Below are 72,089 nucleotides of genomic sequence, written 5' to 3' on the forward strand. Positions count from 1 at the left end.
CCAAATCCGTTAAAGGATTGTTAAGCTGCATTATTTTAGGTCAACCGGAACCAGGGACACTTCCTATAACACCTGATGTACTCGTTGCATCAGAAGAAGAATGCCATCTACGCTAATACTAGTATCTTTCCTTCTTATTCCGAGGTCACCGTAGCCACCGATCATGTATCCAGATCAGACGTTCACTGCAGTCCCCCGGATCCAGTCTGTACCCATCAGCACCCAGAGATATCCTTTACAGCCCTGAATGTCAGCAGAGACCACATCAACTAGATGAGCCCCAGAGACAGATCATCAGTGAAGACCTCATCACCTAGACGGCCATCGACGCAAGACAGCGAAAACCAGATGAGTCCTCTCCAATCTGATTTTGTGGCAACTTGGAACTCTTGCATCTACATTAATATTAGTCTGTTTGTTTCTTATTCCCAGGTCACCATAGCCACCAGATCCAGTCCGTATCCAGATCAGATGGTCACTGCAGTCCCCCGGATCCAGTCCGTACCAAGAGGTGGATAAACACCTACAGCCGAATGTCAGCGGATACCGTGTCAACTAGAGGAGCCCCAGAGACAGATCATCAGAAAGAACTCCTACCCTAAACGGCCACCGGCACAAGGCCATGGGAACCAGATGAGTCCTCTCTAATTTGACTTTGCTGCAATATGGAACTTTTGCACTTTTATTGACATTTTATTATTTTAATACTGTAAGGTTGCTTTGACACAACTTGTATTGTAAAAAGCGCTGTATAAATAATCTTGACTTGACTTGACTTGACTTGACTTGACGAGTGTCCGACCTGACCCAAGCAGTCAACCAGCTCCGTAGTCCCGCTGCGCCGACCACACCGCCTGCCCCACCCGCTCCGATCGCCCCGTCTGGACCATCTGGGGCGGAACATCAGCCGGAGCCCCGCCTTCCCCCACCAGAACTCTACGGAGGTGAGCCGAACTTCTGCCGCGCTTTCCTCACTAGATGTTCGATGCATTTTACACTCCAACCCTGCACATTCTCTAGTGAGGAGAGCAAGGTGGCGTTCGCGCTCACCCTGTTGACGGGGAGGGCGGCACTGTGGGGAACGGCGGTGTGGGAGAACCAAGATCCCTGCTGTGCCTCGTTCTCAGCACTCTCCGCCGAAATGAAACAGGTTTTTGACCGCGCTGTCTCTGGCAGAGAGGCAGCGCGGACACTGGCGGACCTCCGACAGGGGGGGAGGTCCGTTTCAGACTATAGCATCGAGTTCCGAACCCTGGCGGCTGAGTGCCAGTGGAACGAGGAGGCGCAGTGGGACATGTTCCTGCATGGGTTGGCTGACCGCGTCCAGAAGGAGATCTACGCCCTGGATTTACCCGCCAACCTCAACGGCCTCATTGACCTGGCCCTGCGGGTAGATGCTCGACTCTCCCGAGCCGAGCGTCGATGGACACCCGCTCGGCTCCCCCCTGGGGAGGGCTTTCCAACTCGAGCCAGCGGCAGCGACGCGGTCAGCCCTTTCCACGATCCCGAGCCCATGCAGGTGGGTCGGGCTCGGCTTTCCCGGGAGGAGAAGGAGAGGCGGAGATCCCAAGGACTCTGCCTATATTGTGGGGCAGCTGGTCATTTCGCGTTTAACTGCCCCGTAAAAGGGCCAGCCCGGCAGTAAGTAAGAGGCTACTGTCGGGTGGGATTTCCGCTAACAAGTCCTCGTTCAACACCACCTCCACGCTCCTCCCGGTTAGGCTTAGATGGCAGCAACAGGATCAGCACTGCACGGCACTTTTGGATTCGGGAGCAGAGGGTAATTTTATGGATTTTTCTTTTGCACAACGTAATCATGTTCCTTTCCAGCCCCTCACAGACTCCATTGCCGTACACGCCCTCAATGGCCAGAACCTGCCCACCATCACCTCCATCACGGATCCCATCACTCTCACGGTGTCTGGCAACCATCGTGAGAGCATCTCATTCTACATTCTGGACTCCCTTCACGCCCCCATCGTCCTGGGACACCCCTGGCTCATCAAACACAATCCCCGGATTGATTGGCAGCTGAAGTTGGTTACTGAATGGAGCGTTAAATGTTATGAATCCTGTCTTTTGTCTGCTTGTCCATCTGTTTCTGGTTCTGTGTTGCAGGAGAAGGTGGCGGATCTGAGTAACGTGCCCAGGGAGTACCTCGACCTGAAGGAAGTGTTCAGTAAGTCTCGGGCTGCTTCTCTTCCTCCTCACCGTCCCTATGACTGTGCTATAGATTTACTGCCAGGTACGTCTCCGCCTAAGGGCAAATTATATTCACTTTCAGTTCCTGAGAGAGAGGCTATGGAGAAATACATTTCTGATTCTCTAGCAGCCGGGTTCATACAACCCTCCTCTTCTCCAGCGGGGGCGGGGTTCTTTTTTGTGGGGAAGAAGGACGGTTCTCTGCGACCTTGCATTGATTACCGAGGGCTGAACAATATTACGGTAAAGAATACTTATCCTTTGCCGTTAATATCTTCAGCCTTCGAGAGGTTACAGGGAGCGTCAATCTTCACGAAATTGGATTTAAGGAACGCTTATCATTTGGTCTGCATCAGGAGGGGAGATGAGTGGAAGACTGCCTTTAACACCCCCAGGGGGCACTTTGAATACTTGGTCATGCCCTTCGGCTTGTCCAACTCCCCAGGGGTCTTCCAGGCACTCGTCAATGACGTGCTGAGAGATATGGTCGATCAGTTCATATATGTCTACCTGGACGACATATTGATTTTTTCTTCTTCTCTCCAGGAACACGTTCAGCACGTCAGACGAGTGCTTCAGCGGCTGTTAGAGAATGGGCTTTTTGTCAAGGCGGAGAAATGCGATTTTCATGCACAGCCTGTTCCTTTCCTAGGATACATCGTGTCGGCCGAGGGTATGCGCATGGATCCCGAGAAGGTTAGAGCTGTGGTGGATTGGCCAACCCCAGATTCCCGTAAGGCCCTACAGAGGTTTCTGGGTTTTGCCAATTTTTACCGGCGGTTTATTCGCAATTTCAGCCAACTAGCCGCACCTCTGACTGCCTTGACCTCTCCCCGAACGACGTTCAGGTGGTCAGATGCAGCGGAAGCTGCATTTGCCAAACTCAAAGGCCGCTTCGTTTCGGCTCCCATCCTAGTCACCCCTGATCCATCATGTCAGTTTGTGGTAGAGGTCGACGCATCAGAGGTGGGGGTAGGTGCGGTTCTTTCCCAGCGCTCACCCACGGACGACAAGGTGCATCCCTGCGCGTTTTTTTTCTCATCGCATGTCACCAGCTGAGTCAAATTATGATATTGGTAACAGAGAGCTGTTGGCAGTCAAACTAGCATTGGAGGAATGGCGCCACTGGTTGGAAGGGTCGGGGGTACCTTTTATTGTATGGACCGATCATAAGAATCTAGAATACATCAGAACTGCTAAAAGACTAAACTCTAGGCAGGCTCGGTGGGCACTTTTTTTCGGACGTTTTGACTTTACTCTTTCGTACCGCCCGGGTTCTAAAAGCAACAAACCCGATTCTTTATCTCGTATTTTTGACCGATCCGATCGCCCGTCCACTCCCGAAGGTATTTTTCCCGAGACACTTATTGTCTCTACTCTCAGTTGGGAGGTCGAGTCGAAGGTTAAGACAGCCTTACATGGGGTAACGCCTCCGGTCGGTTGCCCACCGAACCGTTTGTTTGTGCCAGAGCTGTTAAGGTCCGAAGTTATCCAGTGGGGACATTGTTCCAATGTGGCATGTCATCCAGGGGTTAATCGCACCATACATTTGGTCAAGCAACGATTTTGGTGGCCACTCATGGCTCGAGACGTTCGCAGTTTTGTTTTGGCTTGCTCAGTTTGTGCCACTGGTAAGACATCTAACAGACCCCCAGATGGGCTCCTACAACCGCTGCCAATCCCTTCGAGACCCTGGTCCCACATTGCGCTAGATTTTGTCACCGCCCTCCCACCCTCCCAGGGTAACACGGTAGTTTTGACCGTGGTGGACCGGTTCTCGAAGGCGGTTCATTTCATCCCCTTGCCCAAATTACCCTCAGCCAAGGAGACAGCTGTAGTGGTCATTGACCACGTCTTTCGGTTACATGGCCTCCCGATAGACGTGGTCTCTGACAGGGGACCCCAATTTGTGTCCAAAATTTTGGCGAGAATTTTGTAAACTTCTGGGGGCCACTGTTAGTCTCTCTTCGGGGTTCCATCCTCAAAGCAATGGGCAAACTGAGAGAGCCAACCAAGATTTGGAGAGAATGTTAAGATGTATGGTCGCTAGAAATCCTTCCTCCTGGAGCCAGCAGCTTTCTATGGTGGAGTACGCCCACAATTCGTTGCCAGTATCAGCTACGGGCCTATCCCCATTTGAATGTAGTATAGGTTACCAGCCACCAATTTTTCCCAGTCTGGAATCCCAAGTCGCTGTTCCCTCTGCTCACGCCTTCGTCCAGAGGTGTCATCGCACCTGGTCTAGAGCCCGTGAGACTCTGGTCCAGGTGGGAGCGCGCACCAAGGCCAAAGCCGATCGCCACCGGTCCAGGCCTCCCGTATACGTCGTCGGTTCTAAAGTGTGGCTTTCTACTAAAAACATTCCTCTCCGATCCGTATCGAATAAACTTGCTCCTAAATTTATTGGCCCGTTTTCTGTCACCAAGATCATTAGTCCGGTGGCAGTCCGCCTTAAACTCCCTCCAGTGTACAGGAGGATTCATCCCGTGTTTCATGTTTCCAAGATCAAACCTGTGTTTTTTGCACGCATTAATCCGCCAGCCCCAGTTCCCCCACCACCGCGACTCGTAGACGGGGAACCCACTTATTCGGTCAATCGTATTCTGGACTCGAGACGGAGGGGACGCGGATTCCAGTACTTGGTGGACTGGGAAGGTTACGGTCTGGAGGAGAGAAGTTGGGTTCCTGCTAGAGACATATTGGATCACTCTCTAATTGATGACTTTAATCAACAGGTACTGGAGGCTGGGAACATCAGGGGACGTTCCTATGAGAGGGGGTACTGTCACGGTTCTCACATCTGCCATGTTCTCAGGCCATGTCTCTGTGTGTGTGATTATGTTGTGCGTCACGCTCATTCAGCGCAGCTGCCAATCAGTCCTGCACCAGGTGTCCCTCATCATCACTGGCTACAAATACTCACCTCAATCTCTTCTTCCCTGTCTGACAGTTCTACATGTTGGATGTTCGTGGGTTTGTCTTCTTGTGGAGTTCGTGTTCGTGTTCGTTGGATTATTCTTTGGAGTCTTGTTGTTTTGGATTGGATACACGCTTCACCACTGAGATCACCACACATCATTCACCAGCCGTCTAAGCCCTCGTGTCACTCAGCCGGGAATTCATCACCACCATCATCAGCCATCATCATCACGCCTTCCATCATTTACCTTTATTCAATAAATTCAGTTTTTCTACACTGCATTTGCTTCCTCCTCATTCTCTCACTGTTACACAAACGTTCTGTCCAATCAGATGCTCCAGAGGCTGAAGTGTCCTGTAGTAAGAGTGTTTCAGTAAGAGTTTCATATTGAATCTAGAGGGTAATTTATTAGACTGTGGCTGTCATAAACTTATAAATGCGGCTTTACCGAGCTCAACGGCAAGTGGCTGTGCAATATATTCCTGTTTCAGTTAAAATTACGTGACCAGATAGAATGATGCTGCTTGTTTCAAAGCGATTCAGTTGACCTTTAAGTAAAGTGTTACAGATTTATTCTATGCTGGATTTTTATATTGTAAAGTATTTGTGGACAGTCATGGCTAAGACAAAGGAGCTCACTGAGGACCTGCGGCTATATCTAAATGTTTTGAAGTTCCAGTGGCTACAGTGCACAGTATTATGTGAGCTTATACTACAGTTACCACACCTCAAGACATCGATCAAATGATATATTTCAAGACATTCGTTCCGTTTTTATCCTTAAAACCCTATTGTGAGTAGGATTAATTTCTTACGTAGCTCATTCAACATCTTCGTTGCAAGTTCCAAAACGTCATTTTAGAACTAGTAACAACGCTTGGGCTGTTAATAGCAAATAATGCCGTTAATAATGAAGTTGACAGACCGAAAGACAAGTAGACAGACGGAAAGAGTGAGGGAGAGAAACTAAGTGTATGACTTTACCTCTCTCATGTCTGTGTCTCTCAAGGGTGACTGGCAGCATCGTCTCTACTAACAGTTAAACTTTAAGTTCATTTTCTTCAAGACCAGGCCGTTGTTTCCTCGCGTGTGAGAGCTGTCATGTCGTTTTTAAGTTGTTAATTGTCAGAGCAATGCTAACAACATTAGCACGAATGCTAACGCGAGTGCAAAATTTAACGTTATGTGGTTATGTGTGTGCGTCTGTGAGGTGAGTGAGAAGAGGGCGAGAGAAATAGTTTGTGCTTTCCGTACATAATAAAACGTAATATATTGTGGAAAAAAACATGGAAATAATCTGTCGTTTTTATCCTGATGTTTACTGTATTTATTAGTTGGTTTTAGTTATTTTGCTGTTTTGGGCTGTAAGGACCTTTGAAATAACTGAAATCGTATGGCGAAGTGATATAGACATGCACTGCGGTCTAAAGCTGCCTGGAACTACGTTCGCCGTGCGTTTCCCTGAATATAATGCACACCTCTAGAACGTTCGTCAGCCAATCAGATTCAAGCATTTAACGGCCCTGTAGTATAATAAAAAATAATACGTTTAATTGATTTTGCACATTTCCCCTAAATTTATTAATATCCATAGATAATTCCAGAAGTTTACTTTTATGTTAACTCTTTTGGATTGCAAGTCTTGAACTTGGTGCGGTACCTTCTTCTCGTCTGTTGTGCGACTACCTTACATTCTTACTTTTCCCATGTATTAAATGTGGGTGTTTGAAAATGAGCAGTTCTCTAACATAATTAGTTTGACTTCTTAGATAATATCAACGCTATGACATATTTAATATGTGTCCTAAATTACAAAAACATATACATGCATTTATTTATTTGATCAAAACTACTGTTTGGGACAATTTGGTGGTCGCTGTATATGGGTCGGGACATGTCCCTAGTGTCCTCTAATTCTACGGTCCTGATGGGAGCAGAAGCTGGAGGCAGAGTCATATATATAAGTCTTATAACTGCACTGTCTCCCTATTACACATCGTAAAGATTATAAAATCTCTCTAACAACTACAAAAGCCCTGAGTGGTTTAGCTCCTCAGATCTTATCACATTATAGTCCCTCACATCCACTGCATTCTCAAAACCTTTGGAGGATCAACCATGTGGAGCATCATGTGAGGCTTTTATGAGCCAAGCTCTGCGTATGAAGCCTTTCTTTACTGATTTGTTGACTTTATTTTCTTATATTTAGGGTTTTCTTTTCATTTGCCGCTGGTTTGTAAATGTCACACAGTTGGAAATTTGCTTATATTTCTCCATCATCCTCGGCAATTAAGAAGAAAACTAAGCCAGCACCTCTTAAAAAGCTGAAGTTTTGGCAGTTTGCTGGTCTGGAGGATTCAAGTGTTTGTTAACGCAATGACAAGCAGGAAAGACATCAGCAATCATCTTACAGAAGCAACTGTTGCTGCCATCAGTTTGACTTTAGACTGAGAATGAAAGCAACCTGTTTGTTCCTCAGTATCTTTATGTTTAACTTTGAATGCTTCTTCAATCTTCACATCTTTATAACAGTGTGTCAGATCTCAGTCACTTCAGCAGGAGTTTACTGTGTATTTAAGATGAGAAAAATTAACAGACAGACAAAATAAATGCAAACTAAATGTGTCTCAATCAGCTCCCTAGTTTAGTAGTCAGCACACTAGTAAGGGAGTCAGTCAGAATGACCTGATTTGACAAATTAGACAGATTAAACACTCAGAACTGGCACTACAAATTAATAGAAGAATGCAAATTGTGCAGAATCTTGATGGAAGCGCACCTAAATTACAAGTTTTTTCTTTGTCTTTTTTTGCAAACTTTAAAAACATTTTTATGGAAACACAGATCACGAATCAAATAATGGATTAATTTAAAGGATAAATGACAGATTTCCCAAAACTATCAATACAGCACTCCAGTCATGAATCTGACTAAAGCAGTGAAACGCTGTAGTTTGATTGAGATTTCAGGAGGAGTCCTTACAGATGAAGACAAAGCACTCAAAGGATGTCAGCAGCTCTAGGAAGAGCTCAGACTCATCAGCAGATCTTCAGCACTCATTATCATAGACATCAGGGAAAGCACACCTTCAGATGCTATTTCACACTCAACTATGAGAACAATTAAACAAATCAGACACAAGGATGTATTAAGTTAATAATTAAAAGTTTATTAAAAGTTAATAATAAATCATTTACATTGTTATAAAATATTTATATTTTTTACATAAACACTACTTTTTAAACTTGTTATGCATGAAAAAATCCTGAAAAACAAATCACAGGTTCCAAAAAATGTTTGTTGATATTCTCCAACATTGATCATTCTAATAATAAATAAGCATATTAGATTGATTTCTGAAGATCATGTGACACTGAAGACTGAAAATTCAGCGTTTCATCTCAGGAATAAATTCTATTTTAAAGTATGTTAAAATATAAAACATTTTATATTGTAAAAACATTTTGCAATATTACATTTTTTTTGCTGTATTTTTAATCAAATAAATGCAGCCTTGATGAGCAGAAGAGACTTCTTTAAAGACTATTACAAGTCTTACTGACCCCAAACTCTTTTTGAATGGTAGTGGGTATATATCATTCAATAGTTGTATCTATTTTCTGGTTACCAACATCAGATCTTATCATAGCTACTAAACATTCATTTTCAGAATTTAAACCCTTTAAATGGCAGTTTGTTTACACTGGTGGTATTTTAAATAAAAAAAAAATATTTTCCATTTACTAAATGCAAGCCAAATGTAGTTTTCTTTGATAATTACAGTCTTTGCCTAACAACATTAATTACGATATATTCCTATTTTTATCCCACTTTCTCCCTGCTGTTTATCACTGAAAAAGATAATGCACTTAGTCAAATTATGTTCATCTTATTTGTTGACATTACTCAGTTTGAAGGAGTTATTACTTTCTGTTATTTACAGCATTGTAGTTAAGTTCACTGAACTTAATTTCTTTGTGTTCAGTGAAAAGGCTAAATATTTGTCTCCTTTGCACGTGTGTTACAGAGGATAGCAGACAGGCACGTGTGAGACACGCATGAGCACTTTTGCCACCGCGGGCATTTTCATAGGGCTTTTGTATTGTCAAACTGATCGCTTTTTACTTTTTTTTAGCTCCTCCAAAAACAGCCTCCTTCTGAATGTTTAGAAAAGTACAACTGTTAATGTTAAATATATCTGACTTAAATAATTAACAGATTTAAAACAGATGTGAGGCACGGCGCTCCACAAACAAGCTCACAGAAAGGAAACCAAGAACCAAAATCCTGTTTGCTCGCTTTATTTAACAAAAACACAAACATCCTGTTTTTGTTGTGAGTTCGAATTATGGCTTACTCTTATCTGTATGATCAAAAATGACCACAATTTGAGTAGTTTGTGTTTCACATACACACCACACACACCACATATTCTAGCACTTAACACATAACCTGCCATCGCAGTCTGTTTATTATCAAAATTAAATACCGTCATGTAAAAAGTTACACTGGTCAATTTAAAGAGTCTGTAGTATAACCAGTCTACTGTTATGCCAAGTGCATTTTTGCTCATGTAAAGAGGTTTTCTTCAATCGATATGAACACACGTGAAGCACAAAGCCTAGCCTACATTATAAATAATAGTTTAGCATTCAAATACATTGCAAATATGGAAACATTTCGATTTGTGCTGAATAAGAGAGATACGTTCAGTTTCGCTTTATTTTTTTTTCATTCTCGATCTGTTCTGCATACCATGACATTTGTTTTAGAGTGAGGCGAACTAACGTATATACATTATAATACTGCCCTCCAAAGGCAAAGTGCAGTAACTAACACTGAGTCAAACATGTTCACACTCTTGTTTCTCTGAAACGGGACAAAACTGAACCAGGAGGCTTTGCCACAAGACAAAACAGTTGTCACAAAGTCCATTTTAAGCCTTAATTCAATTTTGACCAAATGTGTAGTTACTGCGCTTTGCCTTTGGAGGGCAGAATAGTTCACTTTATTTGGTATTATTTCTGCTATCTCTGGTATTATTACTTCTCCTGCTCACAAAACAATAATTTGGTGGAACATTCGGAGAGACTGGGTTAAGCAGTAAGCACCAAGCAACGAGAGTGATCCTGAATTTAAGAAAGATGATTGGTCAAAAATACATTGAGGAATCATACAGAATCTCCAAATACATCAACATACACACACATGTGTAGTTTACATGAAGCAAAAGCAAATGCATGCATTTTTATATTCTCCACAATGGCAGCTTATCGCTGGAGACAGGATGAGGAGGAGAACGTTTGTTAAAGTCATTATTTTTGTATTCTTTGTGCACAAAAAGTATTCTCACAGCTTTGTAAAATTACGGTTGAGTCCCTGAAGTCACATGGACTATTTTACCCCTGTCCTTGCTACGTTTCTGGACCTGGGAACATTACAGTTACGTGGCTGTCTATGGAGGTTGAGAGCTCTCTGATTTCATTAAGAATATCTTAATGTGTTTGTAATATTTTTAATTTGAAGATGGACAAAGGTCTTACAGGTTTGGAAAGACATGATAGTGAGTAATCAACGACTTAATTTTCATTTCTGGGTGAACTAACCCTTTAACTAAAATTTAAATGATTTGTGTTTTGCAAATTTCCATTTTACCTCGATCTCTTTCAAGGTTAAACTTACACTTTGCTCTGGCATTTGTGCTCATTGATGAGTGTTAGCCACACATGACTGTAGACTAGCACAGGTTCATTCTCAGACTTTAATTGTGTGACTATGAAAAATGGTTGAGTCAAGACAAATCACTTTTATTTATATGGCGCATTTAACAATACAGATTATATCAGCGCAGCTTTACAGTATCAACTAGTGTCAATAATGCAAAATGACAACAATTTTCAGTTAAAGGTAGTCCATCATTTAATTTAGTGATGCCGTCATCCAGCTCATTTCAGTTCAAATAGTATACGATATCACTGGAAATAAAGTGTCCCGAAGTAAGAAAGCCAGAGGCACCATCAACAAGTAACCAAAACTCCACAGATGACAGAAATTGAGGGAAAAAATCCTTGGGAGAAAGGGGGGTAAGCAAGTTCTCTTCAGGCCAGACGAGCCAGCAGTTTAATTCCAGGCTGCAACAAAGTCAGATTGTGCAGAGGACCTTAAAACAAACATTGGTATGCATATCTCTCTACTGGTTGCCATCCCTTGGTCTAAATTAAAGGGTGTCTTAATGTTTAAAAACTATAGCAAAGAAGATGGTCAGATGCTATAAAATATAAAAATACAAATAAAAGAAGCGGTCATAAAGTGATTTTTGTGTAAATTATTCATAAAGCCATTCTGACATAAACTTTCAAATTAAAATGTTTTTAAAATGTTAGCTGGTATGAAACCGCGTATTCGATAAGACACACATTTCGATTCTGCTTAATGATTCCCACGTTTGTATTTTAATGTGATTTTTAAACAATTTAAGTCCAGGAAGGAAAAGAACTTGCGCACATCTTTCACATTAATTGACCCTTATGCACAAAATACATCAGCATATCCTCATACATGAAGCGTTTTTTGTCTCGAGTGAACGTAAACAGATGAGAAAGAAAATGCTCGTGGAACAGTATTTTTAGATCTGTGTTCGGTGTTAAAGAGACAGCGTCTAATAATAAATCAAAGAACAAAAGAAAATCATTAACTGACTGAATAAATTTTATAAATTTAATGAGGATTAATCAATATCTCATTTAAGAAAAAGAAAACCATGCAGTGTTTTTAAACGTTTGATTTCAATATCTGTACCAGACGTTTTAATTATTTATTGCTAATTGAGTTGTTTGTTCCTGTTTTCCTACTTCTTAACAATTTAATGTTTGAAATTTATATTAGTCTAGTTTTTTTTTTTCCTGTGGTATTTTAGGCAAAAGACAGAATAAACCTGTTTGACATCTAAATGTGGGACTTAAATCTTTTTAATGGATTTTTTTTTTTTTATCTTATTGGAATCGGAATTAGGAATCGGAATCAGTTAAATTCAAATGATACCCAACCCTATCTCTCTCTCTCACAAATTGCAAACAGTAAGACAAATGAGATACAGATAAAATAAATGTTTTTCAAATACAGTAGATTTATTTAACATGGATACATTTGTGTAGCATCTTTTGTTGTTCTATTAACATTAATGACAGACAGGTATTTAATTAGGCTGCTGTCCCTTTAAAACAAAAACTCCACACTATAGACATTGGAGACACGATAGGGCAACTGATGAGTTTTTCAAAATAAGTCCGGACACTAAAAATAATTAAATACGGGACTGTCCCAGGAAAAACGGGATGTCTGTTTAACACGCAAATTTCTCGGAATGAACCCATATTTATGTTTCACGAATGAGGCCCCATGTTACTATTGCCTCCTTTTCCTAAACCTCTGATCACACGGATTAAAATCATTATTTTCTTTTCAGGATGGGATGTTTGCATATGGCGTTTCAGGTCTGTGTGATATCTGAAACTCTGTTCACACTGAGTGCACTTGCAAGGCTTCTCTCCAGTGTGAACTCTAATGTGGATCTTAAGGTTTCCTTTAATCGTGAAGCTCTTTCCACACTGAGGGCAGGAGAAGGGTTTCTCTCCAGTGTGGATTCTAATGTGATCCTCCAGCTTTGGTCTATGGCTGAAACTCTTTTCACAGTGATGGCATTTGTGAGGCTTCTCTACGACGTGATTTTTTACATGATTCTTGAGGGCATTCCTGTCCGTGAAATTTATTTTACACGCATGACATCTAAAACGATGTCTAGAGTGACTCATGACAGATTTGTCTCCAGAGTGAAACTTCATGTGATGTCTTAGGTTTCTTTTATATCTGAAAAGCTTTCCACATTCATTACAAACAAAAGGCTTCCCTCCATCGTGGATTCTCATATGGCACCTCAAACCTTCTTTACGAGTGAAGCTCTTCTCACACAGTTTGCAGGTGTGGGGTTTCTTTCCTGTGTGAGATCTCATGTGGACGTTAAGGGTTTTTTTCTGTTTAAAACTCTTTCCACACTGAGAGCAAATGTAAGGATTCTCTCCTGCGTGGATTTTTAAGTGGATTTCAAAGCTCTCTTTTTGATCGAAACTTTTTCCACACTGTTGGCAGGTGAAAGATCTCTCTTTGTGAACTCGCAAGTGAACTTTAAGACTTCCTTTTAGTGCAAAACTCTTCCCACACTGAGAACAGGTGAAAGGCTTCTCTCCGGTGTGTACTTTCTTTTGGACTTTAGGGTTCTTACCAGGTTTAGTTTTATGAGTCTGCGAGGAGCTCAGAGATTTTTCCCCAGCCGTGAAATCATGGCATTCCTCATTTTTTACTTCCATTACATTCAGTTCTTGACTCTCCTCTTTCATTGGCATCAGGTCTAAAAAGAAAAAAAACAAGTTAACACCTGTGTATTGGTAAAAAGCTACAGATATAAAAAAATTAAAACATCAAATCCAACCACATGTACGCTAGATCCTACAGTGACATTTGAAAGTTTGGGAATCCGTAAAAATGTGAATAATTTTAACAGAATAAGAGAGATAATACAAAATGCATGTTATTTTTTTATTTAGTATTGTCCTGAGTAAGATGTATTACATGAAAGATGTTTACATTTAGTCAAAAACTAGCTGGAATTATGTTTGGAAACCATTGGTTCTGTTACCTAGATGATCCAACAGTTTTTTGTTTAGTGATAGTTGTTCATGAGTCCCGTGTTTGTTCTGAACCAGGGGTCCTCAACCCTGTTCCTGGAGATCTAACTTCCTGCAGAGTTCAGCTCCAGTTCAACCCTGATCAAACACAACTGAGCCAACTAATTAGGATCTGAAGCAGCACTTGATAATTACAGAGAGGTGTGTTTGATCAGAGTTGGAACTAAACCTTGCAGGAAGGTAGATCTCCAGGAACAGGGTTGGGCACCTCTATTGTAAACAGTTAAACTAAGCACTGTTCTTCAGAAAAATCCTCCAGGTGCTGCAGATTCTCCAGTTTTCAGCATTTTTGTGTATTTGAACCCTTTCCAACAATGACTGTATGGTTTGACAGCTGAGGGACTCAAAAAAACTTCTTGAGTTTGAAGATCAAGGTAAATTGTACTTAAATTCTCTTAAATAATGCGAGCAAATATGCAAGCATCTTTGGTTGCTTCCGAAGGGCAGTACTGAATGGAAAAAAAAAATATTTTAACAAAAGAAGACAAATTTGGACATCTACTTTCTTAATACATCGTGTGGTCCCTCAGTTGTCTTCAGTGTGGAAAGATGGATCTCAAAATCATACAGTCATTGCTGGAAAGGGTTCAAATATGGAAAACTGAACAAAATCTGCAGGACCTGGACTCATGAACAACTATCACTAAACAAAAAAGGGACAGAACGATAAATCGATTCAAGGATCAATTCTGAAATCTCCCGAATGCATCGTGTTTCTCTTTGGAATCGATTCTGAGATATAAACAGCAGATGGAGCTCTAATCTAGTTTATGTCCACACACTCAAACACTGACGAATAAGAGTGCTAAAGAGTTGTGTAATTTCACCTCTGCTCAGAATGCTTTTATGACGCGAGATTAATGTAAACGGCCCACTATGAACACCCTTGTTATATGCTTCTCAAATTGTATGTATGGTTATTTCAGGTTGAAGTGCGTGTAAGGATTTGGAAGCAAGCAGAGTACGGCTGTTCCTAAAGCAAGCAGTGCCATCTGCTGTTTAAAACTAAACTCAGAATCGATTTGAGAAAGAATCGCAGGTAACACTTTATAATAACTATCCGTTATAACTAGTTAATAGACCATTAATAAACTGTTAATTAATGAGTAATAAATGACTTGTTAAATAACAGCTAATAGTTTGTTAATTATTTATAACTGTGCCTTATAGATATCCAATAGATAGCTTACAAGCTGTTAGTTAACAAGTTATAAATGACTTGTTAACTATATTTTAATGATTTATAACTATACCTAATAAATTAGTAATAGATCATGAACAAGCTGTTAGTAAATTACTTACTAAAGACTTGTTAAGTATCATTTAATAGTTTATATATGTTATTGGGACGTTATTCTAAAGTTGCAACTATTCTTCATTTATTAACTGTTAGTAAATGAGGAATAGTTGCAACTTTAGAATAACGTCCCAATAACATACATAAGCTAATAACTAACACTTAACTAATACATTAACTCACACTTTACAGATCAGTTGTTCATAGTTTGTTAACCATCTACTAATACCAGTGACTTTGTACTTTGTAGAACAGCAAATGGATGGAACAAGTTCAAGCTACAGAAATTTGATGTGATATTTAAAATACACAATTTTTGTACCTCAACCTTGTTCCACCCATAGGCTTTTCTGAGGTTTGGGCACTTTTTGTGCTAAATATGAAAACAAAATGCCATTGGCATTATTGATATGAACATGTTTTATCACACCTTGGACCCTCTATACTGAGTGAACCAGCGGCGATCCATTTGCTGTTCTACCATGTTTCACTTTTATTAGTAGATGGTTAACAAACTATGAACAACTGATCTGTAAAGTGTGAGTTAATGTATTAGTTAAGTGTTAGTTATTAGATTATGTATGTTAGTGGGACGTTATTCTAAAGTTGCAACTATTCCTCATTTACTAACAGTTAATAAATGAAGAATAGTTACAACTTTAGAATAACGTCCCAATAACATATATAAACTATTAACTGATACTTAACAAGTCTTTAGTAAGTAATTTACTAACAGCTTGTTCATGATCTATTACTAATTTATTAGGTATAGTTATAAATCATTAAAGTACAGTTAACAAGTCATTTATAACTTGTTAAGTAACAGCTTGTAAGTGATCTATTGGCTATCTATAAGGCACAGTTATAAATAATTAACAAACTATTAACTGTTATTTAACAAGTCATTTATTACTCATTAACGAGCAGTTTATTAATGGTCTATTAACTAGTTATAACAGATAGTTATAAATAATTAACAAACTATTAACTGCTATTTAACAAGTCATTTATAATCATTAACTAACAGTTTATTAATGATCTATTAACTAGTTATAACGGATAGTTATTATAAAGTGTTACCGAATCGCAATCTGAAAATCTCAGAATCGATGCCGAATCATTTCTGGATTCGCACTGCAATGATTTATCGTCCTGTCCCTAGTGGTAGATCATCCAGGTAACCACAAATAGTATTAAGAAACCAATGGTTCCCAAACGTTTGAAGGGGGTTATTTTAATCATTTCAGCTATTTTCTTGTCTTGTGGACTATATGTAAACATCTCTTATGTAATACATATTACTCAGGACAGTACTACATATTTATGATCTCTCTTATTTTGTTAAAATTATTCACATCCACAGATTCTGCAAGGCATTTTCACTTTTTTAAATCGAGAGTTTTAAAAGAAGTGGGACAGAAAGAAGGGGACTGGATCGGGAAAGGTAAATTTTTTGGACGCCCAAAACGCAACAGCATTGTATGTCGGCATACTGTCCACGAGGCTATTGGCACCGATAGATGTGCTTGTTAAATAAACATCCATGACCACAGATTAGTGGTGGGAAATTACAACAAATAAATGAGGAGCTCTTTTCCAAAACGAAATGAAAACTAATTTTTTTTTTACCTAGACCCATACATTTTGTTATTATTTAATTTATCAATTTCAAATTTTCAAATTCAATTTTTCATTGTTTAATTTGTTCAACAATGATTGTTAAATGAAACAACAATATTGTAGATTAGAAATACAAAGTTGATTTTTTTTTTCAAAACGCTACAAATCCTTTAAGAAATTGTTGGTTTAAGTTAAAAACAAAAAACAAGAGAACATGCAGCATATGACATCAGGGACTCATACTATAAATTAATATAAATCAAATAAATGCAAATGCATGAAATAAATAACAAACTAAATGGTAAAATTTTAATTTCATGTTTCAATATTGTACACCACATGAAAAACAAATAATTTAAAAAAGAACACACATACAAATACCGTAAGATAATAAAAATACAACGTTAACATTACATTCAAATCATTTAGTAACACATTTAGGCTAATAGTCATTTAGCGCCAAACCTGTAAAAACTAATTACAATATTCAGTAGGCAAGTCGTTTAGTAATACATTCAAAGTCTTTTACAGTAAAGTGTCAAACCTGTAACAAGTAGGACCAATTTGTTCACTACATATGCATGAAAAAAAAGCACATTATTAAAAATATTCAATAATGATAATGATATTCAAGTCAAGTCAAAGGCAAACCCGTAAACAGTAGGACCATTGTCTGATATACCTAAAACAAATCTCACTACGGAAACAATACTCCCCATTGTACATTTATTCATTTAGCATTGTAAGCCATCTTTAAACCAACCTGGTTGGTACTCAAATCAAGAATGCGTGCTTCACTGAGTTTAAAGCTCTTCTGAGCCTTAACACACTCTTTTGTGGCTGACCTATAATCAAACGCTTCCCAGTCTGTGCCATAAATGTGAACGTGGCCGAATTGCTGGAGGATGATATGGTGTTCCTGTGGTAGCAGAATTGTGTCAATGTTCCTGATCTTCTGCTCAATTCTGCCAAAGACCCGGTCTGCTGGGAGAAAACTGTGCCCGCTTACTGGAAAGGTGTGCTCTATGCGAAGGTTGGGAAAAAACTGATGAAGTTCCATGAGCATGAACACCATGTTCATGTTTTTGTTTTGCCCAAAACAAGAGCGAGTGAAAATGTGAGTGGTGCTTGCGGTGGCAAAAACTCGGCCTTCGGTTGCTAGGGTGGTCACTATGAAGTGTTTATGTCAGTATTTATTGGCTACTTGATAGGACGAGTTAAAAGAGCCAACCGCCAGCTCTCTATGACTTTCTGATCCAAAGATATGATCGCACAAATTTTATGGCAATGTTAAGTCAATCTGAGTTTTTGCCAAGCGCAACCTCCCGCTCTCTCTATTGAAACCAACACGGAAGTGACTTAAACTGCACTTCATCGACTGGCCGCTAAAGACTGGCTGCAAAAGGGAGTCAGTCCCATTGACTCCCCATGTTAAAATGCCCAACTTTACAGCAGAAAAAAGTATGTTTACAGCCTGGTTCAAAAATGGTTTTGGTCTATATAGCTAGTTTTGCCCTTCATGTCAACTGTGAGGGGGTGAATTTTGTTATAACTCATCCGTTTTAGTTGTATTAAGCCTTAATATTCAGCATAATTAAGGGCGTGGCCACTTGAGTGACGGGGGGTTGCCGCTGCTGTCCCCACTGTCGCGCTAGGCGGGCGTGGTTTCAGCAATCAGCTCCACCCACGTCCCGCCTTTTTGCCCATTTTTGATTATCCGGGAGTGACTCGCGGTGACGCGATTCCAAGATGGCGACGTCAAATCCCGCCCACTAAAGGCTTCAAAATAGTGCTTCAGAATCCTACGTCCATATTTTTTACAGTCTATGGTTTTTGCCCAAATTTCTCGCCCACTGTACGATAATCGTACGCCCGATCGCTAAGAAAAGTCAAAGCACACCTCTCCTCAATAAGCCGGTCGATTTGAGACGTCATTCATGGGTCTATGACAAACGGTGCGGGACGAGTTACACGCCGAAGTTCCTATGGGCCTGCATGAACATTCAGGTCAGTGGTGCTCCTCTCAAGACTGGATGTGCTCAACAATGAGTTTCCTTCTCCTGTTGTGCTCCTCACTGTGCCGTGCACCGCCTCTTCTCTCTGGGCGAGCCTCTGCAGTCTCCGCATAATATTTAGCCACCCGGGACACACGGTCTTTGCTGATGCCTGTGAAAGAAAATAGTTTAGATTGTCATGCATTGATTAGAGCCAGTATGAAATAAACAGAGCTACACACAACTTACTTGCTATAGTTAATGTTAGTGCCTGTACTTCCATTAGGAAGAAAAAATGTATGTTAAAAGTATCACATTCTCACTAATAATGAATTTCTCTAAATTGCAATGAATTCAGTTCCACTTCCTGTAATTCCAATTCAATTCAAATTTTAATTCTCTGAAAAGGGCTCTACGCTTACTTTTCTTGTTAGGAGGTGAAAACTTGTAGGAGCACAGTCAATATAATAACAATAATCCAAAAATCTGATAAAAAACTAGCCTTCCCATTACAAGGTGAAATTTGACTCCTTAATGTGATTTACAGGGAATTTAACCTTTTTTTTCATGTTTAATAAGGCTCAGAGGTGACATGAGTGCAATCAAATTCAGAAATTCATGTTGAGATTAAGGTTTTAAATATAGTTTTGAATACAGATATATTAACCCTTATGTGTTGTTGGGGATGTTTTCGTCCACCCAGGGGTGCTGTTGAGTCTTAATTTGGCCACTTTTTCTCTGTTAAAGCAAATTAAATGATTTTTTGTGAGAAATCTTATTTTGACACATATTTTAAGAACATGCTTTGAAATTTTTCAAAAACTCAACCGTACGCTCTGGGCATATTTACTACCCTCTCGTTATGTTCGTGGATGAAAACATCCACTAAATTAAACTGCTGTGAATATCAGATATTTATTTATTTTTTTTGCATAAATGTCTTAATCAACCTCAGTCCTGATCAAAACTACTAAATCTTTTGAATAAATTCAGGATTTAGACTCTTTAATTGCCAAGTTCATAAATGATGTTTATTTAACTGCTGTATTAGATCAATATCTCATTTACAAACCCAAAATTATTAAAAGCTGCCACTCATCTTGTTTCGCAATATCACAAAGCTCTATTATAATCAACAAAGTTCTCTATCCTCCTAGGGCCTGGCATCCACATACGTGGACATGACATTTTTTGGAATTTACAGTAGTTTACAACAGTATAAATTGACATCGCATGTGTGATAAATAAATTTACACTGATTTTTATTTGTTGAAAATGTAAAAAATGTTTGCAAAAAACGTAGTTTGGGAAGAATTTGAAGAAGTTGAGTTATATATGCAACAGTAACAATAAAAATATTCAGGCACATTTCTCAGGCTATAAATAAAAGAGAGCACTTTGTTACACAACGGTGTCTAGATTTTTTTCTGTGGATACAGACCAAGTCCCATCTTTTTTTTTTTTTTTAAAAAGAGCATCATGTTCAAAAGTTGTACTCACCAAACACTTTAATGAAGGTGGCCTTGCAAACGGAGACCCTCTCTGGGTGACTGCTGCACAAAAGACTGTACTTGACTGATATGTTTCGGTCTTTTTGTTTGTTTACGTCCAGGACTTTAAGACGCTGCCTTTTCACCCGTGTTACGTCCAGGAGATGAAGTATGGCTCTGTCCTGGTCAACCTTGTTCGGTCTTTCATAAAACTTCACAAAATTCATCATCAGGTCATCCGCTGACAGTTTCTCGGCCTGACAGAAACCGGTCGACCCAGACTTGTGTTGACATCCCACGGAGGGTATTAACGCGCCCCCTGAGTGACGGACCTTCTTCTTTTGTTGTGTTTTATGATGTTCTCTGTCCACTCGGCGTTTTCTACCCCCATGTGTAGGTCTGACTGGCTCATCTAGGCCAGCAAAAGTGTTGTTAGAGTTTAAAGAACTCATTTTGAAGACAAACATCTCTCGCTTCAGAGCACGCCTTGTTGGATTGCGTCCAACGCTCAATTCTGATTGGTCGAGAGGACATACGGGTCATTCCAGCTGGAATCATCAAATTTTGGAAAACTTCCCCACCTGACCTCCTCAGATTTGTCTGAAAAAAACCTGTGATGGGTAATAGATCATATACAAAAATTCAGATCTCTACCGTGCATACTACTTTCACAAAAAAAATCTGTAAAAAGTTAGTTTTGGCATCACAGTTTGAGTGACCATGTTCAGACTGAAATATCTCCAGAACTAGTTGTGCCAGGTCCATCAAATTTTCTGGGCTAAGAGTCCTAGTCCAGAACTGCATGAATTACAACTCACAGCATTGCTACTGAATTTACACCTGAATGCTGGCCCTCTACTTTTCTTTGAAACTATTACTTTAAGGGTTTTCAGATGTCCATAGAAACCTCAATTTTCAATGTATAAGCATCAAACTTGGTAAATGGTCTGATATGTCTTTCACATCCTTTGACATCAGACAATAGAGTCTTATGGATGTTGAGATATTAAGGTCCAAAAATGAAAAAAAAAAAAAAAAAAAAACTCATTTACACCAATGTTCAGAGCAATATTTCCCATGAATGACACCAGGGGCCTCATTTATAAAAACTTGCGTAGAAACCATCCTTGATTTTATCTAAGAACTTTTCTGATTTGATCGTAAGAGCGATTCAGAGAAAACGAACGTACCACGAAATCCATGCGTACGCCAGTCATTCGGTTATAAATCACAAATGATCGTGGAATTGTGTGCAGCTGAATGTTCCGCCGTCGAAACGCCCCTGCTTAATTAATTAACATATTAAATGAGCTCATTCCTAAAGCAAAAACTCTGTGACAATGGCAAGTAAAAAGGAGCGCAAGAAATCAAATTATAGTGAGGCTGAACTATCTGCAATACCAGGCATTACCACAAGGAAACGGTCGTACGCCAAGCTGGAATCTGACGTGGAGATAAGTACTTTTCCACGTCAAAGACGGTTTTTATAAATCTGTACTTTGACGTGGATTTGATCGTACGAACACTCTAAGATCAAATCAGTGCGTAAGAAAGTTTTATAAACGAGGCCCCAGGTGTGAACCTGAAACTTGTTTTTTTGAAAGAGCGTGTTCTTATTGATAAAATATAAAAAAAATTAGGAAGGGGTTTTGCCTCATTTTCCTGGTGTCATTCATGGGAAATATTGCTCTGAACATGGATGTTAAAGACGTGGTACATATCAGCCCATTTACCAAGTTTGATGCTTATACATTGAAAATTATGGACATCTGAAAACCCTTAAAGTAACAGTTTAAAGAAAAGTAGAGGGCCAGCATTCAGGTGTAAATTCAGTAACAATGCTGTGAGTTGTAATTCATGCAGTTCTGGACTAAGACTCTTAGCCCTGAAAATTTGATGGACCTGGCACAACTAGTTCTGGAGATGCCAAAACGGGGTAAAAAACAAACCTTTTTCTTTTTTACAGATGTTTGAAAAAAGCATGCACAGTAGAGATCTGAAATGTTGTATATGATCTATTGGGCATATTACCCATCACATGGATTTTTTTTCAGACAAATCTGAGGGGGTCAGGTGGGGACCATTTGATGATTCCAGCTGGAATGAGCCATATCGCATTTTGGCTAAAAACAAGTTCGGCTCTTATAGGGTTTTGGAAAAAAAACTGCATCTTGCAGTACATTTTAAACAAGGAAAATAACGATTTTGCATGAAACATTGATGGAGCAGTGAATAGGTTCCATACACAGCAAAATTGCATGACAAACTATTTTTTATTTGGCGTTTATCGAGTTTTGGCAAAAGAGCTCTTCAAATACTCTTCTCTCGACTATAATGTGAAGTTCTGAATATCCAGCTTTCATGTGCATCACAGGGAAATTTGACAAACAAAAACAGCACTTATTGCATTTCTTTCTCAAGAAAAGAAAGTGTTTTTCAGTCTCATTTCCTTTTAAAAAATGAGGATTGTTATTTGTAGTCTTAAGAAAATAATGTTTACAAGACCCTGAATTAAAAAAAAGTGACTGTGAGGATGAACAAAAATAATAATAATCATAATTTATAGACAACAAACCTCACTCACATTCACGGTTTGCTCTTTGTAAAGTATTTGTACTGTAGTGATAAAAACGAATGATTTCCATTGCTTTCATTTCAGAAGTCGATACTGAGATTAATGTCAGACAAACTACGTATTTATGTGTGACTAAATAAGACAAATAACAAAGATAGCGATATGTATAAAACATAATCACTAAAAAAAGACTTTGAGGATGAAACCAACCTGTTTGTTCCTCAGGATCTTCATGTTTGACTCCAAATGTTTCTTCAATCTCCACATCTTCACTCTCATCTTTAATAAACATCATCTCTGTTTGTTGTTCCTCAATATCTTCATGTTTGACTCCAAATGTTTCTTCAATCTCCTTATATTCACTCTCATCTTTAATAAACATCATCTTTGTTTGTTGTTCCTCAGTTTCTTCATGTTTGACTCTGAATAACTCCTCAATCTCCACATCTTCACTTTCCTCTTTCATAAACATCATCTGTGTTTGTTGTTCCTCAATATCTTCATATTCGACTCCAAATGACTCTTCAATCTCCACATCTTCACTTTCCTCTTTCATAAACATCATCTGTGTTTGTTGTTCCTCAATATCTTCATATTCGACTCCAAATGACTCTTCAATCTCCACATCTTCACTTTCCTCTTTAATAAACATCATCTCTGTTTGTTCGACTCCAAATGACTCTTCAATCTCCACATATTCACTCTCATCTTTAGTAAACATCATCTGTGTTTGTTGTTCCTCAATATCTTCATATTCGACTCCAAATGACTCTTCAATCTCCACATCTTCACTTTCCTCTTTAATAAACATCATCTCTGTTTGTTCGACTCCAAATGACTCTTCAATCTCCACATCTTCACTCTCATCTTTAGTAAACATCATCTCTGTTTGTTGTTCCTCAATATCTCTGAATGTTTCTTGAATTTTCAAATCTTCACTCTCATCTTTAATAAACGTCATCTTTATATCAGTGTGTCACGTGGATCTCAGTCACTTCAGCAAGAGTTTTCTGTGTTTAAGATGAGAATAATTAACAGACAGAAGAAGAAATGCACACTAAATCTCAGTCTAGTTCAGTAGTCAGCACACTAGTAAGGGGGTCAGTAAGAGTGAGTGTTAATGGACTTAAATGACCAGATTAGAGAAAAAACACTCAAAAACTAGCACTGCAAATGAATAAAATAATGCAAAATAATACATAATGTTTACAAGCTGATAGAAACAGACCTAATTCACATGTTTGTTTCTTCTTTGCAAACTCTAATAAGATTTTCTTCACGTTTGGGTGGAAACCCACTGTTTTGAGTTTGAAAAAGCTGTATTTGTTAATCATTTCTTGTCAGAGAGCAAACGTGTGTTTATGATGAACAGAGACTGAAATGAGACACGTTTACTCATAAAAACCGTTCATTATTGTTGTCAGATACATTCGTGTTACATTCATTAGCTATTCACTCAATTCACAGTTATCTGTATCAGCATTTCCCAAGATGAGAATTTAAATTGTATTTATTTCCAGAGGTATATATAGCTTTGTCTGTGTGAGCCATGAACACTATGTAGGGATCATATCAATCTGAACACAGTTCATTCATGTAGTTCTCTTCTAAAGAGCTGGTGATCTGAATCTGACGAGGAATAGGGTTGAGAACTGCTATATAAATCTCAGAGAGAGCTATTTGGGTTTGAACACTAGACAAAGGATTAAAACACAAACCTTTCTTCAGCAGAAACACAGATGCAGGAGTGTGGCGCAGCCTTATGACATCATCCCTCCTCAACAAAATAAAAGTCCTCTTCACATAATAGAAATTCACACACAGAAAACAAACTCAGACTGTCAGATGATGGACTGATTTAAACGATACATGCCAGATTTCCAAAGCTATAAATACTACTGAGATTTTTTAAGTGATTTATTTTGAGATTTTAAGTGATAGACCTCTGTTGACTAAAATAATTGTCCCTATATATTTCTATTAAAAACGTGAACCTTCTGAATAAGTGTACAATAATTTCCAGCTTAAAAATGTTAAAGCTAATTTTTCAATTAGTGATAACGAAATGACAGATCATCTTTCCATTTCCAGTTTTAAATAGATTTAGCAAGTAGTTCTTTGTGTGCATTAAATTCACATATGTGCCTTTGTTAGAGAAGAAACATAGTTTTAGGAAACAATACTAGTCATAAACTATTCTCCTGCAGAATTCTTTATTCTTAAGGCCAAATCTTCAAGATCCAACTAATGCTGTCACGATTCCTTGATTCAATTACAGTACTGCGTTTTAAAATTTAAAGTTAATTAATTTAATAAAAGTTAAAGTTTAAAAAAATAGTTACACATAGGTCCATAGAGGACAAAAATGTCAATATCCAGAAACTGTAATAAAAATATTATATATCATTATTTTTCCCACTTTCACTGATGTCAATCTGATCTAAATAGCTTTTTTTACTCATTTGCTGGTTTATGCTGGTCCTGAAAAAAACTATTGCAGATGTTTTTTTTTCTGCAATTCCACAAATTATAGAATTACTGAATAAACTGAGGATTTCATTCTGAATTTTCTTGACTTGTGTTTTAGAAGCTGATTAAATGTTCCCTCATCATCATCATCTTCATCATCATGGCCTCTAAAAGACAAACCTCATCTTGTCAGAAACTGCACACTACTGGTTATGGCTCATTCCTGGTTTCCAGTAACATTCTGGCTCCATAATTCTTGGGGAAAAAGGTACATGTTCTTCATATTTTTATCATTCTACTACAATAGTGACATGTTTAACTATCACAAATACATATTGAACAAGCTCAGACACTCAACAGATAACAGTTATGGGTAGATTGTTCAGACACTGGCTGTGAAAATATTCCACCCTGTTAGGGACACAAAGTGTTAATGATGTAAATGCTAATCAATAATGAACTTTTCTTGGATGATATATGTCTCTTAGGCCATGATAGTGTTTTTATTTATTTTTGAAACAATAACAAAACAATTATTAATGAACAGAACATGTCTTGATTATTAAGAACACAAACTTTTTCTGTGACAATCTTTGCCAAACGGATGGTAAATGATACAAAAAGTTGCTCAAAGACATATATATATATATGCTGTTGTTATTGCTCCTCACCTGACAAAATAAGACAAACGTATGCTGTATATTTCGCTTTGCTGTCAAATGATTATTTAAAATGACTCTAACAGGGTGGAACACCAGTGTTAACAGGTTCTAGCAGTGGATGAGCTTTCTGTCATTGTCCTGCATTGTTTGTTTGTCCATATTATAGCTACAATTATCTCTGACCCTACACCATACTAATAAACGATTGTGGTCTAAAACCAGGTGTTTCAGTTTCATTGTACAACCCCTGTATGTCCACGTTTAGAAGAGGTCATAAAAAGACCAAGGTCCAAAGCTAACCTCTCACGATCTCTGCTAGATGGCACTCCAGACTCTTGCCACTTTACCCAGGACTCCATTTCCCATAATCCTTTGCACGGACTCATCAACTGTCTCTCATTAGATCTCATCACCAGTTCACAGCTGCCTCACATTAGTAGGACTATAAGAATAGCAAGCACATTACTCTCTATTTGAGTTCAAGTGTTGGCGTCCTCATTTTGATCCCTGGACTGTTATCTTGTTTTTAAGTGATGGTGAAATTAAGCTTTCTGAAGCACCAAAGCTTTTTTTCTCAAAGATAGGATGTGGATTAAGAATTAATAAATGGGACAAATTCAGTTGTGCAGGAACCATTTCTATGAATCTGCTTTGATCAGCACATGCAGCCTTATTCACATAAACTTTATCCTTCGACCCAAACCTATGAGTTCATAGGCAAGGCTGATGTAGCCATATTCAAAACAAAAGAACATTATTGTAGAACTGGGAAGTGCTTGTGAACAGGGAAGCTGACTTTTTTGTGAGTAATAGAAGAAATGACAGATTTTTATTAGAGAACAAAACTTGTTCAACACTGCGAAAGCTAAGTCTATATCTTTTTTTATTTGCTACTTCCCCTGCCTTTGAAAAAATTTCAGGAGGGCACAAGAATTCCAGGGCAAGACAATGAATAGATAGTGAATAGATGTCCTTTTTGGGTAGCCCAGAAATGCAAGAGATCTTCTGTGCATGGAATGTTTGGGTCATTGTAGCATTGACCGATGCTTCTCATTCGCCAAATCACACAAAGTGATCACCCGGCTCACTGGATGACTCACTGCTGGTGAATGGAGGCAGTGTGGAGTGTTCGCATAGAGTTGCACAAAGTTGACAGTGCACGCAATATCCCTCAAGACCTGCCTCAACAATCCATCGACATCCAAATCCTTGTTATCGATGTTACTTTGGTAATTTGATGCCTCTGCAATGGAGTAAACAGGGAATAAAGTTCCTCTTCTTCCCACAACCTCCTGTAAACCAAATCTGGACCAAAGCAAATCAATGGACGGGTCCACCGGACACACACCACAGGCCACGTGATAGGACACATTCATGACGCCCTCTGGATCAACTAAGGCACCCAAATTGAACTCCCGATCATCCTTCTGCCCGAATTTGCTAAGGCTCATTAGGATCTGCATGTCAACATCGTTGTTGACGGATGACAAAGCCTGATTGAAAACCTCCAGTACGAACTTCTGATCGGAAAGCAGAATATATATATCTTATAGATATATTCCTATTTTTATCCCACTTTCTCCCTGCTGTTTATCACTGAAAAAGATAATGCACTTAGTCAAATTATGTTCCTCTTATTTGTTTCTGCTTTGTTGACATTACTCAGTTTGAAGGAGTTATTACTTTATGTTATTTACAGCATTGTAGTTAAGTTCACTGAACTTAATTTCTTTGTGTTCAGTGAAAAGGCTAAATATTTGTCTCCTTTGCACATGTGTTACAGAGGATAGCAGACAGGCACGTGTGAGACACGCATGAACACTTTTGCCACCGCGGGCATTTTCATAGGACTTTTGTATTGTCAAACTGATCGCTTTTTTAGCTCCTCCAAAAACAGCCTCCTTCTGAATGTTTAGAAAAGTACAACTGTTAATGTTAAATATATCTGACTTAAATAATTAACAGATTTAAAACAGATGTGGGGCACGGCGCTCCACAAACAAGCTCACAGAAAGGAAACCAAGAACCAAAATCCTGTTTGTTCGCTTTATTTAACAAAAACACAAACATCCTGTTTTTGTTGTGAGTTCGAATTATGGCCTACTCTTATCTGTATGATCAAAAATGACCACAATTTGAGTAGTTTGTGTTTCACATACACCACACACACCACATATTCTAGCACTTAACACATAACCTGCCATCGCAGTCTGTTTATTATCAAAATTAAATACCGTCATATAAAAAGTTACACTGGTCAATTTAAAGAGTCTGTAGTATAACCAGTCTACTGTTATGCCAAGTGCATTTTTGCTCATGTAAAGAGGTTTTCTTCAATCGATATATGAACACACGTGAAGCACAAAGCCTAGCCTACATTATAAATAATAGTTTAGCATTCAAATACATTGCAAATATGGAAACATTTCGATTTGTGCTGAATAAGAGAGATACGTTCAGTTTCGCTTTATTTTTTTTCATTCTTGATCTGTTCTGCATACCATGACATTTATTTTAGAGTGAGGCAAACTAACGTATATACATTATAATACTGCCCTCCAAAGGCAAAGTGCAGTAACTAACACTGAGTCAAACATGTTCACACTCTTGTTTCTCTGAAACGGGACAAAACTGAACCAGGAGGCTTTGCCACAAGACAAAACAGTTGTCACAAAGTCCATTTTAAGCCTTAATTCAATTTTGACCAAATGTGTAGTTACTGCGCTTTGCCTTTGGAGGGCAGAATAGTTCACTTTATTTTGTATTATTTCTGCTATCTCTGGTATTATTACGTCTCCTGCTCACAAAACAATAATTTGGTGGAACATTCGGAGAGACTGGGTTAAGCAGTAAGCACCAAGCAACGAGAGTGATCCTGAATTTAAGAAAGATGATTGGTCAAAAATACATTGAGGAATCATACAGAATCTCCAAATACATCAACATACACACACACACACACACACACACACACACACACACGTGTTGTTTACATGAAGCAAAAGCAAATGCATGCATTTTTATATTCTCCACAATGGCAGCTTATCGCTGGAGACGGGATAAGGAGGAGAACATTTGTTAAAGTCATTATTTTTGTATTCTTTGTGCACAAAAAGTATTCTCACAGCTTTGTAAAATTACGGTTGAGTCCCTGATGTCACATGGGATATTTTACCCCTGTCCTTGCTAAGTTTCTGGACCTGGGAACATTACAGTTACGTGGCTGTCTATGGAGGTTGAGAGCTCTCTGATTTCATTAAGAATATCTTAATGCGTTTGTAATATTTTTAATTTGAAGATGGACAACGCTCTTACAGGTTTGGAAAGACATTTGGAAAGATTTGTGTTTTGCAAACTTCCATTTTACCTCGATCTCTTTCAAGGTTAAACTTACACTTTGCTCTGGCATGTGTGCTCATTGATGAGTGTTAGCCACACATGTCTAGCAGGTTCATTCTCAGACTAGTATACGATATCACTGGAAATAATGTGTCCCGAAGTAAGAAAGCCAGAGGCAACATCAACAAGTAACAAAAACTCCACAAATGACAGAAATTGAGGGAAAAAATCCTTGGGAGAAAGGGGGGTAAGCAAGTTCTCTTCAGGCCAGACGAACCAGCAGTTTAATTCCAGGCTGCAACAAAGTCAGATTGTGCAGAGAACCGCAAAACAAACATCGGTATACAGTTCTCTCTACTGATTGCCACCCCCTGGTCTAAATTAAAGGGTGTCTTAATGTTTAAAAACTATAGCAAAGAAGATGGTCAGATGCTATAAAATGTAATAATACGAATAAAAGAAGCGGTCATAAAGTGAAATCTGTGTTTTGAAAAATCATGTATCTTTTAGAAATCAATGGGCCTCATTCATGAAACAAGCCAAATTAATTTTTGTGTAAATTATTCATAAAGTACGGTGGCCGAGAGAGGCCAACGCGCTGCAAACAAGAAAACACATGCAAACAGAAAAAACGACAACAAATTGAGAAAACATCTTCATCAGTTTGACAACACAGGCGCTGCAAAACCTCGCAACGCAAACACAAATACGGAAACGCGCTGCAAATTCTCACAACACAACCAAACTCAGAAACGCGCTGCGAACACACGAACGCGCTGCATATAGCACGGTCCACAACGGAAATGTTTCAGGGGGACCTTAAAAAGTGACGAACCCATCTGGGACCTGATTATTTGTTCAGTGGCTGTTGGTCAGAGCAGAGGTGTTATCGGTGGACTATCGCCTTTTAGTGATAGTATAGTATCACTTGAAGGTGATAGTGATATAAATAATCAGGTCCCAGATGAGTTCGTCACTTTTTGAGGTCCCCCTGAAACATTTCCGTTGTGGACCGTGCTATATGCAGCGCGTTTGTTTGTTTGCAGCGCCCTCGTGTGTTCGCAGCGCGTTTCCGTATTTGTGTTTGCGTTGCGAGGATTTGCAGCGCCTGTGTTGTCAAACTGATGAAGATGTTTTCTTAATTTGTTGTCGTTTTTTTCTGTTCGCATGTGTTTTCTTGTTTGCAGCGCGTTGGCTTCTCTCGGCCACCTTAATAAAGCCATTCTGACATAAACTTTCAAATTAAAATGTTTTTAAAATGTTAGCTGGTATGAAACCGCGTATTTGATTAGACACACATTTCAAATCTGCTTAATGATTCCCACGTTTGTATTTTAATGTGATTTTTAAACAATTTAAGTCCAGGAAGGAAAAGAACTTGCGCACATCTTTCACATTAATTGACCCTTATGCACAAAATACATCAACATATCCTCATAAACTAAGCGTTTTTTTTTGTCTTGAGTGAACGTAAACAGATGAGAAAGAAAATGCTCGTGGAACAGTATTTTTAGATCTGTGTTCGGTGTTAAAGAGACAGCGTCTAATAATAAATCAAAGAACAAAAGAAAATCATTAACTGACTGAATATCTTTTATAAATTTAATGAGGATTAATCAATATCTCATTTAAGAAAAAGAAAACCATGCAGTGTTTTTAAACGTTTGATTTCAATATCTGTACCAGACGTTTTAATTATTTATTGCTAATTTAGTTGTTTGTTCCTGTTTTCCTACTTCTTAACAATTTAATGTTTGAAATTTATATTAGTCTAGTTTTTTTTTTTTCTGTGGTATTTTAGGCAAAAGACAGAATAAACCTGTTTGACATCTAAATGTTGGACTTAAATCTTTTTAATGGATTTTTTTTTTTATCTTATTGGAATCGGAATTAGGAATCGGAATGAATTAAATTCAAATGATACCCAACCCTATCTCTCTCTCTCTCAAATTACAAACAGTAAGACAAATGAGATACAGATAAAATAAATGTTTTTCAAATACAGTAGATTTATTTAACATGGATACATTTATGTAGCATCTTTTGTTGTTCTATTAACATAAATGACATACAGGTATTTAATTAGGCTGCTGTCCCTTTAAAACAAAAACTCCACACGACAGACATTGGAGACACGATAGGGAAACTGATGAGTTTTTCAAAATAAGTCCACACACTAAAAATAGAACTTAAATACGGGACTGTCCCAGGAAAAACGGGATGTCTGTTTAACACGCAAATTTCTCGGAATGAACCCATATTTATGTTTCACGAATGAGGTCCCATGTTACTACTGCCTCCTTTTCCTAAACCTCTGATCACACGGATTAAAATCATTATTTTCTTTTCAGGATGGGATGTTTGCATATGGCGTTTCAGGTCTGTGTGATATCTGAAACTCTGTTCACACTGAGTGCACTTGCAAGGCTTCTCTCCAGTGTGAACTCTAATGTGGATCTTAAGGTTTCCTTTAATCGTGAAGCTCTTTCCACACTGAGGGCAGGAGAAGGGTTTCTCTCCAGTGTGGATTCTCATATGATCCTCCAGCTTTGGTCTATGGCTGAAACTCTTTTCACAGTGATGGCATTTGTGAGGCTTCTCTACGACGTGATTTTTTACATGATTCTTGAGGGCATTCCTGTCCGTGAAATTTATTTTACACGCATGACATCTAAAACGATGTCTAGAGTGACTCATGACAGATTTGTCTCCAGAGTGAAACTTCATGTGATGTCTAAGGTTTCTTTTATATCTGAAAAGCTTTCCACATTCATTACAAACAAAAGGCTTCCCTCCATCGTGGATTCTCATATGGCACCTCAAACCTTCTTTACGCGTGAAGCTCTTCTCACACAGTTTGCAGGTGTGGGGTTTCTTTCCTGTGTGAGATCTCATGTGGACCTTAAGGTTTTTTTTCTGTTTAAAACTCTTTCCACACTGAGAGCAAATGTAAGGATTCTCTCCTGCGTGGATTTTTAAGTGGATTTCAAAGCACTCTTTTTGATCGAAACTTTTTCCACACTGTTGGCAGGTGAAAGGTCTCTCTTTGTGAACTCGCAAGTGAACTTTAAGACTTCCTTTTAGTGCAAAACTCTTCCCACACTGAGAACAGGTGAAAGGCTTCTCTCCGGTGTGTACTTTCTTTTGGACTTTAGGGTTCTTACCAGGTTTAGTTTTATGAGTCTGCGAGGAGCTCAGAGATTTTTCCCCAGCCGTGAAATCATGGCATTCCTCATTTTTCTCTTCCATTACATTCAGTTCTTGACTCTCCTCTTTCAGTGGCATCAGGTCTAAAAAGAAAAAAACAAGTTAACACCTGTGTATTGGTAAAAAGCTACAGATATAAAAAAATTAAAACATCAAATCCAACCACATGTACGCTAGATCCTACAGTGACATTTGAAAGTTTGGGAATCCGTAAAAATGTGAATAATTTTAACAGAATAAGAGAGATAATACAAAATGCACATTATTTTTTTATTTAGTATTGTCCTGAGTAAGATGTATTACATGAAAGATGTTTACATTTAGTCAAAAACTAGCTGGAATTATGTTTGGAAACCCTTGGTTCTGTTACCTAGATGATCCAACAGTTTTTTGTTTAGTTTTTTGTTTAGTGATAGTTGTTCATGAGTCCCTTGTTTGTTCTGAACCAGGGGTGCTCAATCCTGTTCCTGGAGATCTAACTTCCTGCAGAGTTCAGCTCCAACCCTGATCAAACACAACTGAGCCAACTAATTAGGATCTGAAGCAGCACTTGATCATTACAGAGAGGTGTGTTTGATCAGAGTTGGAACTAAACTCTGGTTCAAATATGATTGAAAACTGAACAGAATCTGCAGGACCTGGAGTATTTTTCTGAAGAACAGTGCTCAGTTTAACTGTTCAGGACAAACAAGGGACTCATGAAAAACTATCACTAAACAAAAAAGGTGGTAGATAGGGATGGAACGATAAATCGGTTCGTGGATCAATTCTGAGATCTCCCGAATGCATCGTGTTTCTCTTTGGAATCGATTCTGAGATATAAACAGCAGATGGAGCTCTAATCTAGTTTATGTCCACACACTCAAACACTGACGAATAAGAGTGCTAAAGAGTTGTGTAATTTCACCTCTGCTCAGAATGCTTTTATGACGTGAGATTAATGTAAACGGCCCACTATGAACACCCTTGTTATATGCTTCTCAAATTGTATGTATGGTTATTTCAGGTTGAAGTGCGTGTAAGGATTTGGAAGCAAGCAGAGTACGGCTGTTCCTAAAGCAAGCAGTGCCATCTGCTGTTTAAAACTAAACTCAGAATCGATTTGAGAAAGAATCGTGATCTGAAAATCTCAGAATCGATGCCAAATCATTCCTGTATTCGCACTGCAATGATTTATCGTCCTGATCATCCAGGTAACCACAAACAGTATTAAGAAACCAATGGTTCCCAAACTTTTGAAGGGGGTTATTTTAATAATTTCAGCTATTTTCTTGTCTTGTGGACTATATGTAAACATCTCTTATGTAATACATATTACTCAGGACAGTACTACATATTTATGATCTCTCTTATTTTGTTAAAATTATTCACATCCACAGATTCTGCAAGGCATTTTCACTTTTTTTAATCGAGAGTTTTAAAAGAAGTGGGACAGAAAGAAGGGGACTGGGTCGGGAAAGGTCAATTTTTTGGACGTCCAAAACTCAACAGCATTGTATGTCGGCATACTGTCCACGAGGCTATTGGCACCGACAGATAGATGTGCTTGTTAAATAAACATCCATGACCACAGATTAGTGGTGGGAAATTACAACAAATAAATGAGGAGCTCTTTTCCAAAACGAAATGAAAACTACATTTTTTTTACCTAGACCCATACATTTTGTTATTATTTAATTTATCAATTTCAAATTTTCAAATTCAATTTTTCATTGTTTAATTTGTTAAACAATGATTGTTAAATGAAACAACAATATTGTAGATTAGAAATACAAAGTTGATTTTTTTTTTTCAAAACGCTACAAATCCTTTAAGAAATTGTTGGTTTATGTTTAAAACAAAAAACAAGAGAACATGCAGCATATGACATCAGGGACTCATACTATAAATCAATTAATGCAAATGCATGAAATAAATAAACTAAATGGTAAAATTTTAATTTCATGTTTCAATATTGTACACCACATAAAACAAATAATTTAAAAAAAGAACACACATACAAATACCATAAGATAATAAAAATACAACGTTAACATTACATTCAAATAATTTAGTAACACATTTAGGCTAATAGTCATTTAGCGCCAAACCTGTAAAAACTAATTACAATATTCAATAGGCAAGTCGTTTAGTAATACATTCAAAGTCTTTTACAGTAAAGTGTCAAACCTGTAACAAGTAGGACCAATTTATTCACTACATATGCATGAAAAAAAAGCACATTATTAAAAATATTCAATAATGATAATGATATTCAAGTCAAGTCAAAGGCAAACCCGTAAACAGTAGGACCATTGTCTGATATACCTAAAACAAATCACACTACGGAAACAATACTCCCCATTGTACATTTATTCATTTAAAATTGTAAGCCATCTTTAAACCAACCTGGTTGGTACTCAAATCAAGAATGCGTGCTTCACTGAGTTTAAAGCTCTTCTGAGCCTTAACACACTCTTTTGTGGCTGACCTACAATCAAACGCTTCCCAGTCTGTGCCATAAACGTGAACGTGGCCGAATTGCTCGAGGATGGTATGGTGTTCCTGTGGTGGCAGAATTGTGTCAATGTTCCTGATCTTCTGCTCAATTCTGCCAAAGACTCGGTCTGCTGGGAGAAAACTGTGGCCGCTTACTGGAAAGGTGTGCTCTATGCGAAGGTTGGGAAAAAACTGATGAAGTTCCATGAGCATGAACACCATGTTCATATTTTTGTTTTGCCCAAAACAAGAGTCGCCTGGTGCTCCTCTCCGCCTACAAAGGCTGGCCCTGCAGGTAAAAGACTGAAGAAAATGTGAGTGGTGCTTGCGGTGGCAAAAACTCGGCCTTCGGTTGCTAGGGCGGTGACTATGAAGTGTTTATGTCAGTATATATTGGCTACTTGATAGGACGAGTAAAAAGAGCCAACCGCCAGCTCTCTATGACTTTCTGATCCAAAGATATGATCGCACAAATTTTATGGCAATGTTAAGTCAATCTGAGTTTTTGCCAAGCGGCAACCTCCCGCTCTCTCTATTGAAACCAACACGGAAGTGACTTAAACTGCAATTCATCGACTGGCCGCTAAAGACTGGCTGCAAAAGGGAGTCAGTCCCATTGACTCCCCATGTTAAAATGCCCAACTTTACAGCAGAAAAAAGTATGTTTACAGCCTGGTTCAAAAAATGGTTTTGATCTATATAGCTAGTTTTGCCCTTCATGTCAACTGTGAGGGGGTGAATTTTTTTTATAACTCATCCGTTTAAGTTATATTAAGCCTTAAAGTTCTCGCCCACTGTACGATAATCGTACGCCCGATCGCTAAGAAGTCAAAGCACATCTCTCCTCAATAAGCCGGTCGATTTGAGACGTCATTCATGGGTCTATGACAAACGGTGCGGGACGAGTTACACGCCGAAGTTCCTATGGGCCTGCATGAACATTCAGGTCAGTGGTGCTCCTCTCAAGACTGGATGTGCTCAACAATGAGTCTCCTTCTCCAGTTGTGCTCCTCACTGTGCCGTGCACCGCCTCTTCTCTCTGGGCGAGCCTCTGCAGTCTCCGCATAATATTTAGCCACCCGGGACACACGGTCTTTGCTGATGCCTGTGAAAGGAAATAGTTTAGATTGTCATGCATTGATTAGAGCCAGTATGAAAAACAGAGCTACACACAACTTACTTGCTATAGTTAATGTTAGTGCCTGTACTTCCATTAGGAAGAAAAATGTATGTTAAAAGTATCACATTCTCACTAATAATGAATTTCTCTGAATTGCAATGAATTCAGTTCCACTTCCTGTAATTCCAATTCAATTCAAAATTTAATTCTCTGAACTGGGCTCTTCGCTTACTTTTCTTGTTAGGAGGTGAAAACTTGTAGGAGCACAGTCAATATAATAACAATAATCCAAAAATCTGATAAAAAACTAGCCTTCCCATTACAAGGTGAAATTTGACTCCTTAATGTGATGTACAGGGAATTTAACCTTTGTTTTTAACCTTTTCATGTTTATTGAGGCTCAGAGGTGACATGAGTGCAATCAAATTCAGAAATTCATGTTGAGATTAATGTTTTAAATATAGTTTAATACAGAAATATTAACCCTTATGTGTTGTTGGGGATGTTTTCGTCCACTCAGGGGTGCTGTTGAGTCTTAATTTGGCCACTTTTTCTCTGTTAAAGAAAATGAAATGATTTTTTGTGAGAAATCTTATTTTGACACACATTTTAAGAAAATGCTTTGAAATTTTTCAAAAACTCAACCGTGTGCTCTGGGCATATTTACTACCCTCTCGTTATGTCCGTGGATGAAAACATCCACTAAATTAAACTACTGTGAATATCAGATAATTTTTTTTTTTTTTTTTTTTGCATAAATGTCTTAATCAACCTCAGTCCTGATCAAAACTACTAAATCTTTTGAATAAATTCAGGATTTTGACTCTTTAATTGCCAAGTTCATAAATGATGTTTATTTAACTGCTGTATTAGATCAATATCTCATTTACAATATCTCTATTATAATCAAAGTTCTCTATCCTCCTAGGGCCTGGCGTCCACATACGTGGACATTTTTGGCATAATACTTAATTCTGTGTAACAGGAACCTGTTGTAGACAAACATAGACATTTACACTGCCATCTGGTGGTGTCAGAAGAGAAAAACACTTTACAAAGAAATTTCAAGATGGCAGCAAACACATCTGAAAAGTCAGGCAGCCACACCAGACCAAAATGTCCACATAGCAAAAAATCTAATAAAATGTAATTGTTGATTCTTGTTAAGTTAGGCATAATAGCGTTGTATGATTAATATGGCATGCTAATTTGACAATTTTCTGGACAGTAAAGATTTATTATGCCGAATTTATTATTCGACAGTGTAAATTGACATTGCATGTGTGATACATAATTTAACATTAATTTTTTTTTGGTTGAAAATATAAAAAAAATGTTGTTTGGGAAGAATTAAAAAACATCCATTTACTACAGATTACAACAGTATAATCTCCCTTTGCATGCATGATAAATAACTTTACACTGATTTTGTTTGATAAAATGTAACTGTAAAAGCCTATTTTGGGTGGAATTCGTTAGAAAACATCAATTTACAGTAGTTTACAACAGTATAAATTGACATCGCATGTGTGATAAATAACTTTACACTGATTTTTATTTGTTGAAAATGTAAAAAATGTTTGCAAAAAACGTAGTTTGGGAAGAATTTGAAGAAGTTGAGTTATATATGCAACAGTAATAATAAAAATATTCAGGCACATTTCTCAGGCTGTAAATAAAAGAGAGCACTTTGTTACACAACGGTGTCTAGATATTTTTCTGTGGATACAGACCAAGTCCCATCTTTTTTTTTTTTTTTTCAAAAAGAGCATCATGTTCAAAAGTTGTACTCACCAAACACTTTAATGAAGGTGGCCTTGCAAATGGAGACCCTCTCTGGGTGACTGCTGCACAAAAGACTGTACTTGACTGATATATTTCGGTCTTTTTGTTTGTTTACGTCCAGGACTTTAAGACGCTGCCTTTTCACCCGTGTTACGTCCAGGAGATGAAGTACGGCTCTGTCCTGGTCAACCTTGTTCGGTCTTTCATAAAACTTCACAAAATTCATCATCAGGTCATCCGCTGACAGTTTCTCGGCCTGACAGAAACCGGTCGCACCAGCCTTGTGTTGACATCCCACGGAGGGTATTAACGCGCCCCCTGAGTGACGGACCTTCTTCTTTTGTTGTGTTTTATGATGTTCTCTGTCCAGTCGGCGTTTTCTTCTCTCGCTTTAGAGCACGCCTTGTTGGATTGCATCGAACGCTCAATTCTGATTGGTCGAGAGGACATACGGGTCATTCCAGCTGGAATCATCAGATTTTGGAAAGGTTCCCCACCTGACCTCCTCAGATTTATCTGAAAAAAACCTGTGATGGGTAATAGATCATATACAAAAATTCAGATCTCTACCGTGCATACTTCTTTCACAAAAAATCTGTAAAAAGTTAGTTTTGGCATCACAGTCTGAGTGACCATGTTCAGACTGAAATATCTCCAGAACTAGTGTCAGGTCCATCAAATTTTCAGGGCTAAGAGTTGTTGTTACTGAATTTACACCTGAATGCTGGCCCTCTACTTTTCTTTGAAACTATTACTTTAAGGGTTTTCAGATGTCCATAGAAACCTCAATTTTCAATGTATAAGCATCAAACTTGGTAAATGGTCTGATATGTACCATGTCTTTCACATCCTTTGACAACAGACAATAGAGTATTATGAATGTTGAGATATTAAGGTCCAAAAATGGAAAAAAAAACCTCATTTACACCAATGTTCAGAGCAATATTTCCCATGAATGACACCAGGTGTAAACATGAAACTTGTTTTTTTGAAAGAGCATGTTCTTATTGATAAAATATAAAAAAAATTAGGAAGGGGTTTTGCCTCATTTTTCTGGTGTCATTCATGGGAAATATTGCTCTGAACATGGATGTTAAAGACATGGTACATAGACCTGGCACAACTAGTTTTGGAGATATTTCAGTCTGAACATGGTCACTCAGACTGTGATGCCAAAACCCTTTTTTTTTTTTTTTTTTTTTTTTTTTACAGATGTTTTGTGAAAGAAGTACGCACAGTAGAGATCTGAAATGTTGTATATGATCTATTGGGCATATTACCCATCACATGGATTTTTTTCAGACAAATCTGAGGGGGTCAGGTGGGGACCATTTGATGATTTCAGCTGGAATGACCCATATCGCATTTTGGCTAGAAACAAGTTCGGCGCTAATAGCGTTTTGGAAAAAAACTGCATCTTGCAGTACATTTTAAACAAGGAAAATTAAGATTTGGCATGAAACATTGATGGAGCAGTGAATAGGTTCCATACACGGCAAAATGGCATGACAAACTCATTTTTTATTTTTTATTTGGCGTTTATCGAGTTTTGGCAAAAGAGCTCTTCAAATACTCTTCTCTCGACTATAATGTGAAGTTCTGAATATCCAGCTTTCATGTGCATTCCAGGGAAATTTGACAAACAAAAACAGCACTTATTGCATTTCTTTCTCAAGAGAAGAAAGTGTTTTTCAAAGTGTCTCATTTCCTTTTAAAAAATGAGGATTGTTATTTGTAGTCTTAAGAAAATAATGATTACAAGACCCTGAATTAAAAAAGTGACTGTGAGGATGAACAAAAATAATAATAATCATCATCATCATTTATAGACAACAAAGCTCACTCACATTCACAGATTGCTTTATGCAAGTAGATACTGTAGTGATAAAAACAAATGATTTCCATTGCTTTCATTTCAGAAGTCGATACTGAGATTAATGTCAGACAAACTACTTATTTATGTGTGACTAAATAAGACAAATAACAAAGATAGCGATATGTATAAAACATAATCACTAAAAAAGGACTTTGAGAATGAAACCAACCTGTTTGTTCCTCAGTATCTTCATGTTTGACACCAAATGACTCTTCAATCTCCACATATTCACTCTCATCTTTAATAAACATCATCTGTGTTTGTTGTTCCTCAGGATCTTCATGTTTGACTCCAAATGACTCTTCAATCTCCACATATTCACTCTCATCTTTAATAAACATCATCTGTGTTTGTTGTTCCTCAGGATCTTCATGTTTGACTCCAAATGACTCTTCAATCTCCACATATTCACTCTCATCTTTAATAAACATCATCTGTGTTTGTTGTTCCTCAATATCTTCATATTCGACTCCAAATGTTTCTTCAATCTCCACATATTCACTTTCCTCTTTCATAAACACCATCTCTGTTTGTTGTTCCTCAGTATCTCTGAATGTTTCTTCAATCTTCAAGTCTTCACTCTCCACTTTAATAAACGTCATCTTTATATCAGTGTGTCACGTGTATCTCAGTCACTTCAGCAGGAGTTTTCTGGGTTTAAGATGAGAATAATTAACAGACAGAAGAAGAAATGCACACTAAATCTCAGTCTAGTTCAGTAGTCAGCACACTAGTAAGGGGGTCAGTCAGAGTGAGTGTTAATGGACTTAAATGACCCGATTAGAGAAAAAAACACTCAAAAACTAGCACTGCAAATGAATAAAATAATGCTATATAATACATTATATTTACAAGCTGATAGAAACAGACCTAATTCACATGTTTGTTTCTTCTTTGCAAACTCTAATAAGATTGTCTTCACGTTTGGGTGGAAACCCACTGTTTTGAGTTTGAAAAAGCTGTATTTGTTAATCATTTCTTGCCAGTGAATAAACAGTGTGTTTATGATGAACAGAGACTGAAATGAGATGCATGTTTACTCATAAAAACCGTTCATTATTGTTGTTAGATACATTCGTGTTACATTCATTAGCTATTCACTCAATTCACAATTATCTGTATCAGCATTTCCCAAGATGAGAATTTAAATTGTATTTATTTCCAGAGGTATATATAGCTTTGTCTGTGTGAGCCATGAACACTATGTAGGGATCATATCAATCTGAGCACAGTTCATTCACATAGTTCTCTTCTAAAGAGTTGGTGATCTGAATCAGAGTTAAATAAGAGACAGACGAGGAATAGGGTTGACAACTGCTGCTATATAATTCTCAGAGAGAGCTATTTTGGTTTGAACACTAGACAAAGGATAAAAACACAAACCTTTCTTCAGCAGAAACACAGATGCAGGAGTGTGGCGCAGCCTTATGACATCATCCCTCCTCAACAAAATAAAAGTCCTCTTCACATAATAGAAATTCACACACAGAAAACAAACTCAGAATGTCAGATGATGGACTGATTTAAACGATACATGCCAGATTTCCAAAGCTATAAATACTACTGAGATTTTTTAAGTGATTTATTTTGAGATTTTAAGTGATAGACCTCTGTTGACTAAAATAATTGTCCCTATATATTTCTATTAAAAACGTGAACCTTCTGAATAAGTGTACAATAATTTCCAGCTTAAAAATGTTAAAGCTAATTTTTCAATTAGTGATAATGAAATGACAGATCATCTTTCCATTTCCAGTTTCAAATAGATTTAGCAAGTAGTTATTTGTGTGCATTAAATTCACCAATGTTCCCTTGTTAGAGAAGAAACATAGTTTTAGGAAACAATACTAGTCATAAACTATTCTCTTGCAGAATTCTTTATTCTTAAGGCCAAATCTTCAAGATCCAACTAATGCTGTCACGATTCCTTGATTCAATTACAGTACTCCATTTTAAAATTTAAAGTTAATTAAATTAATAAAAGTTAAAGTTTAAAAAAATAGTTACACATAGGTCCATAGAGGACAAAAATGTCAATATCCAGAAACTGTAATAAAAATATTATATATCATTATTTTTCCCACTTTCACTGACGTCAATCTGATCTAAATAGCTTTTTTTACTCAGTGTTAAAATGTGGTGCTGGTTTAAGATGCTCATTTGCTGGTTTATGCTGGTCCTACAAAAAACTATTGCAGATGTTTTTTTCTGCAATTCCACAAATTATAGAATTACTGAATAAACTGAGGATTTCATTCTGAATTTTCTTGACTTGTGTTTTAGAAGCTGATTAAATGTTCCCTCATCATCATCATCTTCATCATCATAATGGCCTCTAAAAGACAAACCTCATCTTGTCAGAAACTGCACACTACTGGTTATGGCTCATTCCTGGTTTCCAGTAACATTCTGGCTCCGTAATTCTTGGGGAAAAAGGTACATGTTCTTCATATTTTTATCATTCTACTACAATAGTGACATGTTTAACTATCACAAATACATATTGAACAAGCTCAGACACTCAACAAATAATAGTTATGGGTAGATTGTTCAGACACTGGCTGTGAAAATATTCCACCCTGTTAGGGACACAAAGTGTTAATGATGTAAATGCTAATCAATAATGAACTTTTCTTGGACGATATATGTCCCTTAGGCCATGATAGTGTTTTTATTTATTTTTGAAACAATAACAAAACAATTATTAATGAACAGAACATGTCTTGATTATTAAGAACAGGTGCTTTTTCCGTGCCAATTTTTGCTAACAGGATGGTAAATGATACAAAAAGTTGCTCAAAGACATAGATATATATATGAGTTCATAGGCAAGGCTGACGTAGCCATATTCAAAACAAAAGAACATTATTGTAGAACTGGGAAGTGCTTGTGAACTGGCAAGCTGACTTTTTGTGAGTAATAGAAGAAATGACAGATTTTTATTAAGGAACAGAACTTGTTCAACACTGCGAAAGCTAAGTCTATATCTTTTTTTTGCTACTTCCCCTGCCTTTGAAAAAAATTCAGGAGGGCATAAGACTTCCAGGGCAAGACAATGAATAGATAGTGAATAGATGTCCTTTTTGGGTAGCCCTGAAATGCAAGAGATCTTCTGTGCATGGAATGTTTGGTTCATTGTAGCATTGACCGATGCTTCTCATTCGCCAAATCACACAAAGTGATCACCCGGCTCACTGGATGACTCACTGCTGGTGAATGGTGGCAGTGTGGAGTGGTCGCATAGAGTTGCACAAAGTTGACAGTGCATGCAACATCCCTCAAGACCTGCCTCAACAATCCACCGACATCCAAATCCTTGTTATCAATGTTACTTTGGTAATTCGATGCCTCTGCCATGGAGTAAACGGGGAATAAAGTTCCTCTTCTTCCCACAACCTCCTGTAAACCGAATCTGGACCAAAGCAAATCAATGGACGGTCCACCGGACACACATCACAGGCCACGTGATAGGACACATTCATGACACCCTCTGGATCAACTAAGGCACCCAAATTGAACTCCCGATCATCCTTCTGCCCGAATTTGCTAAGGCTCATTAGGATCTGCATGTCAACATCGTTGTTGACGGATGACAAAGCCTGATTGAAAACCTCCAGTACGAACTTCTGATCGGAAAGCAGAATATATATATCTTATAGATATATTCCTATTTTTATCCCACTTTCTCCCTGCTGTTTATCACTGAAAAAGATAATACACTTACTGTAGTCAAATTATGTTCATCTTATTTGTTTCTGCTTTGTTGACATTACTCAGTTTGAAGGAGTTATTACTTTCTGTTAATTACAGCATTGTAGTTAAGTTCACTGAACTTAATTTCTTTGTGTTCAGTGAAAAGGCTAAATATTTGTCTCCTTTGCACATGTGTTACAGAGGATAGCAGACAGGCACGTGTGAGACACGCATGAGCACTTTTGCCACCGCGGGCATTTTCATAGGACTTTTGTATTGTCAAACTGATCGCTTTTTTAGCTCCTCCAAAAACAGCCTCCTTCTGAATGTTTAGAAAAGTACAACTGTTAATGTTAAATATATCTGACTTAAATAATTAACAGATTTAAAACAGATGTGAGGCATGGCGCTCCACAAACAAGCTCACAGAAAGGAAACCAAGAACCAAAATCCTGTTTGTTCGCTTTATTTTACAAAAACACAAACATCCTGTTTTTGTTGTGAGTTCGAATTATGGCTTACTCTTATCTGTATGATCAAAAATGACCACAATTTGAGTAGTTTGTGTTTCACATACACACCACACACACCACATATTCTAGCACTTAACACATAACTTGCCATCGCAGTCTGTTTATTATCAAAATTAAATACCGTCATATAAAAAGTTACACTGGTCAATTTAAAGAGTCTGTAGTATAACCAGTCTACTGTTATGCCAAGTGCATTTTTGCTCATGTAAAGAGGTTTTCTTCAATCGATATATGAACACACGTGAAGCACAAAGCCTAGCCTACATTATAAATAATAGTTTAGCATTCAAATACATTGCAAATATGGAAACATTTCGATTTGTGCTGAATAAGAGAGATACGTTCAGTTTCGCTTTATTTTTTTTAAATTCTTGATCTGTTCTGCATACCATGACATTTATTTTAGAGTGAGGCAAACTAACGTATATACATTATAATACTGCCCTCCAAAGGCAAAGTGCAGTAACTAACACTGAGTCAAACATGTTCACACTCTTGTTTCTCTGAAACGGGACAAAACTGAACCAGGAGGCTTTGCCACAAGACAAAACAGTTGTCACAAAGTCCATTTTAAGCCTTAATTCAATTTTGACCAAATGTGTAGTTACTGCGCTTTGCCTTTGGAGGGCAGAATAGTTCACTTTATTTTGTATTATTTCTGCTATCTCTGGTATTATTACGTCTCCTGCTCACAAAACAATAATTTGGTGGAACATTCGGAGAGACTGGGTTAAGCAGTAAGCACCAAGCAACGAGAGTGATTCTGAATTTAGGAAAGATGATTGGTCAAAAATACATTGAGGAATCATACAGAATCTCCAAATACATCAACATACACACACACGTGTTGTTTACATGAAGCAAAAGCAAATGCATGCATTTTTATATTCTCCACAATGGCAGCTTATCGCTGGAGACAGGATGAGGAGGAGAACGTTTGTTAAAGTCGTTATTTTTGTATTCTTTGTGCACAAAAAGTATTTTCACAGCTTTGTAAAATTACGGTTGAGTCCCTGATGTCACATGGGCTATATTACCCCTGTCCTTGCTACGTTTCTGGACCTGGGAACATTACAGTTACGTTGCTGTCTATGGAGGTTGAGAGCTCTCTGATTTCATTAAGAATATCTTAATGCGTTTGTAATATTTTTAACTTGAAGATGGACAACGCTCTTACAGGTTTGGAAAGACATGATAGTGAGTAATCAACGACTTAATTTTAATTTCTGGGTGAACTAACCCTTTAACTAAAATTTAAATGATTTGTGTTTTGCAAATTTCCATTTTACCTCGATCTCTTTCAAGGTTAAACTTACACTTTGCTCTGGCATGTGTGCTCATTGATGAGTGTTAGCCACACATGTCTAGCAGGTTCATTCTCAGACTAATATACGATATCACTGGAAATAAAGTGTCCCGAAGTAAGAAAGCCAGAGGCAACATCAACAAGTAACAAAAACTCCACAGATGACAGAAATGGAGGGAAAAAATCCTTGGGAGAAAGGGGGGTAAGCAAGTTCTCTTCAGGCCAGACGAACCAGCAGTTTAATTCCAGGCTGCAACAAAGTCAGATTGTGCAGAGAACCGCAAAACAAACATCGGTATACAGTTCTCTCTACTGATTGCCACCCCCTGGTCTAAATTAAAGGGTGTCTTAATGTTTAAAAACTATAGCAAAGAAGATGGTCAGATGCTATAAAATGTAATAATACGAATAAAAGAAGCGGTCATAAAGTGAAATCTGTGTTTTGAAAAATCATGTATCTTTTAGAAATCAATGGGCCTCATTCATGAAACAAGCCAAATTAATTTTTGTGTAAATTATTCATAAAGTACGGTGGCCGAGAGAGGCCAACGCGCTGCAAACAAGAAAACACATGCAAACAGAAAAAACGACAACAAATTGAGAAAACATCTTCATCAGTTTGACAAGACAGGCGCTGCAAAACCTCGCAACGCAAACACAAATACGGAAACGCGCTGCAAATTCTCACAACACAACCAAACTCAGAAACGCGCTGCGAACACACGAACGCGCTGCATATAGCACGGTCCACAACGGAAATGTTTCAGGGGGACCTTAAAAAGTGACGAACCCATCTGGGACCTGATTATTTGTTCAGTGGCTGTTGGTCAGAGCAGAGGTGTTATCGGTGGACTATCGCCTTTTAGTGATAGTATAGTATCACTTGAAGGTGATAGTGATATAAATAATCAGGTCCCAGATGAGTTCGTCACTTTTTGAGGTCCCCCTGAAACATTTCCGTTGTGGACCGTGCTATATGCAGCGCGTTTGTTTGTTTGCAGCGCCCTCGTGTGTTCGCAGCGCGTTTCCGTATTTGTGTTTGTGTTGCGAGGATTTGCAGCGCCTGTGTTGTCAAACTGATGAAGATGTTTTCTTAATTTGTTGTCGTTTTTTTTCTGTTTGCATGTGTTTTCTTGTTTGCAGCGCGTTGGCTTCTCTCGGCCACCTTAATAAAGCCATTCTGACATAAACTTTCAAATTAAAATGTTTTTAAAATGTTAGCTGGTATGAAACCGCGTATTTGATTAGACACACATTTCAAATCTGCTTAATGATTCCCACGTTTGTATTTTAATGTGATTTTTAAACAATTTAAGTCCAGGAAGGAAAAGAACTTGCGCACATCTTACACATTAATTGACCCTTATGCACAAAATACATCAACATATCCTCATAAACTAAGCGTTTTTTTTGTCTTGAGTGAACGTAAACAGATGAGAAAGAAAATGCTCGTGTAACAGTATTTTTAGATCTGTGTTCGGTGTTAAAGAGACAGCGTCTAATAATAAATCAAAGAACAAAAGAAAATCATTAACTGACTGAATATCTTTTATAAATTTAATGAGGATTAATCAATATCTCATTTAAGAAAAAGAAAACCATGCAGTGTTTTTAAACGTTTGATTTCAATATCTGTACCAGACGTTTTAATTATTTATTGCTAATTGAGTTGTTTGTTCCTGTTTTCCTACTTCTTAACAATTTAATGTTTGAAATTTATATTAGTCTAGTTTTTTTTTTTCTGTGGTATTTTAGGCAAAAGACAGAATAAACCTGTTTGACATCTAAATGTTGGACTTAAATCTTTTTAATGGATTTTTTTTTTATCTTATTGGAATCGGAATTAGGAATCGGAATGAATTAAATTCAAATGATACCCAACCCTATCTCTCTCTCTCTCAAATTACAAACAGTAAGACAAATGAGATACAGATAAAATAAATGTTTTTCAAATACAGTAGATTTATTTAACATGGATACATTTATGTAGCATCTTTTGTTGTTCTATTAACATAAATGACATACAGGTATTTAATTAGGCTGCTGTCCCTTTAAAACAAAAACTCCACACGACAGACATTGGAGACACGATAGGGAAACTGATGAGTTTTTCAAAATAAGTCCACACACTAAAAATAGAACTTAAATACGGGACTGTCCCAGGAAAAACGGGATGTCTGTTTTACACGCAAATTTCTCGGAATGAACTCATATATTTATGTTTCAGGAATGAGGCCCCATGTTACTACTGCCTCCTTTTCCTAAACCTCTGATCACACGGATTAAAATCATTATTTTCTTTTCAGGATGGGATGTTTGCATATGGCGTTTCAGGTCTGTGTGATATCTGAAACTCTGTTCACACTGAGTGCACTTGCAAGGCTTCTCTCCAGTGTGAACTCTAATGTGGATCTTAAGGTTTCCTTTAATCGTGAAGCTCTTTCCACACTGAGGGCAGGAAAAGGGTTTCTCTCCAGTGTGGATTCTCATATGATCCTCCAGCTTTTGTCTATGGCTGAAACTCTTTTCACAGTGATGGCATTTGTGAGGCTTCTCTACGACGTGATTTTTTACATGATTCTTGAGGGCATTCCTGTCCGTGAAATTTATTTTACACGCATGACATCTAAAACGTTTCTCTCCAGAGTGACTCATGACAGATTTGTCTCCAGAGTGAAACTTCATGTGATGTCTAAGGTTTCTTTTATATCTGAAAAGCTTTCCACATTCATTACAAACAAAAGGCTTCCCTCCATCGTGGATTCTCATATGGCACCTCAAACCTTCTTTACGCGTGAAGCTCTTCTCACACAGTTTGCAGGTGTGGGGTTTCTTTCCTGTGTGAGATCTCATGTGGACCTTAAGGTTTTTTTTCTGTTTAAAACTCTTTCCACACTGAGAGCAAATGTAAGGATTCTCTCCTGCGTGGATTTTTAAGTGGATTTCAAAGCTCTCTTTTTGATCGAAACTTTTTCCACACTGTTGGCAGGTGAAAGGTCTCTCTTTGTGAACTCGCAAGTGAACTTTAAGACTTGCTTTTAGTGCAAAACTCTTCCCACACTGAGAACAGGTGAAAGGCTTCTCTCCGGTGTGTACTTTCTTTTGGACTTTAGGGTTCTTACCAGGTTTAGTTTTATGAGTCTGCGAGGAGCTCAGAGATTTTTCCCCAGCCATGAAATCATGGCATTCCTCATTTTTCTCTTCCATTACATTCAGTTCTTGACTCTCCTCTTTCAGTGGCATCAGGTCTAAAAAGAAAAAAAAACAAGTTAACACCTGTGTATTGGTAAAAAGCTACAGATATAAAAAAAATTAAAACATCAAATCCAACCACATGTACGCTAGATCCTACAGTGACATTTGAAAGTTTGGGAATCCGTAAAAATGTGAATAATTTTAACAGAATAAGAGAGATAATACAAAATGCATGTTATTTTTTTATTTAGTATTGTCCTGAGTAAGATGTATTACATGAAAGATGTTTACATTTAGTCAAAAACTAGCTGGAATTATGTTTGGAAACCCTTGGTTCTGTTACCTAGATGATCTAACAGTTTTTTGTTTAGTTTTTTTTGTTTAGTGATAGTTGTTCATGATTCCCTTGTTTGTTCTGAACCAGGGGTCCTCAATCCTGTTCCTGGAGATCTACCTTCCTGCAGAGTTTAGCTCCAACCCTGATCAAACACAACTGAGCCAACTAATTAGGATCTGAAGCAGCACTTGATCATTACAGAGAGGTGGGTTTGATCAGAGTTGGAACTAAACTCTGCAGGAAGGTAGATCTCCAGGAACAGGGTTGAGCACCTCTATTGTAAACAGTTAAACTAAGCACTGTTCTTCAGAAAAATCCTCCAGGTGCTGCAGATTCTCCAGTTTTCAGCATTTTTGTGTATTTGAACTCTTTGCAACAATGACTGTATGATTTGAGACCCATCTTTTCACACTGAGGACAACTGAGGGACTCAAACACAACTATTACAGAAGGTCCAAACACTCACTGATGCTCCAGAAGGAAACACCATGCAAAAAAACTTCTTGAGTTTGAAGATCAAGGTAAATTGTATTTAAATTGTCTTCCGGGAAATATGCAAGCATCTTTGGTTGCTTCCGAAGGGCAGTACTGAATGGAAAAAAATATATATTTTAACAAAAGAAGACAAATTTGGACATCTACTTTCTTAATACATCGTGTGGTCCCTCAGTTGTCCTCAGTGTAAAAAGATGGATCTCAAAATCATAGTCATTGCTGGAAAGGGTTCAAATATGATTGAAAACTGAACAGAATCTGCAGGACCTGGAGTATTTTTCTGAAGAACAGTGCTCAGTTTAACTGTTCAGGACAAACAAGGGACTCATGAACAACTATCACTAAACAAAAAAGGTGGTAGATAGGGATGGAACGATCAATCGGTTCGCGGATCAATTCTGAGATCTCCCGAATGCATCGTGTTTCTCTTTGGAATCGATTCTGAGCTTAGATATAAACAGCAGATGGCGCTCAAATCTAGTTTATGTCCACACACTCAAACGCTGACGAAGAAGAGTGCTGAAGAGTTGTGTAATTTCACCTCTGCTCAGAATGCTTTTATGACGCGAGATTAAAGTAAACGGCCCACTATGAACACCCTTGTTATATGCTTCTCAAATTGTATGAATGGTTATTTCAGGTTGAAGTGCGTGTAAGGATTTGGAAGCAAGCAGAGTACGGCTGTTCCTAAAGCAAGCAGTGCCATCTGCTGTTTAAAACTAAACTCAGAATTGATTTGAGAAAGAATCGTGATCTGAAAATCTCAGAATCGATGCCGAATCATTTCTCGATTCGCACTGCAATGATGTATCGTCCTGTCCCTAGTGGTAGATCATCCAGGTAACCACAAACAGTATTAAGAAACCAATGGTTCCCAAACTTTTGAAGGGGGTTATTTTAATAATTTCAGCTATTTTCTTGTCTTGTGGACTATATGTAAACATCTCTTATGTAATACATATTACTCAGGACAGTACTACATATTTATGATCTCTCTTATTTTGTTAAAATTATTCACATCCACAGATTCTGCAAGGCATTTTCACTTTTTTTAATCGAGAGTTTTAAAAGAAGTGGGACAGAAAGAAGGGGACTGGATCGGGAAAGGTAAATTGTTTGGACGTCCAAAACTCAACAGCATTGTATGTCGGCATACTGTCCACGAGGCTATTGGCACTGACAGATAGATGTGCTTGTTAAATAAACATCCATGACCACAGATTAGTGGTGGGAAATTACAACAAATAAATGAGGAGCTCTTTTCCAAAACAAAATGAAAACTACATTTTTTTTACCTAGACCCATACATTTTGTTATTATTTAATTTATCAATTTCAAATTTTCAAATTAAATTTTTCATTGTTTAATTTGTTAAACAATGATTGTTAAATGAAACAACAATATTGTAGATTAGAAATACAAAGTTTTTTTTTTTTTTCAAAACGCTACAAATCCTTTAAGAAATTGTTGGTTTAAGTTTAAAACAAAAAAACAAGAGAACGTGCAGCATATGACATCAGGGACTCGTACTATAAATTAATATAAATCAAATAAATGCAAATGCATTAAATAAACTAAATGGTAAAATTTTAATTTCATGTTTCAATATTGTACACCACATAAAACAAATAATTTAAAAAAGAACACACATACAAATACCATGAGATAATAAAAATACAACGTTAACATTACATTCAAATCATTTAGTAACACATTTAGGCTAATAGTCATTTAGCGCCAAACCTGTAAAAACTAATTCCAATATTCAGTAGGCAAGTCGTTTAGTAATACATTCAAAGTCTTTTACAGTAAAGTGTCAAACCTGTAACAAGTAGGACCAATTTGTTCACTACATATGCATGAAAAAAAAGCACATTATTAAAAATATTCAATAATGATAATGATATTCAAGTCAAGTCAAAGGCAAACCCGTAAACAGTAGGACCATTGTCTGATATACCTAAAACAAATCACACTACAGAAACAATACTCCCCATTGTACATTTATTCATTTAGCATTGTAAGCCATCTTTAAACCAACCTGGTTGGTACTCAAATCAAGAATGCGTGCTTCACTGATTTTAAAGCTCTTCTGAGCCTTAACACACTCTTTTGTGGCTGACCTATAATCAAACGCTTCCCAGTCTGTGCCATAAATGTGAACGTGGCCGAATTGCTGGAGGATGGTATGGTGTTCCTGTGGTAGCAGAATTGTGTAAATGTTCCTGATCTTCTGCTCAATTCTGCCAAAGACTCGGTCTGCTGGGAGAAAACTGTGCCCGCTTACTGGAAAGGTGTGCTCTATGCGAAGGTTGGGAAAAAACTGATGAAGTTCCATGAGCATGAACACCATGTTCATGTTTTTGTTTTGCCCAAAACAAGAGTGAGTGAAAATGTGAGTGGTGCTTGCGGTGGCAAAAACTCGGCCCTCGGTTGCTAGGGTGGTCACTATGAAGTGTTTATGTCAGTATTTATTGGCTACTTGATAGGACGAGTAAAAAGAGCCAACCGCCAGCTCTCTATGACTTTCTGATCCAAAGATATGATCGCACAAATTTTATGGCAATGTTAAGTCAATCTGAGTTTTTGCCAAGCGGCAACCTCCCGCTCTCTCTATTGAAACCAACACGGAAGTGACTTAAACTGCACTTCATCGACTGGTCGCTAAAGACTGGCTGCAAAAGGGAGTCAGTCCCATTGACTCCCCATGTTAAAATGCCCAACTTTACAGCAGAAAAAAGTATGTTTACAGCCTGGTTCAAAAAATGGTTTTGGTCTATATAGCTAGTTTTGCCCTTCATGTCAACTGTGAGGGGGTGAATTTTTTTTTATAACTCATCCGTTTAAGTTGTATTAAGCCTTAAAGTTCAGCAAAATTAAGGGCGTGGCCACTTGAGTGACAGGGGGATTGTCTCTGCTCTCACCACTGTCGCGCTAGGCGGGCGTGGTTTCAGCAATCAGCTCCACCCACGTCCCGCCTTTTTGCCCATTTTTGATTATCCGGGAGTGACTCGCGGTGACGCGATTCCAAGATGGCGACGTCAAATCCCGCCCACTAAAGGCTTCAAAATAGCGCTTCAGAATCCTACGGGTGACGTCACGGATACTACGTCCATATTTTTTACAGTCTATGGTTTTTGCCCAAATTTCTCACCCACTGTACGATAATCGTACGCCCGATCGCTAAGAAGTCAAAGCACATCTCTCCTCAATAACCCGGTCGATTTGAGACGTCATTCATGGGTCTATGACAAACGGTGCGGGACGAGTTACACGCCGAAGTTCCTATGGGCCTGCATGAACATTCAGGTCAGTGGTGCTCCTCTCAAGACTGGATGTGCTCAACAATGAGTTGCCTTCTCCTGTTGTGCTCCTCACTGTGCCGTGCACCGCCTCTTCTCTCTGGGCGAGCCTCTGCAGTCTCCGCATAATATTTAGCCACCCGGGACACACGGTCTTTGCTGATGCCTGTGAAAGGAAATAGTTTAGATTGTCATGCATTGATTAGAGCCAGTATGAAATAAACAGAGCTACACACAACTTACTTGCTATAGTTAATGTTAGTGCCTGTACTTCCATTAGGAAGAAAAATGTATGTTAAAAGTATCACATTCTCACTAATAATGAATTTCTCTGAATTGCAATGAATTCAGTTCCACTTCCTGTAATTCCAATTCAATTCAAAATTTAATTCTCTGAACTGGGGTCTGTTCTTCGTACCTCGCTAACTAAGTTAGCTGGATTTGATTGTTGACGATTTTGCGTGATCTTGGATTGCTCGGTTCTTCGAAGCTCATCCTGGACTTGCTGTCATAGCAACAGGTGCGCAAGCTTAAACCTGCTCTGGAGCAGGTTTATTTCATGTAAACAGGATTTAAGCTGCGCTCCTGGCGGGTTATGATTGGTTGAAATGGCGAGGTCACATCTGATTGGTTAAAGAGCACGACTGACGCGGACTGACTCACATGGGGGAAAAAAAGTATCTTGCAAGAAAGTATACATCTTTTTTTACAGTCTATGGTATATATACCGTTCAAAAGTCTGGGGTCAGTACATTTTTTTTTTTTTTAAAGAAATTAATACTTTTATTCACCAAGGATGTATTAAGTTAATAATGAAAAAAATATTAAAAGTTAATAATAAATAATTTACATTGTTTTATATATATATATATATATATATATATATATATATATATATCAGAGGTTCCAAAAAATATTTGTTAGCACAACTGTTGATATTATCCAACATTGATCATTCTAATGATAAATCAGCATATTAGAATGACTTCTGAAGGATCATGTGACACTTAAGACTGGAGTAATAGCTGATAAAAATTCAGCTTTTCATCACAGGAATAAATTCTATTTTAAATTATGTTAAAATAATAATAATAATAAAAAAACATTATTTTATATTGTAAAAACATTTTGCACTATTACTGTTTTTTTCTGTATTTTTTATCAAATAAATGCAGCCTTGATGAGTATAAGAAACTTCTTTAAAGACTATTACAAGTCTTACTGACCCCAAACTTTTGAACAGTAGTGTATAAAAAAAAATAAAAATATAAATAAAATAACATATCAAGGAAAAAACATGTAACATGGGCAGCATTAACACATTTAATGTGTTCACAACTTTTTGCCAGCCCTCTCTCCTTGCTTTTCCAGCCTTTGCAGTGTTCCCTTGCGTTTTAAATAAACTCTGAAACTCCTGAAATCCCTCAATCAAGAGTTCTTGGTCTGCTGCAGAAAAATACTGAGCGCGCTCCTTCGTCATGTTCGCGGACCAATCAAAGAGTTGCCGATCAATGTTTCTACTATCGATACGTATCCCCTTTTAAGCCACCCAGTGATCTCAAATAACTTCATCCAGCTATACTAATCATCAACAATAGGTGCGTTCGGAGAACCGGAATAGCGAGCTCATAGTTAGCACGATGATTTGATCTTAGATGTGTCATTTGATCTTGGATGTAGTAAGCGAGGTACGAAGAACGGACCCCTGGGCTCTTCGCTTACTTTTCTTGTTAGGAGGTGAAAACTTGTAGGAGCACAGTCAATATAATAACAATAATCCAAAAATTTGATAAAAAAAACTAGCCTTCCCATTACAAGGTGAAATTTGACTCCTTAATGTGAGGTACAGGGAATTTAACCTTTGTTTTTAACCTTTTCATGTTTAATGAGGCTCAGAGGTGACATGAGTGCAATCAAATTCAGAAATTCATGTTGAGATTAATGTTTTAAATATAGTTTAAAACAGAAATATGAACCCTTATGTGTTGTTGGGGATGTTTTCGTCCACTCAGGGGTGCTGTTGAGTCTTAATTTGGCCACTTTTTCTCTGTTAAAGAAAATTAAATGATTTTTTTTGTGAGAAATCTTATTTTGACACACATTTTAAGAAAATGCTTTGAAAATTTTCAAAAACTCAACCGTGTGCTCTGGGCATATTTACTACCCTCTCGTTATGTCCGTGGATGAAAACATCCACTAAATTAAACTGCTGTGAATATCACATAATTTTTTTATTTTATTTTATTTTTTGCATAAATGTCTTAATCAACCTCAGTCCTGATCAAAACTACTAAATCTTTTGAATAAATTCAGGATTTTGACTCTTTAATTGCCAAGTTCATAAATGATGTTTATTTATGGATGTATATTTTTGGAATTTACGGTAGTTTACAACAGTATAAATTGACATAGCATGTGTGATAAATAAATTTACACTGATTTTTATTTGTTGAAAATGTAAAAAATGTTTGCAAAAAACATAGTTTGGGAAGAATTTGAAGAAGTTGAGTTATATATGCAACAGTAACAATAAAAATATTCAGGCACATTTCTCAGGCTATAAATAAAAGAGAGCACTTTGTTACACAACGGTGTATAGATTTTTTTCTGTGGATACAGACCAAGTCCCATCTTTTTTTTTTTTTTCAAAAAGAGCATCATGTTAAAAAGTTGTACTCACCAAACACTTTAATGAAGGTGGCCTTGCAAACGGAGACCCTCTCTGGGTGACTGCTGCACAAAAGACTGTACTTGACTGATATGTTTCGGTCCTTTTGTTTGTTTACGTCCAGGACTTTAAGACGCTGCCTTTTCACCCGTGTTACGTCCAGGAGATGAAGTATGGCTCTGTCCTGGTCAACCTTGTTCGGTCTTTCATAAAACTTCACAAAATTCATCATCAGGTCATCCGCTGACAGTTTCTCGGCCTGACAGAAACCGGTCGCACCAGCCTTGTGTTGACATCCCACGGAGGGTATTAACGCGCCCCCTGAGTGACGGACCTTCTTCTTTTGTTGTGTTTTATGATGTTCTCTGTCCAGTCGGCGTTTTCTACCCCCATGTGTAGGTCTGACTGGCTCATCTAGGCCAGCAAAAGTGTTGTTAGAGTTTAAAGAACTCATTTTGAAGACTAACATCTCTCGCTTCAGAGCGCGCCTTGTTGGATTGCGTCCAACGCTCAATTCTGATTGGTCGAGAGGACATACGGGTCATTCCAGCTGGAATCATCAGATTTTGGAAAAGTTCCCCACCTGACCTCCTCAGATTTATCTGAAAAAAAAACTGTGATGGGTAATAGATCATATACAAAAATTCAGATCTCTACCGTGCATACTAAATCTGTAAAAAGTTAGTTTTGGCATCACAGTTTGAGTGACCATGTTCAGACTGAAATATCTCCAGAACTAGTTGTGCCAGGTCCATCAAATTTTCTGGGCTAAGAGTCCTAGTCCGGAACTGCATGAATTACAACTCACAGGATTGTTACTGAATTTACACCTGAATGCTGGCCCTCTACTTGTTTTGAAACTATTACTTTAAGGGTTTTCAGATGTCCATAGAAACCTCAATTTTCAATGTATAAACATCAAACTTGGTAAATGGTCTGATATGTACCATGTCTTTCACATCATTTGACAACAGACAATAGAGTATTATGAATGTTGAGATATTAAGGTCCAAAAATGGAAAAAAAAACTCATTTACACCAATGTTCAGAGCAATATTTCCCATGAATGACACCCGCTGTGAACATGAAACTTGTTTTTTTGAAAGAGCGTGTTCTTATTGATAAAATATAAAAAAAATTAGGAAGGGGTTTTGCCTCATTTTTCTGGTGTCATTCATGGGAAATATTGCTCTGAACATGGATGTTAAAGACATGGTACATAGACCTGGCACAACTAGTTTTGGAGATATTTCAGTCTGAACATGGTCACTCAGACTGTGATGCCAAAACCTTTTTTTTGTTTTTTTTTACAGATGTTTTGTGAAAGAAGTACGCACAGTAGAGATCTGAAATGTTGTATATGATCTATTGGGCATATTACCCATCACATGGATTTTTTTCAGACAAATCTGAGGGGGTCAGGTGGGGACCATTTGATGATTCCAGCTGGAATGACCCATATCGCATTTTGGCTAAAAACAAGTTCGGCGCTTATAGCGTTTTGGAAAAAAACTGCATCTTGCAATACATTTTAAACAAGGAAAATAACGATTTTGCATGAAACATTGATGGAGCAGTGAATAGGTTCCATACACAGCAAAAATTGCATGACAAACTATTTTTTATTTGGTGTTCATCGAGTTTTGGCAAAAGAGCTCTTCAAATACTCTTCTCTCGACTATAATGTGAAGTTCTGAATATCCAGCTTTCATGTGCATCACAGGGAAATTTGACAAACAAAAACAGCTCTTATTGCATTTCTTTCTCAAGAGAAGAAAGTGTTTTTCAGTCTCATTTCCTTTTAAAAAATGAGGATTGTTATTTGTAGTCTTAAGAAAATAATGTTTACAAAACCCTGAATTTAAAAAAAAGTGACTGTGAGGATGAACAAAAATAATAATAATCATCATCATTTATAGACAACAAACCTCACTCACATTCACAGATTGCTTTATGCAAGTAGATACTGTAGTGATAAAAATGAATGATTTCCATTGCTTTCATTTCAGAAGTCGATACTGAGATTAATGTCAGACAAACTACTTATTTATGTGTGACTAAATAAGACAAATAACAGAGATAGCGATATTTATAAAACATAATCACTAAAAAAGGACTTTGAGAATGAAACCAACCTGTTTGTTCCTCAGGATCTTCATGTTTGACACCAAATGTTTCTTCAATCTCCACATATTCACTCTCATCTTTAATAAACATCATCTGTGTTTGTTGTTCCTCAGGATCTTCATGTTTGACTCCAAATGACTCTTCAATCTCCACATATTCACTCTCATCTTTAATAAACATCATCTGTGTTTGTTGTTCCTCAATATCTTCATATTCGACTCCAAATGTTTCTTCAATCTCCACATCTTCACTTTCCTCTTTAATAAACATCATCTTTGTTTGTTGTTCCTCAGTATCTCTGAATGTTTCTTCAATCTTCAAGTCTTCACTCTCCACTTTAATAAACGTCATCTTTATATCAGTGTATCACGTGGATCTCAGTCACTTCAGCAAGAGTTTTCTGGGTTTAAGATGAGAATAATTAACAGACAGAAGAAGAAATGCACACTAAATCTCAGTCTAGTTCAGTAGTCAACACACTAGTAAGGGGGTCAGTCAGAGTGAGTGTTAATGGACTTAAATGACCCGATTAGAGAAAAAAACACTCAAAAACTAGCACTGCAAATGAATAAAATAATGCTATATAATACATTATATTTACAAGCTGATAGAAACAGACCTAATTCACATGTTTGTTTCTTCTTTGCAAACTCTAATAAGATTTTCTTCACGTTTGGGTGGAAACCCACTGTTTTGAGTTTGAAAAAGCTGTATTTGTTAATCATTTCTTGCCAGTGAATAAACAGTGTGTTTATGATGAACAGAGACTGAAATGAGATGCATGTTTACTCATAAAAACCATTCATTATTGTTGTTAGATACATTCGTGTTACATTCATTAGCTATTCACTCAATTCACAGTTATCTGTATCAGCATTTCCCAAGATGAGAATTTAAATTGTATTTATTTCCAGAGGTATATATAGCTTTGTCTGTGTGAGCCATGAACACTATGTAGGGATCATATCAATCTGAACACAGTTCATTCATGTAGTTCTCTTCTGAAGAGCTGGTGATCTGAATCAGAGTTAAATAAGAGACAGACGAGGAATAGGGTTGAGAACTGCTGCTATATAATTCTCAGAGAGAGCTATTTGGTTTGAACACTAGACAAAGGATAAAAACACAAACCTTTCTTCAGCAGAAACACAGATGCAGGAGTGTGGCGCAGCCTTATGACATCATCCCTCCTCAACAAAATAAAAGTCCTCTTCACATAATAGAAATTCACACACAGAAAACAAACTCAGACTGTCAGATGATGGACTGATTTAAATGATACATGCCAGATTTCCAAAGCTATAAATACTACTGAGATTTTTTAAGTGATTTATTTTGAGATTTTAAGTGATAGACCTCTGTTGACTAAAATAATTGTCCCTATATATTTCTATTAAAAACGTGAACCTTCTGAATAAGTGTACAATAATTTCCAGCTTAAAAATGTTAAAGCTAATTTTTCAATTAGTGATAGTGAAATGACAGATCATCTTTCCATTTCCAGTTTCAAATAGATTTAGCAAGTAGTTATTTGTGTGCATTAAATTCACCAATGTTCCCTTGTTAGAGAAGAAACATAGTTTTAGGAAACAATACTAGTCATAAACTATTCTCTTGCAGAATTCTTTATTCTTAAGGCCAAATCTTCAAGATCCAACTAATGCTGTCACGATTCCTTGATTCAATTACAGTACTCCGTTGTAAAATTTAAAGTTAATTAAATTAATAAAAGTTAAAGTTTAAAAAAATAGTTACACATAGGTCCATAGAGGACAAAAATGTCAATATCCAGAAACTGTAATAAAAATATTATATATCATTATTTTTCCCACTTTCACTGACGTCAATCTGATCTAAATAGCTTTTTTTACTCAGTGTTAAAATGTGGTGCTGGTTTAAGATGCTCATTTGCTGGTTTATGCTGGTCCTGAAAAAAACTATTGCAGATGTTTTTTTCTGCAATTCCACAAATTATAGAATTACTGAATAAACTGAGGATTTCATTCTGAATTTTCTTGACTTGTGTTTTAGAAGCTGATTAAATGTTCCCTCATCATCATCATCATCTTCATCATCATAATGGCCTCTAAAAGACAAACCTCATCTTGTCAGAAACTGCACACTACTGGTTATGGCTCATTCCTGGTTTCCAGTAACATTCTGGCTCCGTAATTCTTGGGGAAAAAGGTACATGTTCTTCATATTTTTATCATTCTACTACAATAGTGACATAGTGACAAATAATAGTTATGGGTAGATTGTTCAGACACTGGCTGTGAAAATATTCCACCCTGTTAGGGACACAAAGTGTTAATAATGTAAATGCTAATCAATAATGAACTTTTCTTGGACGATATGTGTCCCTTAGGCCATGATAGTGTTTTTATTTATTTTTGAAACAATAATAAAACAATTATTAATGAACAGAACATGTCTTGATTATTAAGAACAGGTGCTTTTTCCGTGCCAATTTTTGCTAACAGGATGGTAAATGATACAAAAAGTTGCTCAAAGACATAGATATATATATGAGTTCATAGGCAAGGCTGACGTAGCCATATTCAAAACATAAGAACATTATTGTAGAACTGGGACGTGCTTGTGAACTGGGAAGCTGACTTTTTGTGAGTAATAGAAGAAATGACAGATTTTTATTAAGGAACAGAACTTGTTCAACACTGCGAAAGCTAAGTCTATATCTTTTTTTTGCTACTTCCCCTGCCTTTGAAAAAAATTCAGGAGGGCATAAGACTTCCAGGGCAAGACAATGAATAGATAGTGTATAGATGTCCTTTTTGGCTAGCCCTGAAATGCAAGAGATCTTCTGTGCATGGAATGTTTGGTTCATTGTAGCATTGACCGATGCTTATCATTCGCCAAATCACACAAAGTGATCACCCGGCTCACTGGATGACTCACTGCTGGTGAATGGAGGCAGTGTGGAGTGGTCGCATAGAGTTGCACAAAGTTGACAGTGCATGCAACATCCCTCAAGACCTGCCTCAACAATCCACCGACATCCAAATCCTTGTTATCAATGTTACTTTGGTAATTCGATGCCTCTGCCATGGAGTAAACAGGGAATAAAGTTCCTCTTCTTCCCACAACCTCCTGTAAACCGAATCTGGACCAAAGCAAATCAATGGACGGGTCCACCGGACGCACATTATAGCCCACATGATAGGACACATTCATGACGCCCTCTGGATCAACTAAGGCACCCAAATTGAACTCCCGATCATCCTTCTGCCCGAATTTGCTAAGGCTCATTAGGATCTGCATGTCAACATCGTTGTTGACGGATGACAAAGCCTGATTGAAAACCTCCAGTACGAACTTCTGATCGGAAAGCAGAATATATATATCTTATAGATATGTTCCTATTTTTATCCCACTTTCTCCCTGCTGTTTATCACTGAAAAAGATAATACACTTAGTCAAATTATGTTCCTCTTATTTGTTTCTGCTTTGTTGACATTACTCAGTTTGAAGGAGTTATTACTTTCTGTTATTTACAGCATTGTAGTTAAGTTCACTGAACTTAATTTCTTTGTGTTCAGTGAAAAGGCTAAATATTTGTCTCCTTTGCACGTGTGTTACAGAGGATAGCAGACAGGCACGTGTGAGACACGCATGAGCACTTTTGCCACCGCGGGCATTTTCATAGGACTTTTGTATTGTCAAACTGATCGCTTTTTTAGCTCCTCCAAAAACAGCCTCCTTCTGAATGTTTAGAAAAGTACAACTGTTTAAATATATCTGACTTAAATAATTAACAGATTTAAAACAGATGTGAGGCATGGCGCTCCACAAACAAGCTCACAGAAAGGAAACCAAGAACCAAAATCCTGTTTGTTCGCTTTATTTAACAAAAACACAAGCATCCTGTTTTTGTTGTGAGTTCGAATTATGGCCTACTCTTATCTGTATGATCAAAAATGACCACAATTTGAGTAGTTTGTGTTTCACATACACACCACACACACCACATATTCTAGCACTTAACACATAACTTGCCATCGCAGTCTGTTTATTATCAAAATTAAATACCGTCATATTAAAAGTTACACTGGTCAATTTAAAGAGTCTGTAGTACAACCAGTCTACTGTTATGCCAAGTGCATTTTTGCTCATGTGAAGAGGTTTTCTTCAATCGATATATGAACACACGTGAAGCACAAAGCCTAGCCTACATCATAAATAATAGTTTAGAATTCAAATACATAGCAAATATGGAAACATTTCGATTTGTGCTGAATAAGAGAGATACGTTCAGTTTCGCTTTATTTTATTTTCATTCTCGATCTGTTCTGCATACCATGACATTTGTATTAGAGTGAGGCGAACTAACGTATATACATTATAATACTGCCCTCCAAAGGCAAAGTGCAGTAACTAACACTGAGTCAAACATGTTCACACTCTTGTTTCTCTGAAATGGGACAAAACTGAACCAGGAGGCTTTGCCACAAGACAAAACAGTTGTCACAAAGTCCATTTTAAGCCTTAATTCAATTTTGACCAAATGTGTAGTTACTGCGCTTTGCCTTTGGAGGGCAGAATAGTTCACTTTATTTTGTATTATTTCTGCTATCTCTGGTATTATTACGTCTCCTGCTCACAAAACAATAATTTGGTGGAACATTCGGAGAGACTGGGTTAAGCAGTAAGCACCAAGCAACGAGAGTGATTCTCAATTTAGGAAAGCTGATTGGTCAAAAATACATTGAGGAATCATACAGAATCTCCAAATACATCAACATACACACACACACGTGTTGTTTACATGAAGCAAAAGCAAATGCATGCATTTTTATATTCTCCACAATGGCAGCTTATCGCTGGAGACAGGATGAGGAGGAGAACGTTTGTTAAAGTCATTATTTTTGTATTCTTTGTGCACAAAAAGTATTCTCACAGCTTTGTAAAATTACGGTTGAGTCCCTGATGTCACATGGGCTATTTTACCCCTGTCCTTGCTAAGTTTCTGGACCTGGGAACATTACAGTTACGTGGCTGTCTATGGAGGTTGAGAGCTCTCTGATTTCATTAAGAATATCTTAATGTGTTTGTAATATTTTTAATTTGAAGATGGACAACGCTCTTACAGGTTTGGAAAGACATGAGGGGGAGTAATCAACGACCTAATTTTCATTTCTGGGTGAACTAACCCTTTAACTAAAATTTAAATGATTTGTGTTTTGCAAATTTCCATTTTACCTCACTCTCTTTCAAGGTTAAACTTACACTTTGCTCTGGCATGTGTGCTCATTGATGAGTGTTAGCCACACATGACTGTAGACTAGCACAGGTTCATTCTCAGACTTTAATTGTGTGACTATGAAAAATGGTTGAGTCAAGACAAATCACTTTTATTTATATGGCGCATTTAACAATACAGATTATATCAGCACAGCTTTACAGTATCAACTAGTGTCAATAATGCAAAATGACAACAATTTTCAGTTAAAGGTAGTTCATCATTTAATTTAGTGATGCCGTCATCCAGCTCATTTCAGTTCAAATAGTATACGATATCACTGGAAATAAATGATTTATGTTTTGCAAACTTCCATTTTACCTCACTCTCTTTCAAGGTTAAACTTACACTTTGCTCTGGCATGTGTGCCATGTGTGTCTCAGACTAGTATACGATATCACTGGAAATAAAGTGTCCCAAAGTAAGAAAGCCAAAGGCAACATCAACAAGTAACAAAAACTCCACAAATGACAGAATTTGAGGGAAAAAATCCTTGGGAGAAAGGGGGGTAAGCAAGTTCTCTTCAGGCCAGACGGACCAGCAGTTTAATTCCAGGCTGCAACAAAGTCAGATTGTGCAGAGGACCTCCATACAAACATTGGTATGCGTTTCTCTCTACTGGTTGCCATCCCCTGGTCTAAATTAAAGGGTGTCTTAATGTTTAAAAACTATAGCAAAGAAGATGGTCAGATGCTATAAAATATAAAAATACATATAAAAGAAACGGTCATAAAGTGATTTTTGTGTAAATTATTCATAAAGCCATTCTGACATAAACTTTCAAATTAAAATGTTTTTAAAATGTTAGCTGGTATGAAACCGCGTATTCGATAAGACACACATTTCGATTCTGCTTAATGATTCCCACGTTTGTATTTTAATGTGATTTTTAAACAATTTAAGTCGAGGAAGGAAAAGAACTTGCGCACATCTTTCACATTAATTGACCCTTATGCACAAAATACATCAGCATATCCTCATACATGAAGCGTTTTTTGTCTCGAGTGAACGTAAACAGATGAGAAAGAAAATGCTCGTGTAACAGTATTTTTAGATCTGTGTTCGGTGTTAAAGAGACAGCGTCTAATAATAAATCAAAGAACAAAAGAAAATCATTAACTGACTGAATAATTTTTATAAATTTAATGAGGATTAATCAATATCTCATTTAAGAAAAAGAAAACCATGCAGTGTTTTTAAACGTTTGATTTCAATATCTGTACCAGACGTTTTAATTATTTATTGCTAATTGAGTTGTTTGTTCCTGTTTTCCTACTTCTTAACAATTTAATGTTTGAAATTTATATTAGTTTAGTTTTTTTTTTTCCTGTGGTATTTTAGGCAAAAGACAGAATAAACCTGTTTGACATCTAAATGTTGGACTTAAATCTTTTTAATGGATTTTTTTTATCTTATTGGAATCGGAATTAGGAATCGGAATCAGTTAAATTCAAATGATACCCAACCCTATCTCTCTCTCTCTCAAATTGCAAACAGTAAGACAAATGAGATACAGATAAAATAAATGTTTTTCAAATACAGTAGATTTATATAACATGGATACATTTGTGTAGCATCTTTTGTTGTTCTATTAACATTAATGACATACAGGTATTTAATTAGGCTGCTGTCCCTTTAAAACAAAACCCCCACACTATAGACATTGGAGACACGATAGGGCAACTGATGAGTTTCTCAAAATAAGTCTGGACACTAAAAATAGAACTTAAATACGGGACTGTCCCAGGAAAAACGGGATGTCTGTTTTACACGCAAATTTCTCGGAATGAACTCATATATTTATGTTTCACGAATGAGGCCCCATGTTACTACTGCCTCCTTTTCCTAAACCTCTGATCACACGGATTAAAATCATTATTTTCTTTTCAGGATGGGATGTTTGCATATGGCGTTTCAGGTCTGTGTGATATCTGAAACTCTGTTCACACTGAGTGCACTTGCAAGGCTTCTCTCCAGTGTGAACTCTAATGTGGATCTTAAGGTTTCCTTTAATCGTGAAGCTCTTTCCACACTGAGGGCAGGAGAAGGGTTTCTCTCCAGTGTGGATTCTCATATGATCCTCCAGCTTTGGTCTATGGCTGAAACTCTTTTCACAGTGATGGCATTTGTGAGGCTTCTCTACGACGTGATTTTTTACATGATTCTTGAGGGCATTCCTGTCCGTGAAATTTATTTTACACGCATGACATCTAAAACGATGTCTAGAGTGACTCATGACAGATTTGTCTCCAGAGTGAAACTTCATGTGATGTCTAAGGTTTCCTTTATATCTGAAAAGCTTTCCACATTCATTACAAACAAAAGGCTTCCCTCCATCGTGGATTCTCATATGGCACCTCAAACCTTCTTTACGCGTGAAGCTCTTCTCACACAGTTTGCAGGTGTGGGGTTTCTTTCCTGTGTGAGATCTCATGTGGATGTTAAGGTTTTTTTTCTGTTTAAAACTCTTTCCACACTGAGAGCAAATGTAAGGATTCTCTCCTGCGTGGATTTTTAAGTGGATTTCAAAGCTCTCTTTTTGATCGAAACTTTTTCCACACTGTTGGCAGGTAAAAGGTCTCTCTTTGTGAACTCGCATGTGAACTTTAAGACTTCCTTTTAGTGCAAAACTCTTCCCACACTGAGAACAGGTGAAAGGCTTCTCTCCGGTGTGTACTTTCTTTTGGACTTTAGGGTTCTTACCAGGTTTAGTTTTATGAGTCTGCGAGGAGCTCAGAGATTTTTCCCCAGCCGTGAAATCATGGCATTCCTCATTTTTCTCTTCCATTACATTCAGTTCTTGACTCTCCTCTTTCAGTGGCATCAGGTCTAAAAAGAAAAAAAACAAGTTAACACCTGACATAAAAAGCTACAGACATAAAAAAATTAAAACATCAAATCCAACCTCATGTACGCTAGATCCTACAGTTACATTTGAAAGTTTGGGAATCCGTAAAAATGTGAATAATTTTAACAGAATAAGAGAGATAATACAAAATGCATGTTTTTTTTTTTTTTTTTTTTTTTTAGTATTGTCCTGAGTCAGATGTATTACATGAAAGATGTTTACATTTAGTCAAAAACTAGCTGGAATTATGTTTGGAAACCCTTGGTTCTGTTACCTAGATGATCGAACAGTTTTTTGTTTAGTTTTTTTGTTTAGTGATAGTTGTTCATGAGTCCCTTGTTTGTTCTGAACCAGGGGTGCTCAATCCTGTTCCTGGAGATCTACCTTCCTGCGGAGTTCAGCTCCAACCCTGATCAAACACAACTGAGCCAACTAATTAGGATCTGAAGCAGCCCTTGATCATTACAGACAGTTGTGTTTGATCAGAGTTGGAACTAAACTCTGCAGGAAGGTAGATCTCCAGGAACAGGGTTGGGCACCTCTATTGTAAACAGTTAAACTAAGTACTGTTCTTCAGAAAAATCCTCCAGGTGCTGCAGATTCTCCAGTTTTCAGCATTTTTGTGTATTGGAACCCTTTCCAACAATGACTGTATGGTTTGACAGCTGAGGGACTCAAACACAACTATTACAGAAGGTCCAAACACTCACTGATGCTCCAGAAGGAAACAGCACGCAAAAACTTCTTGAGTTTGAAGATCAAGGTAAATTGTACTTAAATTCTCTTAAATAATGCGACCAAATATGCAAGCATCTTTGGTTGCTTCCGAAGGGCAGTACTGAATGAAAAAAAAAAATATTTTAACAAAAGAAGACAAATTTGGACATCTTCTTTCTTAATACATCATGTGGTCCCTCAGTTGTCCTCAGTGTAAAAAGATGGATCTCAAAATCATACAGTCATTGCTGGAAAGGGTTCAAATATGGAAAACTGAACAAAATCTGCACGACCTGGACTCATGAACAACTATCACTAAACAAAAAAGGGACAGAATGATAAATCGATTCAAGGATCAATTCTGAAATATCCTGAATGCATCGTGTTTCTCTTTGGAATCGATTCTGAGATATAAACAGCAGATGGCGCTCTAATGTAGTTTATGTCCACACACTCAAACACTGACGAATAAGAGTGCTAAAGAGTTGTGTAATTTCACCTGTGCTCAGAATGCTTTTATGACGCGAGATTAATGTAAACGGCCCACTATGAACACCCTTGTTATATGCTTCTCAAATTGTATGAATGGTTATTTCAGGTTGAAGTGCGTGTAAGGATTTGGAAGCAAGCAGAGTACGGCTGTTCCTAAAGCAAGCAGTGCCATCTGCTGTTCAAAACTAAACTCAGAATCGATTTGAGAAAGAATCGTGATCTGAAAATCTCAGAATCGATGCCGAATCATTTCTCGATTCGCACTGCAATGATTTATCGTCCTGTCCCTAGTGGTAGATCATCCAGGTAACCACAAACAGTATTAAGAAACCAAACTTTTGAAGGGGGTTATTTTAATAATTTCAGCTATTTTCTTGTCTTGTGAGCTGTATGTAAACATCTCTTATGTTTATTGGTTTATTGGTATTGGTAAAAGGATCCCCATTAGCTGTCACCTCAGTGGGACAAGCTAGTCTTCCTGGGGTCCATACAAAAGACAAGACAAAAGACAAATTTACAATACACAAAATACAAGTCGAAATCTTACAATGATCATCTAAAAGCCATTGCAGACAGCATTATAAACATTTAAAATCAGTCAGAAAAAGTTATTACATCATGGGCATAACATTCCTTATCACATACAACAGTGAGTGTGCTCATTCATCCTCACAAATTTAAATAGTACATCCTCAGATGGTACTTGAAAGATACTTTACTATTCAATTTACGTATGTACAGTGGGCAATTATTCCAAAGATTGATAGCACGATAAATAGTCGTTTTCTTTAGAGCGTTCGATTTTGGACGTGGTAACATCATCTGGCCATCATCTGCTGACCTAGTAAAATGAAAGTGAACCTGACTACATCTGACAATTTGGTTATGTAACAAAACAGGTTGAGAAGAAAAGACAATGTTCCTAAAAAATGTAATTGTACTAAGAACCAGCCTGTTCTCTACAGTTAACCATGAGAGCTGATGGTGCATACTGATAGTGTTAGTTTTCATGGTACAATGTAGTACTAATCTGGCAGCTCTGTTCTGGGCAGTTTGTAATTTCTTTAGCTGACCTTTAGATGCAGAGGACCATACAGGTGCACAATAATCCAGGTGACATAAAATTAAAGATTTAGCCACCTGTCCCACAATGTAAGAAGGGACATAAAAAAGACATTTTCTTACCACTGAAATACCACAACCCATCCTCTTCACTATCATATCAATGTGTTCTGCCCATGACAGCTGACTATCAATTATTATGCCCAGTAGTTTCACTTTATCTACCTGTTCTATAGGTTCTCCAGACAAATTTAAACTCATCTTTGGTGTGAATGACAATGTGTGATTTGATCCCAAGATAATTGATTTGGTTTTTGAAATGTTCAACACCAACTTATTTAATTTTATCCAATCAAAGACCATATCTAACTCAGCCGATAAAACATTTTCCAGTTCACCGACAGTTTTAGCAGCATAATACAATGTGGAGTCATCGGCATACATTTGAACAGTTGCTTTACTCAAAACGAATGGTAAATCGTTCGTGAAGATAGTATATAAGATCGGTCCCAGGCAGCTCCCTTGGGGGACCCCACAGTCCAATAACTTAGAATCAGACCAGCTGCCACTGTAATAAACCCGTTGTGTCCTTTTTGTGAGATAACTCTTCATAAATAATATGGCAGTAGGACTAAATCCATAGCATTCTAATTTACCAATGAGCAGATTGTGATCTATGACATCAAATGCCGCACTAAAATCAAGTAATACTGCACCAGTCATCTTTGAGTTATCAATTCCCACGAGCCAGTTATCTGTCATTACTGTAAGGGCAGAACAAGTTGAATGGTTCTGTCTATAAGCATGTTGAAATCCTGTGTTCAAGCCGTTACAGTCAAAGTACTCCTGTATTTGTGAATTAACTATTCTCTCCATCAGTTTACTGAGAACTGGGAGAATAGTAATAGGTCGACTGTTGTTCCCAGTGAGCGCTAGTCTGCTATCTTTAGGTAAGGGAATAACCTTACCCTCTTTCCAGATTGTGGGATAAACACCCTTCATTAAGCATGCATTCAATATATGACATATTGGACTGTAAATGTAGTCAGCTGCCAGACCAAGTAATTTACTGTCCAACATGTCAGTACCCACTGAGCCATGTTCAGGCAGAGACTTCAACAACATCCATACTTTCCGCTCATCTATGCTATTAAAATTAAAAGTGCAACTCTTATCGAACATCACATTATTTTGTATGAGCTTTAAATAATCAGAATCATTATTGTTCATTGACTGTCTCAATGTATTAACCCTCTTTACAAAATAATCATTAAAATAATTTGCAATATCAGATGGTTTGGTCAGAAACATGCCATCAGATTCCACAAAAGAAGCCCCACCAGTTGTCCCTCTCCCCATAATTTCATTAAGGGTTTTCCAGAGTGCTTTACCATCTCTCTTTACAGCATCTATTCTTTGCATGTAGTATTCTTTTTTCATATATCTATTCAATTTTGTTACCTGGTTTCTCAGTTTACAATACTTGAATTTGTCCTCCACTAAACCAGACTTTGATAACGCTAATTTGGCTTCATCTCTTTCCTTCATGAGGCTCTTTAGAGTCTCATTCAGCCATGGAGCTGGCCTCCCCTTTACAATACACTTTCTCATTGGGGCATGTTTATCAATGATCTTCATGAAACTTTCCATAAAGATATTTAAGGAGGCCTCAGGCTCCTCAGCAGCGTACACATCTGCCCAATCAATATTACCAACATCTGCCAAAAAAATGTCAGGAATAAATTTCTTAAACATCCTTTTATATATTATATTAACTCTTCCTTTAGGAATTTTAGTTTTCCTGGTAATTGCTATAATATTATGGTCACTAAAACCCACAGATTGAGAGACTGGTTTAGTGCAGAATTCAGGAATATTTGTGTAAATATGATCTATACAAGTGGCAGAAGTAATATGTAATACATATTACTCAGGACAGTACTACAAATTTTTTATGATCTCTCTTATTTTGTTAAAATTATTCACATCCACAGATTCTGCAAGGCATTTTCACTTTTTTTAATCGAGAGTTTTAAAAGAAGTGGGACAGAAAGAAGGGGACTGGATCGGGAAAGGTCAATTTTTTGGACGTCCAAAACTCAACAGCATTGTATGTCGGCATACTGTCCACGAGGCTATTGGCACCGACAGATAGATGTGCTTGTTAAATAAACATCCATGACCACAGATTAGTGGTGGGAAATTACAACAAATAAATGAGGAGCTCTTTTCCAAAACAAAATGAAAACTACATTTTTTTTACCTAGACCCATACATTTTGTTATTATTTAATTTATCAATTTAAAATTTTCAAATTCAATTTTTCATTGTTTAATTTGTTAAACAATGATTGTTAAATGAAACAACAATATTGTAGATTAGAAATACAAACTTTTTTTTTTTTTTCAAAACGCTACAAATCCTTTAAGAAATTGTTGGTTTAAGTTTAAAACAAAAAAACAAGAGAACGTGCAGCATATGACATCAGGGACTCGTACTATAAATTAATATAAATCAAATAAATGCAAATGCATGAAATAAACTAAATGGTAAAATTTTAATTTCATGTTTCAATATTGTACACCACATAAAACAAATAATTTAAAAAAGAACACACATACAAATACCATAAGATAATAAAAAAAAACGTTAACATTACATTCAAATCATTTAGTAACACATTTAGGCTAATAGTCATTTAGCGCCAAACCTGTAAAAACTAATTACAATATTCAGTAGGCAAGTCGTTTAGTAGTACATTCAAAGTCTTTTACAGTAAAGTGTCAAACCTGTAAAAAGTAGGACCAATTTGTTCACTACATATGCATGAAAAAAAGCGCATTATTAAAAATATTCAATAATGATAATGATATTCAAGTCAAGTCAAAGGCAAACCCGTAAACAGTAGGACCATTGTCTGCTATACCTAAAACAAATCTCACTACGGAAACAATACTCCCCATTGTACATTTATTCATTTAGCATTGTAAGCCATCTTTAAACCAACCTGGTTGGTACTCAAATCAAGAATGCGTGCTTCACTGAGTTTAAAGCTCTTCTGAGCCTTAACACACTCTTTTGTGGCTGACCTATAATCAAACGCTTCCCAGTCTGTGCCATAAATGTGAACGTGGCCGAATTGCTGGAGGATGATATGGTGTTCCTGTGGTAGCAGAATTGTGTCAATGTTCCTGATCTTCTGCTCAATTCTGCCAAAGACTCGGTCTGCTGGGAGAAAACTGTGCCCGCTTACTGGAAAGGTGTGCTCTATGCGAAGGTTGGGAAAAAACTGATGAAGTTCCATGAGCATGAACACCATGTTCATGTTTTTGTTTTGCCCAAAACAAGAACGAGTGAAAATGTGAGTGGTGCTTGCGGTGGCAAAAACTCGGCCCTCGGTTGCTAGGGTGGTCACTATGAAGTGTTTATGTCAGTATTTATTGGCTACTTGATAGTACGAGTAAAAAGAGCCAACCGCCAGCTCTCTATGACTTTCTGATCCAAACATATGATTGCACAAATTTTATGGCAATGTTAAGTCAATCTGAGTTTTTGCCAAGCGGCAACCTCCCGCTCTCTCTATTGAAACCAACACGGAAGTGAATTAAACTGCACTTCATCGACTGGCCGCTTGAGGCTGGCTGCAAAAGGGAGTCAGTCCCATTGACTCCCCATGTTAAAATGCCCAACTTTACAGCAGAAAAAAGTATGTTTACAGCCTGGTTCAAAAAATGGTTTTGGTCTATATAGCTAGTTTTGCCCTTCATGTCAACTGTGAGGGGGTGAATTTTGTTATAACTCATCCGTTTTAGTTGTATTAAGCCTTAATATTCAGCATAATTAAGGGCGTGGCCACTTGAGTGACAGGGGGATTGTCTCTGCTCTCACCACTGTCGCGCTAGGAGGGCGTGGTTTCAGCAATCAGCTCCACCCACGTCCCGCCTTTTTGCCCATTTTTGATTATCCGGGAGTGACTCGCGGTGACGCGATTCCAAGATGGCGACGTCAAATCCCGCCCACTAAAGGCTTCAAAATAGCGCTTCAGAATCCTACGGGTGACGTCACGGATACTACGTCCATATTTTTTACAGTCTATGGTTTTTGCCCAAATTTCTCACCCACTGTACGATAATCGTACGCCCGATCGCTAAGAAGTCAAAGCACATCTCTCCTCAATAACCCGGTCGATTTGAGATGTCATTCATGGGTCTATGACAAACGGTGCGGGACGAGTTTCACGCCGAAGTTCCTATGGGCCTGCATGAACATTCAGGTCAGT

The 72,089-nt window shown here is 37.5% G+C and overlaps 4 protein-coding genes across 4 annotated transcripts in view; all 4 read right to left on the reverse strand.

Annotated features, from left to right (window-relative positions):
* Window positions 1-22,143: 22,143 nt before the first annotated feature.
* On the reverse strand, window positions 22,144-23,838 carry LOC141332941 (uncharacterized). The gene is made up of 2 exons (XM_073837899.1): window positions 23,050-23,838; window positions 22,144-22,181 (listed from the first exon to the last, which is right to left on the reverse strand). The coding sequence occupies exons 1-2, from the start codon at window positions 23,798-23,800 to the stop codon at window positions 22,144-22,146; spliced, it is 789 nt and encodes a 262-aa protein (XP_073694000.1). The 5' UTR covers window positions 23,801-23,838.
* A 7,739-nt stretch (window positions 23,839-31,577) lies between these two features.
* Window positions 31,578-40,377, reverse strand: LOC141332942 (uncharacterized). Its single transcript, XM_073837900.1, has 3 exons — window positions 39,945-40,377; window positions 32,135-32,599; window positions 31,578-31,777 (listed from the first exon to the last, which is right to left on the reverse strand). Exons 1-3 carry the CDS (start codon window positions 40,375-40,377, stop codon window positions 31,578-31,580), a joined length of 1,098 nt encoding a protein of 365 aa, XP_073694001.1.
* Window positions 40,378-43,065: 2,688 nt separating this feature from the next.
* On the reverse strand, window positions 43,066-57,825 carry LOC141332943 (uncharacterized). The gene is made up of 4 exons (XM_073837901.1): window positions 57,651-57,825; window positions 57,440-57,503; window positions 47,882-48,555; window positions 43,066-43,401 (listed from the first exon to the last, which is right to left on the reverse strand). The coding sequence occupies exons 1-4, from the start codon at window positions 57,780-57,782 to the stop codon at window positions 43,066-43,068; spliced, it is 1,206 nt and encodes a 401-aa protein (XP_073694002.1). The 5' UTR covers window positions 57,783-57,825.
* A 6,411-nt stretch (window positions 57,826-64,236) lies between these two features.
* The window catches only part of LOC141334022 (uncharacterized), a 12,924-nt gene continuing 5,071 nt past the window's right edge, over window positions 64,237-72,089 (reverse strand). Inside the window, exon 2 of the mRNA XM_073839169.1 lies at window positions 64,237-65,520. Within this exon, the coding sequence (XP_073695270.1) occupies window positions 64,499-65,520 (1,022 nt within the window). The 3' untranslated portion in view covers window positions 64,237-64,498. The remainder of the gene's footprint in view (window positions 65,521-72,089) is intronic.

The sequence above is a fragment of the Garra rufa genome, chromosome 4, assembly GCF_049309525.1.
Source record: "Garra rufa chromosome 4, GarRuf1.0, whole genome shotgun sequence".
Taxonomy (NCBI): Eukaryota; Metazoa; Chordata; class Actinopteri; order Cypriniformes; family Cyprinidae; genus Garra; species Garra rufa.

Bases quoted from the DNA above. Each gene is read 5' to 3' on its own strand.
- LOC141332941 (XM_073837899.1), bottom strand. From the start codon at position 23,800: ATGACGTTTATTAAAGATGAGAGTGAAGATTTGAAAATTCAAGAAACA. The intron at 22,182-23,049 runs GTTGGTTTCATC...TGGCATCTCCAG, and splicing joins AGATCCTGAGGAACAAACAG to AACTAGTTGTGCCAGGTCCA.
- LOC141332942 (XM_073837900.1), bottom strand. From the start codon at position 40,377: ATGACGTTTATTAAAGTGGAGAGTGAAGACTTGAAGATTGAAGAAACA. The intron at 32,600-39,944 runs GTTGGTTTCATT...TTTTCTTTTTAG, and splicing joins AGATACTGAGGAACAAACAG to ACCTGATGCCACTGAAAGAG. The intron at 31,778-32,134 runs GTTTGAGGTGCC...TCACGATTAAAG, and splicing joins GAGCTTCACGCGTAAAGAAG to GAAACCTTAAGATCCACATT.
- LOC141332943 (XM_073837901.1), bottom strand. From the start codon at position 57,782: ATGACGTTTATTAAAGTGGAGAGTGAAGACTTGAAGATTGAAGAAACA. The intron at 57,504-57,650 runs GTCGAATATGAA...ATTAAAGATGAG, and splicing joins AGATTGAAGAAACATTTGGA to AGTGAATATGTGGAGATTGA. The intron at 48,556-57,439 runs GTTGGTTTCATT...TTTTCTTTTTAG, and splicing joins AGATCCTGAGGAACAAACAG to ACCTGATGCCACTGAAAGAG.